We start from the raw sequence: 72089 nt of genomic DNA, 5'->3' as shown, positions 1-72089 counted from the left end.
TTGACCGCAGTCATATAAGGGATGTGTCAGATTTGATTGACAGCTCTGCATGCTGCATCTGTCTGTCAGGTCAGCAGGTCAGGAGGCTAGCAGCTTGATCCGTCTGATTTCTCCTCTTTTTTACTTTGTTTGGAGAGTTTGTTTAACACATATCTGACAACATACATGGCTTGCTGTGCGGTTAACAGACCATCCAAGAAGTTGATGCTTCAGTTTTTTTCGGTAAGTGATATAGTAGTGTTATATTTACTGCATACTCATGTGTCGGTATTTATATTTACGGACCTAGCTTGTTTAGCGTTAGCTTGTAAACCAGTCGGCTAACTGTACTCAGTGTAGTCCATTATTTACAGTCAATGGTTTAGAAATGTTTGTTGTTAAGATAAATAATGAGTTTGTGTGATGTTAGAAACTAAAGGTTCACCTTGGTGGTTAACCGCAGACTGTAAATATGGTTATCTGACGTTATGATGACGTAAATGTCGACATTAAAAAACAAACTTTGTGTAGTAATTATCCGTCAGTAACATAAACTTAACTCAACTGAACCTAATATGCTGTGTAGGTTATAGAGGATGACATTAAAGTTACATGGTTGATGTAGTGTCTTAAGATTTGTGCAAACAAATAAAAAACAAAAAAAACTTTGTATGAGTTCATGGAAATTTAATCTGGTTATTAATATAGTTCTTAATCATTACAGATGTTCTTACACAGAATATAGCAGTAGAAATATAAAATATAAATAACATATGGAATGAAAATAAGATATAAAGTAATAAGTACAAGAAATAGTTTGAAGAATACAGCCATGTACTGAGCTCATGTTAATAATAAATGAGTTACTGTATGTTCTGTACTAAAGCACAGAGAGTTGGGACCTGTTAATGATTTAAATAATTCAGGTTATATTTGTTTCATGTTAAGATGAAGTATTATCCACAATAAACTGCTCAATTTGTCCTCACACAAAATCTGAGACAATTTGATGTGGAATATCATTGTGCAAGTGAGTGAGAGCTGAAAATAGCATGATTACAATAAGGTTTAACTTCTTAACTTTGAATAGATGTTGATTACCTGAATACTGTACCTATGTTGTCTGGGTAGTACACTGTTGAATTCATAAATGTGCTCTTACACACAGATGAATACAGAAAATGCACAAACAAATTGATTTAATGAATAACTGATATTTTCTCTCTTTCTTTGCCATCCTGAAGACCCCGCACTAAAAGTCCATGTTCTCCTGGATCCATGTCACATGCTCGAGCTTCTTCAGAATGACTTTTCAACAGTTGAAGTTCTGGTGAGAGAAGATGGCCAGCAGATAAGACGGCAGTACATCATCCACAGGCTTCAGGAGGAGGAGGAGGGTTTGCCCCTTGGAAGACTGTATTCATGCTTCAGCTGTTCAAATAAAAATAGATCTCCTCCAAACAACTTGCAATCAAACTATTTTCTTCCCATTTTAAAACCCTTTGTCCAGTTTAGATGGGAGAAGTTGATATTTTGTGGTATTGATCTCGGAAGACTGCATTTCTAAATCATTTTTAACTGTGTTTTTATTCACAAGTTATTGATCTTATTTACTCTCGGTGTATCTTGATTTAAGAATGGGGCTGTGTTTAAGGGCATAATTTTGCAATGACTGTCAAAAGAATTAAGAGTTGTGTAAAAGGAGACTTCCTTCCCTAAGCTATTGAGTTGAGCATTAATGCACATTTAAGTCTTGTCATTTCAAATCTGAAATGTATACTCAGAAGTAGACATAAAGGAGTGCATTTATATAGAAATATTTATTTAATCTGAAAAACCACATTCAAAAAGTCTGTTTTTACAGCAGAGATGTACCTGATACAAAAAACCAAATAGGTGTGATTAGCTCATGTCTCGAGGGGGTCGTTTGATTTGATGAAGGATAAGAGTTATTCACAATAAGGCGTTTAGCTGACCAGCTTGACAGGCAGGTGCGGTGTAACGGTTTGTCAAGAGGCTTAAAACACGCCTCAGCTCTCAGCCTGTGGGTGACATCACTCAGGCCATCCGGGGGAGACCTCCCTCGCAGTGAGCTGTTGAAGAGAAGCAACCGAAGTCCACCCCAGAAGAACTAACAAATGCAGATATTGTTGAGGCTCAGGTTTCTTCCTCTGTCTCTGCAGCTCTCTGGGCAGCTCGACGGACAAGACGCCAATAATCCACACTGTGTCTATAGGAGAAATACAAAGGTGTTCAATTAATGCCTCAGACAAGACAAAATGTACAGTTAACTACATGTGACAGCTCAGGGTGTTTTTTTGTTATTAGCCACATCTGCAGGAATAATATTGAACAAGGTAGCTGCAACTCATAATAATAGATGCCAGTCTTAAACACAATTTTTTCTAATACTTAAAGTTTTTGGTGTGAAGCTGACACTGGCCACAGACTCCATGACTTCACATTCAATTCAATTCAAAAAACTTTATTTGTAAGCAGTAAATTAACAACAGTGCAAGTACGAAACATTTTAACCTAAATATAAAGTGTCAATTTAAATACAACTTAAAGCTTAAACTTAACTTAAAAATACAAAATATAAAAGAATAGATATAAGTGGACAGTGATTGGACTAACAGATGTAAACAAATGTAACCATAACTATGTGCAGTAGTGACCAGATGTAAACAGAACTATGTGCAGTAAACGAGAAATAAATATATATATACAGAGCTATGTGCAAGTAGGCAAATACTAAATGATAAGTTATTAAGGTGCATGGTGAATAATGGAACAACAGAACAAATATATACAATATAACTGTAAAGGTAAAAATGAGATAAATAAAGTGACCGTAGCTGTAAAGGTAAAAATGAGATAAATAAAGTGACCGTAGCTGTAAAGGTAAAAATGAGATAAATAAAGTGACCGTAGTGCAATGATGGATAAGAAACAACAGGAATAAAGTAACCAGAACTGTATGAATACTGAAATAGAAAGGATAGAATAAAGTGATGTAGTGCATGAGACCAGATAAAGCAGAGGCAGTTAAGGTGCATGGCAAATGGAAGGAAGTAAAAAAACAAAGTTCACAGCTGAGAGTCTGCATGGGTGAGAGGTGTTGGTGGGGGGGGGGGGGGGGGGGGGGGGGGGGTGTTAGGAGTTGAGGAGTTGGACAGCCCTGGGAACAAAGGTTGCTCTTCTCCTCTGTGTCCTGGCAGGGACAGCGAAGCCAACGTCCTGCAGGGAGCTGAAGTGTCTTAAATATCTAGGACAGAGATATTATAGTGATCTTTAAGTGTATACTGCACAAATCTGTTAAAGGGGTTTCCTTCAGTGGAATGGTTGTTTAGAGGTGTTGTTCGCAGGATGAGTTATCAGTGTCAGGAAATGCTTAGAGCAAAGCTAGGATCCCCCACAGTGGAATGTGAACAAATGGACCCTTATGCCCAGAGGGTTTCCCAGGGACATCTAGACAGGAGATTGTACCTGTGACCTGTGTTGGCCTTTAAGTTTATGACATACATATAATTGCAGAGGCCCCTGCTGTTGAAGTAATAGGGGTTGTCCTAAAAAACAAACAGATGTCCTCATGTGTCCTGTGACATTGTGTATAAATAGCATTCTCAGTGTATGTTCGGGAGAGATCGGTATTGGCTTCTTGTCTCTCCTGAGCAGACGTGTTCAGTGATTCTGTATCTTGTTAATAAACAATTTTGTTTGAAAGCAAGTCAGTCTCAACGGCGAATTTCTTCATCATCAAACATATCAACAACGGGAATCCACATCAGAGCCACTCAAACACTGTGAAGAGAGCGTGTGAGGGGTCCTGCATCATCCGACCTGTTAGCCTGATTGTCTGTTGCTCATAGATCGATGTCAAAGTCCTTACAGGTAGTCCAATGATCTTAGAGCAGACTGTGACCGTGCTCTGCAGGCGGTTTCTGTTCTGGAGGGTGGTGGAGTGGAACCAGCAGGTTATAGAAAATGTAATAATGCTCTCACGCTTCATGCTTCACGGGGTTCTATAGAAAACAAATGTCGTATAATAAATACTAAATAATTATTTTTCAATTGTCATGTTCACCCACATCGCTGTTGACAACAGTAAATATAAGACACAGACATTCCTCTTTTTGTCAGAACAGTAACATGAACTGTATGCTTTGTAATATTGATTTCTTCTGGATGTCTCACATATTTATTTACAGTCTATGGATAAAACTTTGCTAATGTATTGCTCTGCTAACACTGACAAAGTCTAGTAACTGCTCTGACAAATAACTAATAACCATAGTTGTATATTAAAAAAAGTGTAGTTTTAAGACTTTAATTAAATATTTGGGTTGAATATAATTTGTTTTAACTGTGTTGTAGAAAAGTTAAATGTTAACTTAATGTTTATAGAGTTTTCTCAGGACGAGCAGGAAAGCCGTAGGGGATGATAGCAGCCTAGCCGTTAGCTGTATATCTAACATGTCAGGCCCTAAATAAAACCCTCTGGCACCTGTAGTCAAAACCCAAAAGGAAGTCCGCCATAATTTTTTTAACCTAAAAAAACTTGGCTCGTTTTTCATAGGTTACCTATTTGAAAGAACTCACCCGAGTTTGTTCATCCAATCATCACAAACTCAGTGTCAGTGTGTTCTAGACATGTTGAAGATATCAGCTTGTGCTCTACACAATTGTACATAAAAGGGCTGTCCAAGGCGTACTGTCAAACTTTGATGTCTCAGCACGCCCCTTTTAACCTTTCCAAAAGGCCTCCCCATAGAGGTTTTAATTTACCTACATGCATGACAATTTTTATGTATATTAACCATGTCAGGACCTCCAAAAAATCCTCTTGCAACCATAGTCAGAACCCAAAAGGAAGTCCGCCATCTCTTGAAATAATGGCAAAACTTACGTTTCACAGGCTTCCTATCTGAGCGTACTTCCTGGAGACCCTGTTCATCCGATCATCACCAACTCAGTCTCAGTGTGTTCTAGATATGTTGAAGATCTAAAATTATGCAAAATCAAGAATCTACATAAAAGGGCGTGGCCGCAGCGTACTGTCAAGCTTTGATGTCTCGGTGCACTGCCATGGTATTTTTTCAAAAGCCCCCCCCCCCCAAGAGGATTACTCCCCGACATGCATGACATTTTTTCTGCTTATTAACCAGTCAGGACTTTGATAAAATGGCATGGTGCCCATTGTCAAAACCCAACAGGAAAACCACCATATTCTTTTATTGTATGAATAATGGCCCAATGTTGAATTTTCAGGCTTCCTATCTGAGCGTACTTCCTGGAGACCCTGTTCATCCGATCATGGCCAACTCAGTGTCAGTGTGTTCTAGACAAGTTGAAGATCTAAAGTTGTGCGAAACCAAGATATTAAATAAAAGGGCGTTGAGAGTTGATCAGTGTTTCCTTGACATATCAATGACTTAAAGTGGGCGTCGCATCGGCGTACTGTCAAACTTTGATGTCTGGGTGTGCCTCTGTAAAATCTTCCAAAAGGCTTCAAAAATATAAATCTCTTTCTACTTTGTAGTAATGAATTACTATTAGTAAAACATGCATTTATGATGACAGTCTGTCAAAATATTTACTACAAAGGGTATTTTACATATTAAATCAAAAGACAGTCAGTCCAAATCTCTAAAATTAAGGCAATGCTGCCATCTGGTGGTGACTAGAGAGGCTGATTTCAGTAAACACTCTCTTGGCACAGGAATATCTGCCACCAACTGCCTTAAGCCTTTTATTTTGTTACATTAAAACATATTTAGACTGACTTTTGTTTCCGTGTTCTGCATTCTGGGGTCCAAACCCTAAAACTCAAACGTAACACAAAAAACCCTCCAGAGGAAACTAAATAAAACTTTAAACCTCTGAAAGAGGAAATATTTTTTTTTAAAACTTCAATTGAGCTGAGTATTTATCACGAACGGCTATTTTACCCCAAACTATTTGACTGTATGAACCTGGACTTTGTGTGTAACAGCTGACCCCTTTAAGCATACAGAAAATTATTTTAGATCATAACTTCTCAGTATGTCCGAAGATTTAGATAATCAATAACATGCTGATGTGTCATATTCATAAATTCACCCAGCATACGCACTAAGACCAGGCTACATGTGACATTAGAAACAAGTCCTCTGGGGGCTGTAAGACGGAGACAGGACCATCCTATATGTAAGTGTTAAATTCTTATGTTTGGAAAGTGGGCTATTCAGATGAGAAATCCACCTCACACAACATTTAGTCAAACACTTTATTCATTTGATGCAACACGTTTCAGGTTTTCAATCATCTCTTTTTGTCTAATATTAAAGGGAAGAAGGGAGCCTGTTTGTGCAGCCCAGTTGTGCTTGATATTGAGGCTGAACCTATGAAAGAAACAACTCGCTCCTCTTTCTTGGATCATTTCAGGCTGGGATTCAGCCAGCCTCCTCCGGTCCCAGAGATGCTTCTTTTAAGATCCCCAGCAGGCTTTATTGATTCCGTTATTTTCTTACGGCTTTTTTTTTTTAACTTAATGTGAAGAATTTCTATTTCATTGTAGCCCAGAATTTATAAATTGTAACACATTACAAATGTTTAAATTACTATTATCTGCATATTTTCAGGAGTCCATTTGTAAAAACGGCAAAAGACCAAAACCTCCAACAATAGCTCAGTGGATGCAAAGACGTCAACAGGTCTACACAATGGAACAGATGACAAGTCTACAAATGAAGATTTACATTTTTACCTGAAGGTGGAACTGTGTAAATATATATTTTGGTGTCTAAGTGATGCATGTATTTGAAACAGAACTGTGTTATAGAAAATGTTATCATGTGATCAACCATCTTATTTTAAGTAGCTTTTAATTAATTCTACCACATACTTGAACTCTGATATAAAAAAAAAAGAAGTCCTATGTCACAGAATGATAGTAAGTAGGGGCCGACCGATATGGGATGATGCCGGATTTTCTTAGTTCCTTTTTCAGATCACATGAAATTAAAATTTCTGTCAGGACCTAAAGACAGTTTCAACCAGAATCTTAAAAAGTGCCCTGTCTTTAATGTCCCGGCACATGGACAACAAGCCTCTCCTCATGTTTACCTGCTTGGTGCCTCCCTCTTACACAACATCCCCAAATTCCAGAGACAGATGTCAGCTAAAAAGCATGTCACAACATAAATCAGAGCATTGTGTCAAGATGAGTGTACTATCTAACAGCTGTTCATTTACCGTCTCTCCTCCTCATGCAAGACAGAGATTCACTTTAAAGTAAACAGTCTTCTAAACAAACACAAATCTTATAACATTACACAGTTTTTTAAGAACACAGATTATAACAGATCCAGATTATAATCGATCCTGTATCCCCTTTCCCCCATTGGTAACTGTAAGCAGGTGTAATGGAAAAAAATATATGTTCAACAGGTGACACATCTGGCTTGTACGACACCCTATTTGCATAACTGTCACCTGATTTGAATGACCGGAACATGAACCATAAACGTTGTCTGATTTGAATGACCAGCAACCGTCACCTTATAAGGTGTCATGAAACTATTCTCTAGGCAGATTACATCACCTGTCCACCTGAGTCTACCAATGAGAGTGCCACAGGTCGACATAGGTCGACATTGGTCGACCCATGTCGACCTATGAGAGTGCCCTGCTTTGCACCGTCTGGTATAAATGTCTTGATGTAACCGCTCCCGAGCGGGACTCTGCTATGCATTTGTGCTGATTGTCACTCCTGCATGAGTTTCCCCCTTTTGCAAAAGAACCCTTTTATGCTCGAGCAATAAAATACACAAAGACAAATCTTTGACTTGAGATCTTCATTTAATCGCAAAAAAATCCACGACACAGGTATATCTATTCATGGCAATACAAATTAATGACACACTAACGCTGATATTGATAAGGGCTAATTTCCCAGCAACAGGAACAAAAACATTTCAGGGGTCACTTAAGGGGTCACAAACTTAAAAAAATGTAAAGTCACTTTTTAAATAATTATTTATCACACTGAATGCCTTAGTCACTGATTGTAATGCATGTCTCAGATAGAATCATCATCCAACATTGATAACACACATTACTGTGCAGCTAAACACGGGTACATTTCATGTGCAGAGCTTAAAGTTTTCATGGTTTTTCTTCTGAGAACATTTTTCTTCCTTGTAGAAAACTTTCCCATCAGGCTGCTCTTTCCACTTCAGGGTGACTCCACTCAGTCCTTTCTCCTTCAGCCTGTTCTGGAGCTGAAAGATACATATGGAAACAATTTCTAAACATGTTCTTAAATCTGTATTGTTGCTGGGAGCTTGCATTAGTTTCACCTGGCAGGCTAACAGGATAGAAACACAGTCAAACAAACAAACACACAAATGAAGACAGAAATTCCCCCATCACTCACTTGGTCAAGCAATTCAAGTTTACTAAAAAACGTTTGGAGACTCACCTTTTTCAGTATGTCTGCTTTCACAGCAGGGTCATTCAGATCCACAGTGGAGTCCTCTGGCTTCATCCTGAGCTTTATCACCTGCTGTGTTGCTGTCATGCAGAAATAAAGAAGAAACTGTGCTGTTGAGTTACTGTTTCATTACAATTAATGACAGTGTAGCATAAATTATAATCAGATAATTCTACAATCTCTTTGTTCAAGTGAAAGTCAGTTTATCACTTACATGGAGAGCTGTAGCAAACGAACGGGAGTTTAGTTTCGCAGTCAGACAAAATCCATTTTCCTGATGTCGGCATCTCCGCAGCTCCACAAACCACGCTCATGGAGCCTAATGGAGTTGAACTGCCTTTCCAGTATGTGTATGTGGAGGGACTCCCATTAGACCAGTTAATGTCAGGATCTCTGTATAAACCAATCCATACCCAGTCTCCTTTTTGCACCCAGCTCAGGATCTTCTCGGTGTCATTGAAGTTCCTCACAGTGGCCAGGTCTATGAAGTTCTCCCTGCAGTGCTTCTGAGCATCGGACCAAGACATGATTTCATTGACAAAGACAAACTCAGGATCCTGTTGTGTCCCTGCAGTTAGAGTTAGAAAAAAAAGGAAATGATTAATCCAAGTAAAATGTTCACTAAACCTCTTTGAAAGAAAGATATGTGAGATATATAATGAATTAAATCGTTAAATGACCTTACTATATGATCAGACATTAATTCAATTCAATTCAATTCAAACAACTTTATTAATCCCTCTTGAGGCAATTGGTGTGGAGCAGCTCGTACACATGACAAAGAAACACGAACAAAGACAAGTTGATGTACAAGCAACAGATTAGCTTACACAAGGAGTTAAAACATAGATAAAGGAGACACTGATATTGGACAGACTGATTAAAAGTCAGCCAGACTGAAGACGAAATGAAAACACACTAGAGTGATCATTCAAATAAAAGAATAAATAAAAGAAAAAAGAAGATCTGTGGCGCCAAAAGATAAAATTGTTAAGGAGCATTCAGTAATCTGATCGCAGAGGGGATGAACGATTTTGAGTAGCGGTCAGTTTTACAGGCAGGTAAAACATAACGCAGACGTGATGGCAGCAGACAAAATTCTCTAAAGATTGCGTGACCAGAAGAGGCTAAAATACTCTCAGCCTTTCTGAGGATCTGCTGGTACATAAGGAATTTAAATCTCTCTGTTTCACGTCGATTATCTTAGAACAGATTTTAACAATTCCTGTAAAGCTGTTTCTGTCTTTAACTGAGAGCTTGTGAAACCAACAGATAAAAGAAAAACAAAGGAGACTCTCAATAAAAGACTGGTAAAAGCAAGTATTACAGGACTGACTGAGTTCAGTTTCCTTAAAAGGTGAATTCTCTGTTGCCCCGTCTTTACAATAGCCTCAGTGTTGACATCAAATTTGAGTTGGTCGTCCAAAAATGTGCCCAAGTATTTGTATGACCTTACAATCTCCACAATATCTCCTCTTAAGGAAACATGCTATGTTGAAGTGCTGGCTTCTCTGACAACAACGCAGCAGCCAGTATGTCCTCTATCAAAGTTTTGATGGACTGTATATGTTTTAACCAGAAGATTACCGACCCTATTATTTCTGTGTGCGTGCACTAAAACTTAATTCCACTCCTTCATAAATCAGCGCCCAAGTTGGGCCAATCAAAGCAAAACACCCTGGACATGCCCCTTGTTTCTTGCTCTCTTACCTGTGTAACAGATAAAATGATATCTGTAAGAGCAGAAGTCATCCCAAAATGTTCCACTATCTCCAGTTTGAGCACAGAATTGACCTCCGTGAAAGTCAGGTTCTTTTCCAGGGTGCCAGTTCCTATAATCAGCCCCACTCTCTGTGTAGCCGTCTGACCATTTCCACTCGATTTTACTGTACAGGCCGATCCAGACAAAATGTTTATCAAGCAGAGATGGAACTGTGGAGAGAAGTTGATCCATTTCTTCAATGTTTTCAACAGTGGCAAGGTCTGTGTACGTCTCTCTGCAGTAGGTCTGAGCTTCAGTCCAAGTCATAGGCTCAGCTACATAGTGGTACTGAGAGGGAAGGCATGAGGAGATGTTCCAGCCTGTGAGGAGAACACACATACAGTAAAGAGTAAATAGACAGATATAAAGCTGCTTTACCACAACTATAAATGTGCAAAGTTTCTCTGTTTATGTGGAGATAAACTTGTCAAACTAAAATAATATGTACACTGGCTTCTTGTAGCCAACATTTATAGTTAAAAAAAATTAAACCACATCTGGCAAGTAAAGCCACTCAGTGATTTATTTATATTGCTTTTTATTGAATTTTTAAGGTTAACATTTTTTTTCAGACCAACCAATATAATCATAAAGACAACCCCTTAAAACACTTAATTACTGAAGACATTGTGGATTGTAACAAAATAAGCAGTTATAATTAAACAGAGTTTACTGACCTGAGAGACACAAGAGACCCAGCCAGAACTTCTCCATCGTGGTGCTCTGTGAACTGAATACGACAACAGTCTGATCAGATCTGTAAATGTGATACACAAACGAACCAATGGCCTGACCAATTATTCTGTTTATGGATTTAATCTTTGCTCTTGTTTTATTCTCACATTTCATTTTGTTGGGGTTTCATATTTCTTTGTGGGTACTCTTCTTCTTTAATATGGATTTTATTTTCATTTCTTTCTCTACCTTGGTTTTATAGCACTTTGGTCAAGTTGAGAATTTTGTAAATGTGCTTTATTAACAAACTTGACATGTGTCGTCCTCTCTCACTCACTTACACATAACAGACAGTCACCATGGTTACTCATGCTCACCTGCCTGTTGCACACTGAAGGAGAGGAGAAAGAGCTGCTGACTGACATCACTTCAAGCAGCATGCATGGGAATCATTACAGGGAAATAATTTATTGTACTGTTCAAAATATATATATTTTTAACAACCGAGGTCCGGACCTCGCTTATATGATCAACTCCCTCCGTTTCATAATGTTGTAGGCCTATATCCTAGGATTTCTCTTCACAACAGGTGAGCTTAAGGTGGAGAGGCTTGTTAGTAACTTCTAAAAACCCAGAGAGAGAGAGAGAGAGAGAGAGAGAGCAGAAAAACACAGGCAGCAACATTTTAAACAACGCGTTAATATCTCCCATCACTGACTGTCTGTCTGAGCTCCGCTCTGTCTGACTCTCAGCAGACTGATAACATCTCTCGGGCTTGTTGAAAGAGTTTGTTGTGTCGTTATCCGAGATGCAAACCATAACTGTGTAAACTATGTAGATTAGGTAACTGTTTCTCACGCAGTGATGGTTTGGAAAAATTTGAAAACAAAGGGGAGGGGGAGACATGTCTGTGTGGGAGTATAAACTGCAGCATGATAGAATAAACACATTAACCCTGGTTCTACGATCTCTCTGGCAGATCGTCAACACATTACAATCCTTCACGATCTAAGATCTTCTTAGATCTTCTTGCACTCCACTATAAGCAAGACTGTTAAAATGAAAAGTTTGTCAGCTATTTGTACCCTGTTGCTGTTCTGTTTGACCTCTGCCAAATAAATCCAAAATAACCAACAGTCTGTTTTACGGTTTCATCGTTAAACATTTACAGAAGAAACACCCCCCACCTAACACTGAACCAACGATATACTCAATTTGTCATTAACAGAAAGGTAGAAAAACTATCAGTAGACTAAAATGGAGTAAAATATAAAGTACATTTTTTATTAATGTTATATGAATCATTAAACGGGAGCTGTTATAAAACTTTTTCTTAATGATAACTGACCCAACATCGTGCCTTTTAAATGTTTCCTGGTTTCATAAATAGACTGGAGCATCTCAAGTCCATTGTTTTATGATTACAGCATAATTTAGTCATTTCTCCAATAAAGCCTTCTAGTGGGACTTACAGTTATAGATTCATTTTTTGTTCTACCAAGTGATTGAATTAAAGAAAGACACCAAATTATGGCACATGTCCACTTTGGTCTCTCTGATAACACTTCCATTGGCTACATACTAAATAGCTCAATAAACAAATATTGTACAAAGGCACTTTGAGAGGGAGGGTACCAATGGTGGCATGCTCAGGGTCTGAAGACCATAGCTGAAGTCATCAGTGGAAGAGTAGAGTGGATGAAAAGGCCCCTATTCTCTAAGACCCACAGGAGAGCCGCCAAATCCAGCTCAAAGAACACCTGTAGGCAAGCTGACCTCAGCAAGAGACTGGAAACTGTTGTTGGACCTTAAACCACAGCAGAGGTTCCCCAGCCATATCACAACCAGAACCTTGCAACCAGGACATAGTCCTTGTATCAGAGTCCACCAAGCAAGCTGTGCTGCTGGAGCTCACAGTCCTGTGGGTAGATTGCTTGGAAGAGGCATTTGAACATGATGGAGGTGGTTGGATCTCTGGCCAGAGCCTACCTGCTCGGGCATTAAAAGAGGAAGCAGAGAGCCATAGGCACTACGACCAATGAGGAAGAGAAGGCCTCAAGAGGAGAGCCATGAGACAGTAGCTAGCCGGGGTCTGATCAACCTCACTTGGGTCAGACCTCAATGATGGTGTATGATGCTAAAAGACCTGAAACACCTGATTACCACCTCAAATGTTATGAAATCACTGGAAAGACTCATAACAGAGGAGCTACGCACGGAGGTGGAGCCATCCCTGGACCCCTACCAATTCGCTTACACAAAAAACCGTAGCACAAGTGACGCCATCTCAACAATAATGCATCTTGTCCTGAAGCACCTCGAAAGCCCTGCTGCATATGCCAGAATGCTTTTCATTGATTTTAGCTCAGCTTTTAACTCAATCCAGCCTTCTTCTTAAAAAACTAGTTGAGCTAGATGTGAACCCTTTTTTAATCAAGTTGTACTACTCCTTTCTTTCAAACAGGCCACAACAAGTGAGATTTAATTCTGTTGTCTCCGTAACAGCCGTAAGCAGCACGGGGGCCCCACAGGGGTGTGTTAGTTCACCCTTCTTGTTTACTCTGTATACTAATAACTGTGTTAGCACCCAGCCAAACAAATATGTCATGAAATTCTCAGATGATACTGTCATCCTCAGTCTACTCACAAATAATTAGAACCCAAGTAGACACAGAGCTGCTGTGGACAGTTTTGTGGACTGGTGTGATGCTGATCAACTGTATACAAACACTCGTAAAACTGTTGAGATGTTGCTGGACCCCAGATCAGTCGGAAACCGGAGCCCTGTGGCCATTCATGGTTGAACAGGTCACCTCATACAAATACCTGGGGTGCATATTGACAATGATTTTAGCTGGCACACACAGGTGGCAAGCGTGTGTGCCAAAATCCATTAGCGCCTCCATTTTCTCAGGATACTTAGAGTGTTTGGTGTATGTAAAAACATTATGTTCATATTTTACAGAGCAACAATAGAGTCCATTTTACGGTATGGCATCACCAGCTGGTTTGGTGTTTTAACAGTAAAATCTAAAGCTCAGATCCTCAGCCTGGTTAAGACAGCAGGGAAGATCATGGGAATGTGTGCCCCTCTTACCCCCCAGGATCTTTTTGAGCAGGCCACAATCACACAGGCCAACGGCATCTTATCGGACACTTCCCGTGTATTGCACTCCGAATATGTTTTGCTGAACTCAGGGAGAAGGTACAGGGTTCCTCTGTGCAAACACAACTGCTTCAAAAACTCACTAGTCCCTTTTTCAGTTAAGCTCATTAATGAGCAAAAAAATAGAGGACGAACGGAAAACCAGGAGGCCCCCATTGTACCGGTAACTGTTGCCATGTATATATGTATGAAACCGTCTGGAGTGGCATGTGTACATGTGCAGTGTGCATGTGCATGCGCCTGTGATTGTAGGAGTGAGTGTGTGTGTGTGCGTATGTGTATGGATACGTAAGCAGACACTTGGGTGAACTGTAGCACGGATAAGCTAAATGTTTTTTACACATTTGTAATTACTGTTTTTATATTGTTTTCGATGTATTGTCCATGCAGCAATTTCCCAGCATCCGAGACAAATTTCTCCCTAGGGAGACGAATAAAGAAACCTTGACCTTGACCTTGATTATTCCAAGAACATCACTGAAGATGTGTATGGAAATGTAACTTGTGCTTTTCTCAAAATCTGTGTGAGCATGCTGTACATGTAAGGGCACAGCATCTGTGTCCTGGATGTCCAAATTATGAATTTGTTTTTCCAACATTGCTCACCTCAAAGTCAAATTTGGACGTACATTTATATACATCCTGCCAGATAACTCTATGCTTACCCTAGAGTTCGTTTGAATATTCAAAAACAATGACTGGACTGGTTGTCGTTTGTTGTGTTGTGATAAATTTGGTTTATCCATCAGCCTTATGAGGACAGAAAAGTAAACATGGTTTAAATAAAAAAAAGTACAGACAGCATCATGTGTTGAAGTTATTTTACACCCTGTCAATAACTGTCCCTTTAAAAGGCAGGAAGAAACAGAGTGGAATTCAAATGTTGATATTGCATTGATATTTGATATTGTTACAGACCTTTGGACTGTCTCATTAACAGAGAGGAGGAGCTGGATGTAAGGTTCCCTAGAATTGCTTAATGTTCTCAGTGATATTAGTGGAGATAGTTTTCTGTGCCACCTACAGTCAACAGAGCACCACCATGATGGGGAGGACCTTGCTGGGGGTCTTGTGTCTCTCAGGTGAGAAAATTCTCTATTGTTAATTTCTCATGATACCCACTATTTTAAGATTGGTCACATTTTATCCTTAAAAAATATGGGTTAGTTTGAAAATGAATTATTTGAATGTATGGATTTTAGTGCCATTTTCAAGGACTTCCACTTATTAGGCAGGCAATTGTCCAGATTCTGAAATAAGTAGAGGGCCATTTAAACAACAAAAAATGTATGTGAATGAGAAAGATGAAAAATGTATACGATCCACTATCACTGGAGAAAATCGTCTGTGTTCTCCTCACAGGCTGGAACATCTCCTCATGCCTTTCTCTTCAGTACCACTACGTAGCAGATCCTAAGAACTGGACTGAAGCTCAGACCTACTGCAGAGAGAAGTACACAGACCTGGCCACTGTTGAAACCCCAGAAGAAATGAAACAACTGAACAAGACTGTTTTATCTTCTGGCATTAACTTAGAGGTCTGGATCGGTGTGTACAGAAAACTCTGGAAGTGGCCAGACAACTACACAAACAGTGGAGCTGAATATAGGAACTGGAGAAATAATAATCGGATTATTAATTACGATTTTAAATGCTACGTCCTTTTTCACAATGGGGAATGGTATGGACATGACTGCATTAATGCTGAATCATTCATTTGCTACAGAGGCAAGGATAATGCAAGATATAGCTCTATAAAGTTATTTAAAGTTTTTTGTGGAAAATATTATTCTCTTTTTTTACTCTCTCTAACTGCAGGATCACAACAGAATCCTGAATTTGTTTATGTCAGTGTTAAAAAGAATTGGTCCAGTGCTCAGAGGTTCTGCAGGGAGAACTTCATAGATCTTGCCACTGTGAAGAACCACAGTGAGAACCAGAACATCCAGAGCTTGGTTCCTGAATACACTTATTCATGGATTGGATTGTACTGGGATCCTGACACTTACTGGTCTGATGGGAGTGGCTCATCGTTCAGGTGGTTCAGTTATGGATATGGATACACATTACACCCCATGAGTGAAGTATGTGGAGCAGCAGATTTGGAGAATTCAGGAAGATGGTGGTTATTAAACTGTGAAACTAAATGTCCATTTGTGTGCTACAGCGTCCGTTCATCTGGTGAGTGAAACTGACCTTCAGTGGAGGAGTGAGATTTAAGCATTTCATGAGAATAACCAATTCAATTAATTAAACTGTACTGACATGTCCAATATGTAAGATATTTACTGAATTAAATTAAAAAGTGACCTTGTTATATTTTCATACATTAAGGAAACATGTTATGTTGAAGTGCTGTCCTCCTTCTAACTTTAGATTCTGGTCCTGACTGATCTGGATTTGTATGGACCAGAGAAGTAGGCAGTTTTCAGGCACCCCCACACGGCCGTTTTGCCACTCACCCCACAGTTAGCAGGCAAAGAGCAAACCAACAGGTTCAGATAGAAGTGATTGTACCCGACCTAAAAAGCCTCTGCATGTTTCTAATAAGCTCCAAGAGCAGAAACGTGCTCAAACTAGGATCAATATTGGAGATGCTTTTGAAAAATGGAGAGAGGTTAGAACACAGAAAGGTTTACAGACCGATGCAGAGCTGGATAAACACTGAAGCTACAGTGTCCACCACATGGTGACCTGCGTGAGCATTGACTCTAGATTGGAGTCGGGGGGGGGGGGGGGTTAGACAGCTCTCCCTGAATGTAGTTATGAATTTGAACTGCAGTACCCATTTTAAACACTAGGTGTCAGAGTTACACATTGCTCGTAGATCCTACCGATTGTCTTTATAATTACTGGTGTCAAACTGTAAAGAAATGTATTTATTTCTCAGGGATACAAGCAGAAAAAAATACAAACATACATAGAAAACAAGTTACAGAGGAGCTCCACACATTTGCCCCCGTGACTTTAAAAGGTGTTTTCAATTCATGAGATAAAACGATACCGTTTCTTTTATGCAGGCCCCTGTTTTAGCTAGTCAAGCTAATATAACACATCATGAGGGTGACGTTTTTCTTCTCTGTTCATGTGCAGTAGTAAAGAGGCAGGTGATAAAGCTGAGGATGAAGCCAGAGAACTCCTCTATGGATCTAAATGACCCTGCTGTCAAAGCAGACATCCTGAACAAGGTGAGTCCTCAAAGACATTTAGACATTTGAATTTCAGGTGTTTCTTCTAACTTTGTGCATTTTTTAGTTTAAGTCTTATTCATTTGAATATTTTGTTAGTTTGACGTTTGTATCTTGTTAACCTGTAGGTACGAGGTCAAACTAATACTACATTCCAACTAGAAAATGCAGATTTAAGTGAATGTTTACAAAGGGTTTCCATTTGTGTATCACAGCTCCAGGACCGGCTGAAGAAGAATGGACTGAGTGGAGTCACCCTGAAGTGGAGAGAGCAGCCTGATGGGAAAGTTTTCCACAAGGAGAGGAAAATGTCTAAGAAGAAGAAAAAAAGAGAAAAGACTGAACTGTGAAAGTGAAATATAGCTGTATAGTCTATCTGTAATTAGAGATGGGACAGATCTGATCTAATATCCGTAACTATAACTCAAGACCTACCTTTTTGGTCTGGCTTTTAACTGAATCTCATGTTATCTCATTTAGTTTTATCTATTAACATATTATATATGATAGTTTTTCATTCTTTTATTGTGTTGCTTTTGGCGTTTTATTTTATAACTTATTACATTTATCTCTAGACTTGTGTGGCACATTGCTGTGCTATAATTGTTTTTAGATTTCTTCATCCGTCTCTATCACTTTTTCTATATTATACAGCCGCCTCTATTATATCGTTCTCTCCTTGTTTTACATGTCATTATGACAGTTTCTCCTGATGTTTAGAGTCATGTAATTCAAGTTGTTATGGTAATCCTCCAGTCACTACAGGCTTTTTCCTGTTGGAGTTGTGTATTCATGTATTTTTATGTATTTGGATTATCTATCCATAGGTATGTGGACCTTCAATAAGAATGTCTTGCATAGTTTATATTATATATTTTTCCTGGTTTTGTATGACACGACCTGTCAGGTGACCTCAGGGGTTGTATATGTGGTGTGTCTATTCACTTGTTCATGTCTGATGAAGGGCGAGGGCCGAATCATTACATGAGGTGATATTTCCATTAAATTTCATTTCATTAGAGCAGCTTCTGGTGTGCGGACTTAAGTCTTTTTCCTACTTAAATACTCAGATATTGGTGCATTTAGCAAAAATACATCAACTGCACAGTAAACAATAATACAACAGGTCAGCCAATAAGAAGAAAGCACAGCTACAATGCATTTAAAAAAAAACTTTGTAGTATGCAAATAGCAATGCACACAGGCTACAGCCACAGACAGCCTACAACAATGAGGTCTCCAGAGTATGAGAAGCACACAGCTTCAGTTTGAAAGTGCAAAGAAAATATGACACACCTTAAATACGGAAAGAGTAAAACATGTCCGCCAAAAAAAATGATAACGGCACAACTACAATGCAACAACAGAAATTGGAAAGCTCACTGCACACAGCCTCAGTGCATATTATAGCAATAACCTCAGCAGAGAAAGCACAGAGCTGCAGTGCAAAAAAAAGATGACATCACAAGAATATAAATCCAGAGTGCATTTCACAATGCTTTCCCCAGAACATGACATTATGAGGTTCGACCAGTTGAGAACCACTGCTTTAGAATATATGCAAACAGCATCAGGGCATATTATAAAACTTGGATTATTCAAAAAGCACTGCACAGCCACAGAGAGTTTTAAAATAGTTATTAGAATACTGCTACAGAGCACATCACAATAAAGTCACCACCAGGAATATGAAATGTGCAATCCCCATCAGTTCAAAAGCAATGCACATACAACTACAGTGCAAGAGAAATAAACAGATCCTCAATTCACAAGCCATAGTCTCTGTCGGATTGTTCAAGAGCATTTACTCTTCTACACCTTCAGCCGTTGATTTCAAGGTAGAGGATAAGGGCCAAATAAATAATTAGTTTTTTTCACTATGCACTTAGAAAATAAAAGACGAAATTGGAAAACTAAGTCAAAATGTCTAGAAAGAAGTCCATATATATAAAAACATTGTTTTAAATCCAATTTCAAGAATAAAGTAAAAATGTTGAGAATTAAGCTGAAATAATTTCTTTTTGACTCTTTCTTTTTGAAATCTTGACATTCAAATTTCTTCTCTAAATCTCTACTTTTTTAAAATCAGTATTTCAACTTTATTCTGAAAATTATCTAGACATTTTGACTTTTTTCTCAACATTTGGACCTTTTACTTTAAATTGTATTTTAACTGTATTCCTGACGTTATGACTTTTTTCTTCATACTAAAACTACATGGGGTTAATTACTTTTTAAAACTGTACCGTTTTGATGATTTTTTTCGAATTAGAGTTATGAAAAAAATTGCATAATTTGGGGTGTGGCTAACTTAACTGACCTGTGGGCCCATTTTAGCTGTTTGCCAGGAGGCTAGGCTTCACTGTAGCTCCTTCCTGTCACTGACATTGATCTGTGTTGGTGTTGTTTATTCATATTGTGAAAGATAAAACGAACTAAACTAAGTGAAGCAGTCTGGCTATCTTCAGGCTCTCTCACTAGAGCTGAGGATACAGTCAAAATGCCTCTATTTACTCAGTGTAGTGATTGTAGAAGAAGATTGCAAGTGCACTTTGCAAGTCGCCCTAAGTAACAGACAAACATTTTGATTCATCAAAGCACACATGTTGTCTTCCCTTATTGCTTAAATTGCTGGTTTCAGTTTTGAACGTGAGTCTGTAAATAGTAAATAAACTTGAGCTTGTAAAGCGCTTTTCTAGTCCACTCAAGCGCTTTAACACCGCAGGTCACACCTACACATTCACACACTGATGGTAGAGGCTGCTATGTAAGAGAACATCAGTAATGACTAATCCCATTCGTACACATTCATATGCCGCTGACGAGGCAGCGAGAGCAACTTGGGGTTAAGTGTCTTGCCCAAGGACACATCAGACATGTTGCTGCAGGAGCTGGGGATCGAACCCCCGGCCTTCCAGTTGATAGACGATCGACTGACCCACCCCTGTACTACACCAGAAGCTTAAAGTCTTGATGTTGAATATGATGATATGCAGACAAATCAAAACCAAAACACATACAAGTTATGGGAGTGATTTATTCCAGTATGCAGGTTGAGTGCACAACGCTCCCTGATGAGGACACACAATTGTTTTAATAGCAAAACTTAACAAATCGAACATACTGCAGGAAAGAAGAACAAAATCAAAACAAAACGGTGTGGTCAAAACTGCTTGATTGGTGCCATCAGCTGTGAAACTCCTTTCCTATTATATTGGAATATCCATCATTCCCACTCCCCCCCTCCCCCCGACACAATGACGACACATCACTAGAAAGCTAAGAACAAGTCGACCATGAGCAGAATATGTACAAAAGATGAAGCGTAAACCAGAACGAGTGAATGTGGTCTGTTTGTATCAAATATAAGACGAACTGAGGGGTGGTGCTTGTGGTATTTGTAGTCTTTAAAGGCCTTTTGTCCAAAGACCTGTCCGTGGAGAGTGTGCAGACTTACTCAGGCATGTGTCTGCAGCTCAGCTTACATCGTTAGTGCAATCACACAACCAATCAAAACATCAGCAAAAAGGCAACAGAAACATTAACCAGTGTTCACACGTGTTGAGAAAAATGACAAGTGTATCAAAAATATCCATATACATAGTTTCCACTGTGTCGTCGTGAGTATCTTTATGAGACAATGAATTAATTTTCAGTTAACGATGAAGATGGAAAAACTTATCTTACACATGAGATCACACCGAAAGAATCGAAAAAATGCGTACATGTGAAGCAGGCAATGGCGTTGATGAAACTGTAAACAGTGAGAGTTTTTCAAATTCACTCGACTCGGTGAAGGTTCACTCTAAAAAACAAAAAAACAAAAATAATGCTGTGTGTTTTGGTGGAAGTGTAAAACACTCACACATGTCAAAGGGAGTATGTACAAAGTGGAGATTGATCATATTTACACATTTACATACAAACAAACCGAACCTTTAAGGAGACATGATTCAACCGCGGGCTACGCCTAATATAGGCTGATACACTAAAATATCAACTACACCTTCCCTCCATGACAGCGGCCTTTGTCTCCAGGAGTCTCTCTGATCCAGGACAAGTGGGGAGGAGGAGGAGGAGGAGGAGGAAGAAGAGGAGGAAGGGGCGTTCTGTTATTAGAAATAAATAAACTCAACAGGTAATGTTACTGAGCAGATTCAGATCTGCTGTTTTAGGCACCATGGGACGGACAAAAAGGTGGTGCTGATTTGAACCCCCCCCTCCCAACAAACTGCTGTGATCTGATCTTAAAACAAACATACAAGTCTTAAGACTGCTCTGGGACTTTAAGCTTTGTTTTTCTTCCTTGTACCTGTGAGTGGGATTTTACAAAAAAGTGCAACACCGCCCTCTTGTGTTTGCATGCTTGTCATTATGCAAATTCACAAGGGTTTATGCAATCCTACATTCCACAGAGAGCATATTATTGCCTGTGAAGAGAGTCATTGTGGGAATAAAAGAGAGATAAACACAAAAAAGAGCAAGAGTAACAATTTCATCTCTTTGAAATTCATCATATTCACATGGCGGCCATTTCTCAGTGACCTGGAGCTCATTGTGGCTTCAGAAGCTGCTAGTAAAGTTGTCAACATTGTCCGGTACTTTGTGAGACTATGTGTTTGAAAACCATGCAATCTCTCTGTGATTTTAATTATCCGTAGTATCGAGAAGTAAAGAATCTTTCATTTTGTAAACGTCAGATCCTCAATCATATTTTTAACTATGTGAGGAAGAGAGAGACAGCGCTGTCTAGATTGCATACATACATTGGCAACCCTTCAGCACTGAAACGTTGATTTATGTTTTTGTACAGTTTGCATTGTTTTGGTAATTATAAACAAGAAGTAACCCAATATCAGATATCAAGGACTTGTTTTTTTCTCCCTGTGGTATCCCAACAGGTATGATATGGTGCTTACAAATCTGGTATCGTAAAGCAACCCGAGCTGGTTTTACGTTTGAATTCTGTGTTGAAGGTTCCAAGTTTTATAAACATGTCTGAACATTAAAACGTTAGGATTCGATCAATGTCAATCGAAAGCTTCATGGATTAGTACAGAGATAATACATTTTCGTCAGCAATCTGTTCATCTTTATGGATGTAATGTGTTTGGATTCAATCTTTTTCTGGATTTGGATTGTAGGGACTGTTTTGATGCAGCAGGATCGTTGTTGTTGGAATATTATGACCGCAAGAGAAGCTACAGTCGACCTTCAGACGGTAAGACAAATAAATCTTGTTTTCGTTGGTGGTCTGACAGATGCGTAGATTGTGGCTTCTGTGTTGGTTTAGTTTTGAAATGGTCACATGGTCCGAGAGTACTGTAATGTCAATGTTAACTTCAGTTCATTAATAATGGGAGTAAGTGATTAACTGATATCCAGGTCTTTGCTAATGGTTAACACAGTTACATTTCTGTTTAACTGTGCACACCTTTGAAAGACCACCTCTTAGGCGATGTCGGCTCGCTTGTTTTGTTCCACAACAGAGTGTGATTGCAGTGTTCACATTTGTCCAAACGGACAAAGGAGGAGAAACACCCCCTGTTTCAGAGCTTCTCCAAACCATCCAGCTGTGAAAGCATCCTTATAAACCCTCTGTTTACAGTGTATGACTTTCTCTCTCAAACATGACAGTGGAAAATAATTACAGCATTCAAGCTTCCCTCGATGAGAACGAAGCCAGAGGTAAATTGGTACCCTATGAATATGGTGAATCTCACTTTACAACCTTGGTCACATCACCCTTTATGCTTTGAGAAAATACAGCAGTCCTCTGTGGCTACGGCCTGCCGGCAATGGATGGTCACACCTTCACCTGCAGTGAGTCATGCTTGCTAATTTTGAGTGTTGATAAGTAACAGACAGCGCACACACACTTTTTGTTCTTCAAAAACACAGATAAGTGAGGATTCTCAGTGTGACGTCATTAAAACCTCCAACCTCTAAGGGTGTCAGTGCTCGTCTCCAGGGCTGCTGCAGGAAGTGAAAAAAAAAATGTAAAGCAGAGCGCCTCCCATCTCAGATAGAGATGGAGTTGGGGGAAAACCAGGTTCGACATGAAGAAGAAGACAGTCCTTTCTCCAGAGAAATAAAACATAACACCAAAGCTGGAGCAGAAGGGTTGAGGAGGCCGTGGAGCGGAGGTGAAGTGTCCGAAGAAGACGAGGAAAAGACGAAAAAAAAGAGAGAGAGGAGAAAAAAGGAGGAAGGCAGAGTGGAGTCCCTGTGCTCGTTAGCCGGCTAGGCTGAGCTAGCTCGTTAGCGTTGCCATGGCAGCCATCAGCTGGTCAGGTAACTGTGCAGTTCTCTGGAGTTGATGCTCAGGACAACACCTGAGTGGTTGCCTGCCAAAGAGAGGAGAAAGGAGACACCAACTAGGAAATGAGTAATGCTAAAAGAACACACAGTCCATATTAGACACTTTCACGTTTCTGATGTGTTCGACCTTTATCATCAAATCAGAGTGCATCCTAGAGGCTGAACAAATATGAGAAATGCAGCAACTTCCTCATCCATTCAAATCTGAGCTACAGTCCTGAGTGTGGCCAAAACATTGTTTAACAAGTAGGTTCCATTTTTCTTTCTCATGCAGTTTAACAAAAAGATCTCAAATACATGTATTGGTTAAAGATCCCATATTCTCCTCATGTTCACCTTTCATGTTGTCAGTCTATGATACCCACAGAGGAGCTTTGCATGACATGCAGCTCAATTAAACTCCTGATTTAAAGGGGACATATTAAGAAAAATCCACTTGTACAGTGTTTCTGAACGTATATTTGAGTGTCTACTGACCCACAAAATGTGAAATAAACCCATCCAGTCCTTTGTTTGTGGTCTGCATAAGTCTTACAACACGGGGCGCTGGTGGCGCATTGGTTAGTGTGCGCACCCCATGTATGGAAGCTGTAGTCCTCCAAGTGGGTGGCCCAGGTTCGAATCCGACCTGTGGCTCCTTTCCCGTATATCATTCCCCACTCTCTCTCTCTTCCTGACTTCTGACTCTATCCACTGTCCTACCTCTTCAATAAAGACACAAAACGCCCAAAAATAAATCTTAACAAAAAAAAAAAAAAAGTCTTACAACACAGAGAAAATTGCTCCGCTTCAAATTTGCTGTCCTTGTGATGTCACAGTGGGATTCTGGTATAAAAAAAAACAACCTCCCCTCCTGGGTTGTCTCTGGCGGACATGTTTTTCCTAGGGGGCACGCTGACAAGTTGCCATGGAAGCTCAAAGCTGAACTTGTCGGTACACCGCGCAGAAGAGAGGGGTGAGGGTGAGCTCATTACATTTAAAGAAACACACACACCAAAACGGAGCGTTCTGAGAGAGCTGGTTTATACAGGGTCACAAACCTCCTCTGGTGTTTGATTCATGTTATATTTTGACCAAAGCACAGCACAGATGTTTCATTTAGACCAGAGGGGACTGTTTGAAAAGTTGCAAAAGGGGAATAATATGTCCTCTTTAAGCTGTAAGCTTTTTGACCTCTGTCCCCTTTTCTTGGAGATCACTTGATTCCTCAACATTTTTTGACCCAGTGCAGCACTCCCTTCAATGTTATTTCTAAACCTCCTTATTTATCTTATACATGGTGCCAGTTAAAACCCTTGTTTCAGCCTCTGCCTAAAACAGTTTGCTACTGACGTCAAACAAGAGTAGCCAAAAGCAGACAGCGCCCTCTTCTGGTTAAAACAAGTATATCAATATATTTTTTGACTTATCAATTTGAATTGTCCCTAATTTGTATTTTTGATTGTATCATGAGGCATCATTTCATCCCTATCCACAACAGTTAATCAAATAAACATTATATAGTTGATATAGTATATATAGTAATGAAATGACTGATTGTCTTGTATATGATGAACATGAAGCGCCTCGACACCAACACTAAAGAGGCTTTTAGTAATACCAGTAATAATGATTAAAAAGGGGGAAGTCCTCCAGTACCTTGGTGTGTGTTAGCTGCTGGTGTTAGTGGCTCGGGTTTTAGTAGCAGTGGTTAGTGGTAGTCCTTATAAGGGAACGGAAGGCGGGGCTACCTCCTGCGTTACCTAGAGTCTGCGAGTCCAGGTCGTCGTCGATGAACTCCTCGCCCTGGATGATGTGCTGCGTGTCCTCACTGTGGTTGACGGGGCTGGTCATCTCCTGCTCCTTCTCGTTGTGCATCTGGGCGTAGACGTTGCGGTTGCCCGGAAGCTTCCTGAAAAACAGCGGGGGATAGGCGTCCTCAGTCCTAAGCAAAGGACTGTGGGATTTGTTGTTTTTACAGAGGGTGTGACATCACAGCAGGCAGAAGTCACTGCGTTTACATCAACTAAGGGTCAAAGGGCACCGAGGCTGCTGAGAAGCAGGGTTAGCTACTGAGAGGTGAACATGTCTTGCCGCTCCATGCACCGGCTCGCTTCTGACTCTCTCTCTAAGGCTCTGAAGTGCCCTCGTTCAGAGTCCCCACGTGTGCCAAGTCTGATCTGATTGGTCGGCCTGTCGGCTCTGCCGTAAATGGTCAGTCGCTCAGCACGGTTCTTGGAAATGTCATGCCCTTTTACCATATTGGGAATGCAGCCACTTTGGCTCAGAGCAGAGCAAAAACATTAGCACCTTAGCACTACTGGGCTACCGCAGGCTACGACATATCGTGGGCGTGCTACAGAAGTTAATGGGCGTGCAACATGAGCTGCTGGGCTTGCCACAACGAGTTACAAATTAAAGTAAAGGATAATCAAGGAACTACTGTACAAACTATTTGACATAGAAACAAACTATTCCATGAAACAGAGATGTTAGAAAATGGCAAAATGGCCATTTTTGGTCAGACCAAATGTTTTTTCGTTTCAGATATAGAGAAGTGTTATTGATGCTAGCCCTGTCTTTGTCCTTCTACGCTCACTACAGTAAATCTCACAGCTCTTTAAAATGACCAGCTCACCTTTTAAACTTGTACAGGATAAAGGATCCGGTGGCGATGAGGCTGATAAGGAAGATGACCGCCCCAGCCCAAACACCCGGACCTCCAGCAGCTCCATGGTAGCCTTTGAATGACAAACAAACAAACACATAAAAACAATTTAAAAAAATGCAGCATGTTTGCAAAAATCAGGACTTTAAAATAATGTATATTCAGGCAAATCAAAGGAGTATAGTGAGGAAGAAGATCTTGATTTTTTTTAAGCTGCAGGAGCGAAGAGGCAGGAGTTGTAGGAAGTCTCCTCATGATCAAGAAAACATCTTAACAAGAGTAAGATTATCAGCACGGCACAGCTTAGCACAGAGAGCTTTAAACTGGAAAGCTTTGGACTCGTTAGGGGAACCAGAGAAAAAAAGAGCTCAGCAATCAAAGGGTAGTGAAGTCAGGTGCACCCAGACAGAAAGCTGCAGGTGTGCAGTTCATGAATGCACCATTCTCTGCCGCTGCAGCTGTGGAGCCGTTAGCAATTAGACCTAGCCCTTGGAAATAAATCAATAACATGCAATTATCATTTAAAAACACATCAGAATCTGTCGAGTTTAAAAGGAGACATAAGGATGTTATGCGTTTGAGATTACAGTACCTGCGTTCGGGTCTGCTAGCATCACCAGCACTTTGAGACCCCCGCGCACCACGAAGCTGACGTTGTTGTTGTTAAAGGCCTGCATGATGGCTGGGATACGCTGAGGAGAAGAAGGAAGTACAGATTCAGACAACTTTATTAATCCCAGAAGGGCAGGACAGTTTCACAGCCTACCGAGTCATTGACAGAAGCCAAGACAATATAAAGGAAACAAACACATCACAGCAGCATTCAGACACTTACAGTCACATGTCAGAAACAACAAGTCAACAGACGAACAGGTCGCCAAATCAGAAGCCAAAGCTACCAGTTACTTTTACAGATATTGTATACTTGTGACTTGATAACAGACATGTGTCTCCGTCTCTGGGATATGACGGGGGTTGAATAATCACAATACCAAATAATCACACATAGCAGTAAAGGCTAAAGATGTTGTGTTTCTATATATACTGCTTGTTTTACTTTTCAGTGTGTTTACACTGCATGTTAAAAAATGAAAACAACAGTGGGATTTTCTTCTGGAGCTGCAGAGTTTCTTCCTTTGGTCCTTAAAGACAAAAAAAAAAAATGCATTTGGGGTTTCATTTCTTCTCGTGTTTGTACCTTATCTACAAACATGTTCCTCTTGTCTGGTTTGCTGTCCTGCGGGAGGACGTACAGGTCGGCTGAGGTGGGCAGGCCCGGATTCACCACTGTAACCAGGGACTCCTGAGGGACACCTGTGATCTGAGGACACACGGTTAAAGGTCAGTCGGGTCTTAAAGCTGCACTCAAATATATGTCTCATGTTGAAAAAATAAATGTCACCTGTAGTGATGGACTCAAAAAAATACTTTCCATGAAGCTTAAGATCAAAGCACATCATAATAAATCCGGCTGCACACTACACAGTCTGAGGCCCGTTTTCCCCCCTTCAATCTTTGGGGGGCGTGGTCCGACTTGCGGCTTGTCGCAACAGATTATTTGTCCAATAATCCTCAAGTGTGTGGTGTCACCACGATTATGTTACTGCTCCCGATCAAGTCAGAGCCTCTCCGAATATTTACGATTACAGGTTGGACTTTCTCAGACGGAATATCAGAGTCAGCAGCAGCCAATGAGAGTGATTATATTTGGATGCAGCACCAATCGGATGTTGCGTACTCTGACAACTCAGCCAGCTGACGACGTCGATATTCCTCCATATTTGTTTTCCTACTGAAGTCACGATTGATCTCCCAAGTTTCTGTGAGATCTGGTGTCTGTGAAATGGTTACTGCTGACTGCAGGTGTGTGGTCTCCCGGTCTGGCTGGATTATTGTCAAACTATCCTTATGTCTGTGGTGTCCCACATTTTTAAAATTGGGTAAGATTTGAAAATCGTCGAGTGTGCAGCGGCTTAAGAAGGCATACAAACAGAAAAGATGAGGAAAGTGGATGTTGAAATATAAAGGGGGACAGCTGTAGACTCACATTTTACGACCAAATTGAATTTATTTGGACGTGTTTCCCAAACTAGTTTCTCTTAAGAAAAACTTGAACACTGTTACCTGTGTGTAGGATGTGCTTTAAGAAGTGATTTACCCTTTAAGGTCCTACCTTTGTGAGTAGTTTGGTGACCACCTGGCCGATGTCGGCTCTCCACTCGGGGATGTTTGGGTTGAAGCGGTCCAGGTTCCTGCTGAAGCTCAGAGGGATGACCTGGAAGTTATCTGAGATCAGACACAACAGGAGAGTGGTTAGTAGGCATGCAACATTTCTCAATAAAATATTGAACCGTTCAGTACGGCATCCACGGTTCAATACTGACTTGTGAATTGCGGTTTTAACGGTTTGGCGTTTAACTACTTTCTGCGTGTTGTATCTCTCTCTAAATTGGCTCTGTCTGTGTGTGCCTGTGAGTCAGCGCGCAGGGATGTGGAAACCCCGCCCACCAAGTGAGTTAATAACCACGCGCTAAAGTTTTGGTGACAACATTACTTTTAGCACGGCGAGCAGTGAGGAGCAGCCAGACCCGGAGTGGCTAATCGGGAGAACCGGGACAATTCCCAGTGGGCCGGGCTGCCTGAAGGGCCGCCAGGGCCGGTACAGTGACAGTTTATAGATCATACAGGCTGCAGTCATTGCTCAAGTAGCGTTTCACTATAGACCAGTTTCTGATAGTGTGGGGCGAGCATGAGCGCCTGGAAAACATGTACTGCGCAGTGTTTCCCACTCGTCCAGGTATATTAACGGCCGCAAACGCCCTTTTTCCGAAAGCCTCTCTCCCTCATTATGTCAAAAACATGCATTAAAGATAACTGTGGGTCCGCGAACATGAGGGGGAGAGAGTGCTATACGGGTGAGCAAGAGTCGGGGAACGTGCCATTACGCATATAAGTGGACGGACAAGAAACAAAAAGTGAAATTGATCATCTGCTCTACGGTTTACATGTTAACCAGTGAAGTATGTGAACTACATGGCAGGCTGCTGTCTGTTAACTAACTGATGTCTTTCTACATCAACTGAGTGCTCCTCTGTCTGTGCGTCATTAAAAACCCACATCTGAACCTTCAGTGTGAGGTTTGATGTCTTTTGAAATGTTCTTAAATCATTTGAGCTGCTGTTAATACTCAAAATATTTACAATACTGAACATTACAAGAATAAGAGAGGCGCGATAATCGTAACTAAAAGAGAAATATGACATAATTTTTCACTTCTTCAAGGCCTTGAAAAAAGAAAATGGGTCAAATGCAGAGTGTGCAGGTTTCCAATGTGTCTGAGTGCAGAGAATCAGAGACACATAACTGGAATAACCTGATACTTAAATTCCTGAAGACTTGACTTGATTATGTCACAATGCATTATTTTGTTAAAATGGTGGTTAATGCTTAATAACCAGGATGTTGACAACGTCTCCCTGGTTCGATGCATACCTTCATTTTCAGCTGCTGGTAACGAAAAAAAGAGAGAAGACATCTTTGAATAACACAAAAATAAGCCCTTTAGAATAAGGAGCTTAATCGTTTTCATCCTTGTCAACATATTACTCTTCTTCCCTGTGGTATAACAAATGTTTCTGACGCACAAATCGTTAATTAGTGTTGTGTATTATTGATCAAAACTGCCCACAGGAGCGTTTGGAAAGACTTTAACATACTTGTCAATATTCATTTAAATCCCACGATTTAAAACCAAAGTTGGATCTTAAAGGTAACTGCTGTAGTTTGAAACCTGAACCTGTTTTTAACAACAAGATGTGCTGCTTGTCACAGGCAAGGCAGGCAACTGCTTGGGGCCCCATACCAGTAGAGGGCCCCTGAGGGCTCACAGACTTTAAATCAAAGCAGTGGCTCAAAGTGGGAACATTGCTGACCTGCTAAGTGATGCATGCATCGTTGCTGTGAAAACCAAAGTTTGTTAATGAAAGTCAACAAAGAGAAATGAAGAGGAACTATCGGTCTGTGGGAGAGAGAAAAAAGGAAACAGGAAAAAAAGAAGAGGAGTAAGCGTTGGGACACTGGTGGACATGATGGTTCAGAACGCTGGTCCGAGGGGCCCCCAATTGATTTTTGCCCAGGGCCACAACAGACTCTAGAATCAACACTGTTAACAACATAACATAGTGATGAAATGTACTATATGATACGACAAACAGGACAGGAAAGTAAATAATAAGAAAGAGACGTGTTTCAGCACAAGGCCTTCATCAGCGTTCAAGGCCCCGTGCTGAAACACGTCCGTTGTTGATCTGTACGCTGCTGCTTTAGCCAGATAAAACACACTTTGAAGAACATTTAGTGTTCTGACTTTTCTGTCCCTCTTTAGTCTTGTTGCGGTCGTGCACCTGAAAACTTATAATACGGTTTAGAAGTGCTCCTTTTTTGCTGTTTTGAACAGAGAAACACCTTCCAGTTAAAAATCATATAAAGAACAAAAACATTGGAGCAAATGTGCCAAATCAACATACTTCCCCTATGTGGGCATTCAGTTGACCAAACAGCACAAATTAGTTTTTGATATTAATATTTTTATAAGTAGGCTTCATCTGATTAATGAGCCTGCTCTCCTCGCTCTACAACCTGGATGTTAACAAGCACAGTGAACAGAAAGAAGCTCATAAAAGCAGCGCAGTTCAGAAAATTGTGGTTTAAAATTATGTAGGCTGTGTCAGGTTAAACTGGCATATCAGCTGGAGCATAATATAACCACATTTAGGACGGGCATGTGGATGATAAGCTGCAGAGAGGATAGAAGCCTGGTGATGTTAGCAATGCTAATGTTGGCCACATTTGGCAAACCAAATTAGATCGTTTACCCACAAACATTTTGAGATACATTGCACTCAATTTTAACTGTCTTATGGGTGTTTTCTTACATTTAGACTTGATGGTAAGTCTTCATCAACATTTCTGTTTATCCGACTAGGAAAGTAGATAACTAGGAACATTGCTAATTTTTACCCTGCAGAAATACTACAGTTGCTTGTCCAAGTTGGCCCATTCAGCAGGCTTTCTAGCGTTATTGTGTGCTACACAAACAGTGTGAGGATCGTAACAAAGTTGATGTTTATTTTTGTAATTGACTTGAATAAAGAGATAAGATCCACCCGGGAGAGAACACTACTACCTTTAAAAAACAAATACACGACCATAGTTGTTTCATAATAGAGTCAAACATTTGTAACAGTCTGGGAGGCTGACCTGTGACCTGGATGTACATGGTGGCCTCGTCGTGCCCTGCCATGTTCTCAGCCATCACTGTAACTTTGTAAACTCCTGGCTGTTCGTAGCGATGCTGGATGGGCTCGTCCGTCACTGTCAGGTTCTGGTAGATCGCCCGGACCCCGTCGCCGAGGTCCACCTGGTATTTGGTGCTGCTGGTGTCTCCCTGAAAGAATGAAATCAGGACTTTCAGCCAAATAAAATGGAAGGAAGTAAACTAAGACATTTAATGACATAACAACTTCATGCCTACCTGTTCTTGGTGGACGATAAATGTGATGTCATCACCAGGAGCCACGGCCAACATCTGCCCTTTGATGCCGACCTGCAGTCCTTTAGGGGGCAGCAGAGGACAGTTGTGCTGCTTGGCGCTCTGCTCCTTGTTCACCCCACCTTCACACGTGTTGGATATTACCTTCCTGTAGCTGGAACACGGATGAACACATTGCAGGTGTGTCAGGAAGGGGATTTTTGAAAGAAAAAAAATATGAATTTATATTTATTTGTTGAAGATGAAGTTGGTAACAGGAGGTAGTTAGCTTAGCAACAAGTCTGGAAGTAGGGGAAATAGCTAGCGTGACAAAAATAAAAATAAAAAGTATATTCAACTTGAGAATTTTAAGAAAGAGCAGCAGTTAGCCAAAGGAGGCAGTTAGCTTAGCATCAAGACTGGAGGCAGGGTGAAGCAGCTAGGCTAGCTGGGACTTAAGTTTGAAAGGTTACATTAAAGGGATAATCTGGTATTTTTGAAGTGGGTGAGGTGCTTGTCAATATTGAATATATGAGCCACCAGAGATGTTAGCTCGGCCCCTCCATTGAGAAAACGGACATGAACAGATAACTTCACAGACAGAGCTGGTTAGCTTAGCATGAGGATTGAAGCAGGAAGAAACAGCTTGTCTGACTTTTTCCAAACTCGAGAAAAGATAACTTTGTTTAAGGAGCTGGCAACAGGAGGCTGTTGGTTTAGCATGAAGTCTATAAGCCAGCATGGCTCTGTCCAAAGTAAAGAAAATCAGATCTTCAGACATCATCTGTTAACGAGCTAGAAACAAGGGGCTGTTAGCTTAGCATTAAGAATGGAAAACAGGGGAAACAGCTGGCAGGGTTTGGAGGTCAGAGTCGACGTGTAGCTTTTCCCTTTGATACAGAACGCCGTGTCCTTCCTTTTTCTGAAACTCCGCTCCTGGCCCATAATGCACTTCTCTCCCTAAGAGTGACCGTGGAAAGGAAATAATTCTGGTTGCAGATTCGTTCACACGAGCACAGTAAGTATTTGTATTTACACTTTAGGTGTCTGTGTGTTTGTGTGTTACCTGCAGGTCTGTGAGCTGCCAGGAGTCGTAGTCAGCCTCCGTACACTGACGGGGAAAAGACTGCCTGAAGTCCACCTTGACCAGCTCCCAGTCTGACCTGTAGCTGATGTGGCCGAACACACTGTGAACACAAATCACAGGTACAAAGTTAGAAAACCTTCAAACATTACCATCAAATCTGGAATATGTAAGTAATAATAATAATAATAATAATAATAACTTGGATTTATATATCGCCTTTCAAGGAACCCAAGGCCGCTTTACAATGGTAAGTCACACCAGTATGCAATCTTTACCTCGACTCTCTTGCTGCATCAAATGTGGATTATAACTCCACTATGAGGATAAAATATAAATCAAACATGAAAAGCCTTTAAAAAGTCTGTTAGCTGCAGTTTCCTCTCCCCACCACTAGAGGGTGGTGTGGTACAGCTAAAAACTTAAAATGTCTACCATTCCCTTTCCTGAACGCTGCTGTCTCTCCCTTCTGTGTCTGTCAGAGTATTTTTTTGAAGCAGACTGATGTGACACAAGTCAGCGACTCCGACACATGTTGCCGTGCCGATGGCTGCTTTTGTCATCTCGTTGGAGTGCAAGGCGAGCATGACTAATGGCGTCCTCACCGACGTCGCTAAGGGGAACTGATGGATGTTTTCTGCTGTTGAATCACAAACACTGATGTGTCAACCTCTCCTCCTTTTACCTGTGTTCATCTGGGAGGGCCTGTCTGCTGCTCTCCACTCTGTTTGTCTCTCATCTCTACCTTTAGTTTCTTGTACTTCTGATCTTGACCTTTTCAGGCATTTTGCTATGAGGGTGAGTTCACTCAAATTTCCAATAGTCACATTTTTCACACCAGCTGCGGCCAAATTGATACAATTCACTAATTACTTACTACACACAATGTTATGCATCCAGCAGGTCCTGTTGGCACTCAGCAGCTTCATTATATTTTGCCCAGAGACGTCTAATTAATTTGGAAACATGAACTTTTTAATATAATAATGGAAAAATTAATTAAATAACCAAAACTATTTTTAGGTTAAGATTTTGAGGCCCCTAAAAGACAACCTTCAAAGAATTACAACTTAGAGAAATCCCTTCAGCACTTCAGATTTCCTTTAAGTGATGAATACATTTCTCTCTTCACTGGAGAAAACACTTTTTAATTCCAGGAGCATCATGGCTTCACCGGAAATAATTTCAAAATCTACTACAATTCAAATAACTTCAATAACATGACTTCTTTTAATACTAGAACTTGAGGTTGTGGTGCACCTAAGCCTCTTGTGGTGCAAACGAGTATTACAACAACAAAACCTGATGAAAATCACTTTAAAGTCAAAGAGACTGTACATTTTTATCAGATCTAGAAATGGAGTCGCAATATTTTTACCATCTGCTGACTAGAAAAACAAAGCTGGGCTTAAAGTCCTAACAGCTGCAAGTCGGTCTTTCTTTTTTTCAGTGTGTTCAGCGTGTGCAGTGTGTACAGTGTGTTCAGCATGTACAGCGAGTGCAGTGTGTTCAGCGTGTGCAGTGTGTACAGTTTGTGCAGTGTGTTCAGCATGTACAACGTGTGCAGCGTGTGAAGTGTGTTCAGCATGTACAGTGTGTGCAGCATGTACAGCGTGTGAAGCATGTACAGCATGTACAGCGTGTGCAGCGTGTACAGCGTGTACAGTGTGTGCAATGTGTTCAGCGTGTACAGTGTGTGCAGCGTGTGCAGTGTGTTCAGCATGTACAGCGTGTGCAGCATGTACAGTGTGTACAGTGTGTTCAGCATGTACAGCATGTAGACTGAGGCATTGTGGGGAATTATTCTGATTGGCTGCATTGAATCTGACAGGCCTCATTAACGTCAGCCCTTTTGAGCCCTTTGGTTTCAAAAGTACAGAAATTTCTCCGCTCTGCCCTCTGTCGGTGGTCGGATGTTATCACAGATCGGGAGGTGAAATGACGGCATGTCAGATTTCTTATTTCACACTAAAAAAACTAAAATATCAGCTGTGGCTTTCGCTATCTCCAGGATCATTTTTGTGTGGAGGTAAAATGAGACACTCTTATTTTCTCTGTAACACGGATAACTTTGACCACACTTACAGAGACGTTAGAGAAACAAACAAACCGGTCTGAAATCTCTCTGTTTCAAATGAGTGCTTTCGCCCAGCCTCGGTTTAAAAACATTAAAAACAGGGGCCATTCTTCAGACAGTAAATCAAGAACTGATCAGCGTCAGTCGACAGACAATATGTGTTATATATTTAAAAAACATAGAACCCTGTAAAAAAGCAGCCGTTTCGCTGGCTGGTATACAACAGACATGAAGGTAAAAATAGACAATATGAACACAGCCACCAAACTGCAGGTCTACATCTGCACCTGGCCAATCCAAACAGAGAATTCAACCTGTTAGAAACTGTTGGAGCTCGTCCAGTAATTCTCTCCATCGTGTAGTAAATAAGAGATTAGAGGGAAGATTTAGAGCAAAGACAGAATGGGTGATGAAGTGAAAGTAGAACAGGATTTTGTGAATTAGATTTAATACCTCTTGGTGTCTTTAACTCTTTTTTTTTGTTTGTTTCTCTAGACTGTTTCGCTTCCTGTACATGCTGTTTATTGTTTCAATGAGTGCAATCAATTTGTTGATCAAGAGGGTTTAGAGAGACATGTTTTATCTCAGGTGCCAGACGGAGTCAAGGCCTTGAGATTTCATTGGACGGAGGCGAGATAATACTGTAAATCTGCAGCTCTTCCACAGTGTCAGGTTTATATTAGGCTGACATGTAGGCAGGCCTGGGAGATTAATAAACACTCACACAAACCTGTCTTCCCTTTGAGAGGAAAAGGTTACACAGTATGCTTTTTAATCAGGCTGGATCAAGGCTATTTGTAGCACGGTGCTCTTTGAAATCTTTTGGTAAACAGCCGGTCTAACACATGCACGATTTTCATCTGCCGTCTAAAATATGAAGGGTAGAAACCAAAGGTAGCTTTTAAGAGATCAGTTTGTTGATGTTCTTTCTTTGTCTGAGGTTGATGGATGGTTGAAACTAACACAAAGAGAATATATAGCCTTCCATTCAATACCTCCATTGCTTGTCTCAGACCAGAGGCTGAGAGGAAGCTAAGTCATCTTCTACTGTGCATTAAAAAAACCACATTCAGCACAAACGCCGTCCATAAACTATTTGTGCTGTCAGGAAATCAAAAGTAGAGCAATTAGCCTCCCACATGGTTCTTATGTGCCAAAGGAAAGATGTAATCGCTCAAGATATGAAGCTACAACTTTGTCTTAAAGGGAGATTGCTTGATTTGGGAACTACTACCATCTTCTTATTGAGGATAAAACGTAGATAGAAATGCAAAATATACATTCACAGATCTGGCCAACATGTCCTTTCTTTGTGAGGTTTTACATATAACGTAGCTGAAGTTTATAAAGTAAGCATATTTTCAAAAGATGTTGCTGTATACCTTTAACTAGCTCTACTGCTACACTGTCAAACCCATTATCTCCGCAGGTTGTGAAATATTCACTGTAATAAAATTTGTCATCAAAATCTAGACATGTAAGTTGATTTCCCAAATTGACATCCAATGCATTTCAATTAGAAGATTTTTTTGTGCAGGGAACATGTACGTGGTGCCTACAATGTCCTTTATTCCCCTCCAAAATAGGTAAAATATGTTCTTGGGGTTTACCATCCATGTTTGAAGATAGATAAGTATCTATGGATTTCTATAACTAGTGAAAAAAAAGTTCCAGGTCTGAAAGGTGAAGTCTGTGAGAAAATGAGCCTTCTTCTCAGGTGATTTATTCCCTCAGGAAACATTTTCTAAAGAGTTTATGGTCTCGATCTCTAGTCTTCCTCAATACAGCATGATGTTCATTTTGTAAATGATGGTCCCATTCAGAGTCAAAGAGACCATTCGGTTGGGAGAAGGAAAGGGTGGAGCTCCCCGTGATTGACATGTTGCCACTCTGTGGACTGTTTACTTTCTATGGAAATACATCCTATCTTTGACGGACAAAATGAGCATCCAAAACATCACAGCTTCTCTCTATTTTTAATGCAGCTTGCTAACCTGGTAAGCACCAATGTTCAGTGGTATCTTGGGGATTGCTAAAACCCTTTGCTCCCCTCCAGCTCCACCCCTTCGTCCAAATATGGCCACTCAGACATTTACTGAATTTCCATTCTGTCTCTTTTACTGTTTGGGTTTGTCAGTATTAAAAAATAATCAATACATTTCTTGAATGCACTCTAACATGATGCTCTACTGTCCTGCACATACTGTTACATCAAACGGGGACGTAACAGCGGCCTACAGACGGGCTCTTCTTGATTGTGTGACTCAAGAAAGCCAAAGAAAGCAAACCTGTGAGTAGAGTTACCGTGTGTCTTTATGTGCTTGAACGCACAGTGATCACAGCTAATCATTAGGAAACAAGCCTTTTTCTCCAAAATGCATGAAAATGATTCTGTATATTAAACATGTCAGGACCTACATAAAATTCTGCATTTCATAGGTTCCCTTTTTGAACGAACTTGCCCGAGAGTGTCATCCCATAATGTAAATTCCAAGAAATGACTTCATTCAACACAGAAAATCAACATACAGTTCTGTATGAATACAGAATAAAACCATTTGAGCCTCTTCAATACACTTAATTATTCTGTTTTGTAGGCAAATGAACATTTCTACACATTCAGGAGTGAGTTGTGAGTGCATAAAATACTCTACTCACCATAATATATGTAGCCTACAGTCAAGTGTTTTTTGTTTTTGAAAGATGAACACATCTGTGATCGGGCTGAGTCCAGTGCACAGTCTATTCACAATAAGTCCAGCTTCAGAAAACACTCTCTGCTGACCGTCTCATTTTCTCCTCACTTTTTTCCATACGGCTTCTTCTTTTAAAGCCCTGACACACCAAGGAGATCGTCGGCCGTCAGTTCTAGTTTGACCATCGGTGAGCGGCCGTCGCCCTAGTTTTAGTTTCTAGCGGTGTGTCCGTCTGCCTTTTTTTGGGCGATTTGACATGTTGAATCGGCGTCGGTGGTCATTGGGACGAATCTCTCGGCACAGGTTCAGGAAAGCCCCTTGAGCATGCTGCTGTAGTATCCATGCTCTCACTCATTAGTGTGGTTTCTCCTTATTTGTCTTACTTGTCTCTCTTCTTTTCTGTGTTGACCGACAGCGGTGTGAAAATTATCTTCTCGTATCATAACAACAGACTACCGCCGCCTGCTGACATGGAGAGTTGTTTCCTCTCACGCATGCGCAGTATGTGGTGGTTGCCGGTCGGCTGTAGTCTTTGCGGTGTGTTCAAGTGCAACTTTTTGGCCAGGACTTGACCCTGGCCCTGCGACTTGAGGAGCACTGGCGGCTTGTCGGTTCATACATTTTTAATCGATTCAATTCATAACAGCGATTAATCGATTAACGATTAATCATTAACATTCGTAGTTTCTACTTACTTGGTCCATTACATTTCTCCTGACACAATGGAGGTGATCATACTCAACAATTGTCAACAATTTAAATCAAAGGGAAATTCATGCAAACATCGAAGCCAGATGCAAACTATGAGGCTCTGTTTTTCTTAGGAATCAGAGAAGAAACACTGCACATAAACAACCCCTTACATCAGACTTTCTTCTATTTATTTAACATTTTTTATACCCTTATGTATGAGTGAGAGTTAAAATAAAGTTGATTATTTCTCCAAGTGGCAACGTTGAGGAAAGTATGCAGAACAACTTACAAAGTATCTATAAATCAGGTCATAACTTTTACAACCAGGCCATTAGTTCATTTGTGTATCACATTTACCGATCCAGGTCTAAAAGAACGGATGAACTTGGTTCATCAACTTTAAAATGAGCAAAAGTCAGGGTTTCTCCTGGCTCAGAATGGACCTTTGGGGGGTGACTATGCACGCTGTAGTAAACGGTCGACCCACGTATTACAGTATAGTCTATGAGTCTTTATTACCTTATTTGACAGAAATCTGTGCATTTCCTGTTATTTCTGACCATTTTATAAAGAATATTATCATTATGCTTAAGTTACTGAAACTCCAATTAATCTGGTAAAGAATAGTTTTTTATTGCAACAGTCAAACATGGGAGGGGAGAGATTTTGAGGGAGAGGGGTGTAATGAGATTGGGAGAGGGGAGGTCACATCCTGTCAGTGCATTTCACCCTCTTCCTATGATGGCTGCTCTTTTGCTTTAAATTGTGTTTTCGTTTTACATACACATTTGTTTAAGTACATTTATTTGAGTTACTAAGTTATTATGTCAAATAATCACAGATTTAAGTCACAGATAATTTGGATCATTTGATCAGATCAGGAAATTGAGAAATTATGAAAATATATTTGCTGGCTATAACGCAGCGCTGTTTGACAGTCTGTGTGGAGAAGTTCACAGACTACAGCTGGCTGACGTTACGATCGTTAAGTTATCGATTGTTAAGTTATCGATTGTTAAGTTATCGATTGTTAAGTTATCGATTGTTGCTAAAAGCAGACACGGTGGAAGTGAACGGAGAAAAGTTGAACGTACGTTCCCGACTCGGTCCATACGGATAGCGGATATACAGTGTTCCGTTGCACAGTTGCACTACAAGTAAACAGGTGCGCGTGGTGGTTGGCGTTCCGGTGTGTGTTTGCAGCCATGTATGTTGGTGTGTCTCTCGTCTCAGCGTGCCCCCGCGATGACCCGTCTGCAGACAGCAGAGGAGCAGGGACAAGAAGCCGCAGCTACATCATACGCGGTTTAGTTTAGTTTTAACATGACTGTTGGGATAAATATTTACCGCCATGAAGTGGATTGCTCGTTGAAGTTAACTCGCCAAACGGAAAATCAAGCCGCATTTAGAGCTTGTGGGTGTCAGCGGAGCGTCCGGAACCAGTCAAAAGAAACGAACAGTCAATCAGCTGGCTATCTAGTACAAGCCACATAAATGGATGAGAGGGGAGATGACTACTAGAAGTCAGAGACGTTGTATTTTAGTTTATGTTCTGCTTGTTCAACAGTCGTTTGATGTATTGATATTTTGAACACACATTCAGAGAGGATTTGATTTGCAATTTGAATCGTCTTTTTTTTCTTTTGGCGCTCGTGATTGTCCTTTGGCGCTGGGTAAAACCTCTTTGGGTATTTGGGTCAAAGAATTCTCTATGCAGGAAAAACCCTGTGTCCACAGCTGGGATGAGGAGCTGGTGTTGAATTTCTTTAGATTTGCATATCAGTGTCAGTGATATAAGTAGAGACTGTTGTCATATTCAGTTCACAGAGCATCATGATGGAGAAGTTCTGGCTGGGTGTCTTGTGTCTCTCAGGTCAGTAAACTCTGTTTAATTATAACTGCTTATTTTGTTACAATCCACAATGTCTTCAGTAATTAAGTGTTTTAAGGGGTTGTCTTTATGATTATATTGGTTGGTCTGAAAAAAATGTTAACCTTAAAAATTCAATAAAAAGCAATATATAAAATAGAATAATATAATAGAAGGCAGTGTACATATTATTTTTAATTTTGTTCGACAGGTGCATCTCCACATAAACAGAGAGACTTTGCACATTAATAGTTTGGTAAAGCAGCTTTATATAAATCATTTTGTAGGTGCAGCTAGGCCTGGGCGATATGACAAATAATTTTAAATCAATCGATATCGATAATTATCACGATAATTGTCAATCATTATTTCTTTCAAATTTAAAAGCTGATTTGAAAGTTGAAGAAACCAGATGGTTAATTATGGTTTAATTATTCTTTATTGTCGGGGAGCTGGAAATACTGATACGACAGTTTGCTGCTGGGGAGTCGCACTTACTGGCCCGCTGCTTACTGAGGGTCCACACCATAGACTGTTTATATTATTTACAATACGGTCCACACTAACACTCGTTTGGGACGCTTGGTCATTTCTTTCCTTCGGTGTGTTATAACGGGTCAGGTTTGTGGTGTCACCGTTTTAGCTGCACTTGTCTTCGGCACAGTTAACAGAGCACTTTACTCTGTTTTTTGTCGGTCTGTAAACTATCCAAACTGTCTCTAAACACCAGAAATTGAGCGGCCTTTCTTGTCGACGATGTTTTCTCCTGCTCTCTCCTGTTTTCTTCAGGGTCTCTATCGCTTATTTCAGCTGTGTTTTCATTCCACTCCTAACATCTGTAAGCCCGCCTACGTCCCTATCCCTGCAACATGATTGGCTGTTCATCGTCTTTTTCTTCTTCTCTTTCATATCGGGAAATTTTATCTTACATTTTTCATATTTATATTGACAAAAATTATATCGCGATAATTATCGTTATTGTTTTATCGCCCAGGCCTAGGTGCAGCAAAGCAACTGTTTATTTACTCTTTACTGTATGTGTGTTCTCCTCACAGGCTGGAACATCTCCTCATGCCTTCCCTCTCAGTACCACTATGTAGCTGAGCCTATGACTTGGACTGAAGCTCAGACCTACTGCAGAGAGAAGTACACAGACCTTGCCACTGTTGAAAACATTGAAGAAATGGATCAACTTCTCTCCACAGTTCCATCTCTGCTTGATAAACATTTTGTCTGGATCGGCCTGTACAGTAAGATCGAGTGGAAATGGTCAGACGGCTACACAGAGAGTGGGGCTGATTATAGGAACTGGCAGCCTGGAAAAGAACCTGACTTTCACGGAGGTCAATTCTGTGCTCTAATTGGAGATAGTGGAACATTGTTCGATGACTTCTGCTCTAAGAGACGTACTTTTATCTGTTACACAGGTAAGAGAGCAAGAAACAAGGGGCATGTCCAGGCTGTTTTGCTTTGATTGGCCCAACTTGGGCGCTGATTTATGAAGGAGTGGAATTAAGTTTTAGTGCACGCACACAGAAATAATAGGGTCGGTAATCTTCTAGTTAAAACATATACAGTCCATCAAAACTTTGATAGAGGACATACTGGCTGCTGCGTTGTTGTCAGAGAAGCCAGCACTTCAACATAGCATGTTTCCTTAATGTCTGATCATATAGTAAGGTCATTTAATGATTTAATTCATTATATATCTCACATATCTTTCTTTCAAAGAGGTTTATTGAACATTTTACTTGGATTAATCATTTTCTTTTTTTTCTAACTCTAACTGCAGGGACACAACAGGATCCTGAGTTTGTCTTTGTCAATGAAAGCATGTCTTGGTCCGATGCTCAGAAGCACTGCAGGGAGAACTTCATAGACCTGGCCACTGTGAGGAACTTCAATGACACTGAGAAGATCCTGAGCTGGCTGCCAAAAGGAGACTTGGTATGGATTGGTTTGTACAGAGATCCTGACATTAACTGGTCTAATGGGAGTCCCTCCACATACACATACTGGAAAGGCAGTTCAACTCCATTAGGCTCCATGAGCGTGGTTTGTGGAGCTGCGGAGATGCCGACATCAGGAAGATGGATTTTGTCTGACTGCGAAACTAAACTCCCGTTCGTTTGCTACAGCCCTGCATGTAAGTGATAAACTGACTTTCACTTGAACAAAGAGATTGTAGAATTTCTGCATGACAGCAAAACAGCAGGTGATGAAGCTCAGGATGAAGCCAGAGGACTCCACTGTGGATCTGAATGACCCTGCTGTGAAAGCAGACATACTGAAAAAGGTGAGTCTCCAAACTTTTTTTAGTAAACTTGAATTGCTTGACCAAGTGAGTGATGGGGGAATTTCTGTCTTCATTTGTGTGTTTGTTTGTTTGACTGTGTTTCTATCCTGTTAGCCTGCCAGGTGAAACTAATGCAAGCTCCCAGCAACAATACAGATTTAAGAACATGTTTAGAAATTGTTTCCATATGTATCTTTCAGCTCCAGAACAGGCTGAAGCAGAAAGGACTGAGTGGAGTCACCCTGAAGTGGAAAGAGCAGCCTGATGGGAAAGTTTTCTACAAGGAAGAAAAATGTTCTCAGAAGAAAAACCATGAAAACTTTAAGCTCTGCACATGAAATGTACCCGTGTTTAGCTGCACAGTAATATGTGTTATCAATGTTGGATGATGATTCTATCTGAGACATGCATTACAATAAGTGACTAAGGCATTCAGTGTGATAAATAATTATTTAAAAACATTTACATTTTTTAAAGTTTGTGACCCCTTAAGTGACCCCTGAAATGTTTTTGTTCCTGTTGCTGGGAAATTAGCCCTTCAGCGTTAGTGTGTCATTAATTTGTATTGCCAATAGATATACCTGCTTACAGTTACCAATGGGGGAAAGGGGATACAGGATCGATTATAATCTGGATCTGTTATAATCTGTGTTCTTAAAAACTGTGTAATGTATAAGATTTGTGTTTGTTTAGAAGACTGTTTACTTTAAAGTGAATCTCTGGCTTGCATGAGGAGGAGAGACGGTAAATGAACAGCTGTTAGATAGTACACTCATCTTGACACAATGCTCTGATTTATGTTGTGACATTAATGCTTTTTAGCTGACATCTGTCTCTGGAATTTGGGGATGTTGTGTAAGAGGGAGGCACCAAGCAGGTAAACATGAGGAGAGGCTTGTTGTCCATGTGCCGGGACATTAAAGGCAGGGCACTTTTTAAGATTTTGGTTGAAATTGTCTTTAGGTCCTGACAGAAATTAAAAATTAATGTACTCTGAAAAAGGAACAAAGAAAATCCGTCATCATCCCATATCGGTCGGCCCGTACTTTCTATCATTATGCAGTATAATGAGGAGGGTATTCAGGGTAAAGTCATAGTTAATGACCTTTTAGTTATAGACTATGGTCATATAGAGGAAGTTCTGTTTGTGCATGTGATTGTAATTCATGCCTGTGTGTGTGAGAGAAGCATTTCTCTGAATAACAAAGGGAAAAATAAAGTGTATCAAATGAAAAAAAATAATTAAATTCATCATATAACTTATTTTCATCGGTGTGATGTCTCACTGTCATCTTCTTCTTTGGCCAATTAACTTCAGTTAAAGTTGCCCTCATCCGTATCATAAGCGCCCTATTGATATTTTGCCTAGCCCTAACACTTCTTTATTCTTTGCCAATTTAAAGTTTTGAGTCAAAACACCAAAATCATACTTTAAAAAATGGTCAGTTTTAGAAAACAGCTCAAATGTGCACATCATGCATGTCCACACAGTTGGAAAAAAAATCCCTTTACCTAAGAAGGGTATTTGTTATCTTCCTCTCTTTTGATACATTCATAAAAAAGTCTCTATCTGCAGACAGGATGTAGGCCACAGGTGCCATGGAAACAAGCCAGAGGAAACAGACAGAGAAAAAAACTAGAGGAGATGCGAAAATCTGAACGGAGGAAGAGGGGGCTGTGAGATTTGGAGATGCGGCTGCTCATGGAAGAAATATAAAAAAGACAGCGACAATAAAATAAAAAACAGCTAGGGAAAATTATGTAGAATGTAAAAAAGGTGAAAGAAGAAATACAATCTAATTAATCGACATCAATGTACATTTTCGTCTTTTGAAAGCAAAATGTTTCCAGAACCTTTATGGAAAAAGGTGTTTTGGGTACAAGCTGAGATGCTCAATGTGTCAGGAAAGCAGCCTGCAAGACGATCAAGTTCATGATTCTGAGTGTTAAATCGATGGAGAACTTCCCTGAGGAAATTTTTGAAAGTGACACCAAACAGAAGTATCCATGGTGTTCAGCTGTGTGACCTCTCACTGAGGCCAAAATCCTCAGACTTTCCCAAAACGCCTCGCATCATCTGAACCAGAGATGCTCCATTGATCCACATGCCACCCTGAGTCCCCAGGCATTACTAATGGATAGCTCCTCTCATCAATAAATCATTGAATCTGTGGGTCCATAAGAGAAAGAGAGAGAGAGAGAGGGGATGCCTGCTGAGCGTAAGACTGAGCACTGAAACTTCAGCTAGGAGGGAACATTCAAACCTTTCACTCTATATCCATCAGGAAGCGGTTATTACAAAACCTACAGAACTCTGAGCTACATCATAATAATCTTTATTCTGGTCCATGAAATAAAATCAATATCCAATTTTTAAGCGTATGTAAGAAATAGTCACTGTGCCTCAAATTAAGCTGTTTCTTACTTAAACTTGCAATTTTTGTGTGCCGGTAACACTAGAGCCGACCCATTAATCGTTAAAGCCAGCTGATAATATCTGCCGGCCGATATTAGCATATCAAGTGACTATCAGTATCGGCTAATTTAATCCCAGATGTTTGCCGATATTACTAGATCTATTCACCAGTCAAATAGCATTTACTTTGAGTTTCTTGTATTAAACTAGCAGTTTTCGTTCACCAGCAGAGGGCGCTGTATGGATTACAACGAGCATCATCACTCTTAAGAGTGTCAAGTTGTGATGCACATACATACACAGTTACCGTCCAGTTAAGTGACCATCTGGTTTTCGTTATGCTGTGCATCTTTTCCACAAGTGTTTGAGAACTGCATTGGAGGGATCAACGCAATAATGTGTTTAACTAGAGCTAGGAAATGTATCGGCCGATATATCGGTATCAGATTGTTTTTCTCCCTAATATCAATATCGGCCCCAAAAGTCCCATATCGGCCGGGCCGTAGTTGACAACTAAAATTTCAGAACAATGGAGTACTCTGTAAGCATCCAATAATTAAACTAATTGAAAATGAGTAAATTGTGAGAGTGTAACTTCAAATACCTTTAATATGTTGAACTATTTTCTGTAAATTTTATTCCTGAAAGTAAAAAAAATGATATCTTTATAACTGAAAGGATGAAAAATATCTGTAAAAGAGCTTTGACTCTTCAAAAAGTGGTTATTTGTAACTTGTCAAAATTGAACATAAAAATATTAAAATTTGAGTTTTAAAATGTTAAAAATATATATATTTTGACAAGCAGAAATGATTTTCACAGATTAAATGAGTTATTGATATCTGTAATTAAACTAAAGCCATCTGGAAACAGGTTATGACTATTAAAAATTAAATTTCACATGTTTTGAATTTAACAACATGTCAGCATTGTTTTAAGATGTCCTGATTAGACTAAACTTTTGGACATTCTGTCATATCAAAATGTAATTTCATTGCCACCAGTCAGCCGAAATGATTAAATATTCCTTACTCTCCTACCATTTGTCAAGAGAGGACAGCTCTGTCTATGTCAGGGAATTACAAAGAATAGATCGATACAAATAAAAAAGTCCCAGAAGAATATTTAGTACGACAACAGTAAAAAGATTACTAAAGAGCTGAATAGAATTTTGACTCTCCAGACAAGAATCAAAATCTTGATGAGAGAATCTGCTGCTGGAGCTGAGATGTCCCCTCAGATGTTTTCAGCTAAAAGGTTTTTCTTTTTTGGCGGCAAGGCTGCTGGTCGTTATGGTGATGTCTGGGTGTCATCCTCACACACCATCTGTGATGTTGTCGGACGTCCAAAAAAAAAAGAAAGGAGGCAGCATGGACGGGTCAAACACAGCAGGTGTGGAAACACACTCAGTGTAATATGATACTGGAGAAAATTAAGAAAAGATACTCATAGATAAAATGAATGCACATGCAGACACACACACACACACACACAGACACACACACACACAGACACACACACACACACACACACACACACACACACACACACACACACACGCACACACACACACACACACACACACACACACACACACACACACAGACACACACACACACACACACAGCCTGCATAATCTCAACCCTGACCATAACCTAAACCTAATCCTAATTCTCCCAGCATCCCTTGCCTCAGCACTAAAACTGCAGAGGCTGAAGATTTTCTGTTCAGTCTATGAACACAAACATGAAACAGATTTGAGTTTCTTTCTCTTTTCTTGAGCCGAGTCACAATCACAACCATCCCCACATAATCTACACACTCTTGTTACTCCCTCTTTTTTCCTTTGAGTTATTTCCTGACGAATCAGAGCAGACAGCAGGAAGTAATTGTGTCACGTTGGTCGATAAAAGTTGCCCTATTAGGATTGACTTTCTCTGTTTCCACCTCCTCTGACCCCCGTCTACACATCTATCTTTAAAAGCAATAAGAAGTCTCAACCAGCCCCAAGGTGCTTCTGTGTTTTAAGAAATGCTCCAGAGTTAGATGGACAAAACAACAAATTCATGATTTTGCTATTTGTTCAGCTCAACAAGTGTTTGAGGTATGTGAACATCTATCCGAAGAGAGTAGTTAAACAAAGGTCTACAGTCACATAAATCAACAGGGTTCATCCTGCAGGGAACAAAAACATGCTCAGGTAAGTCATGTCAAACAGCCTATTTACTGTTCTGAAAACTAAGGCCCCCTTCATACATGCACTAAACCTATCAACAGATATATTAACAAGAGAAGGTTTATGTTAGACATAAAAAGTCTGCATCAGTTAAATCAAACATTTAAAACAGTCTGTGTGAAGATTTAAACTGTTAGAAACCATCAGCAAACGAAATCCTGGAAACCACTGACAGTCATCCGATAATAATTTAGTTTGAATTAATCACGATAAACAGACACCTGCATGATGCAAGTGAAGCTAACAATCCACTCTTAAGATGTTGTTTCTCAAAACCAACTAAATCTGCGGCTCAAGTTTCTAGTCAGAATGTAAAAAAGGCAACGCACAGAAGTCTTGGACTCCAGTCATTTAACGCTCACTGCCAGCTACACTGGGAGCCCTGAAAAGTGACATTTTAGTTCACAAAGCAAACCATCTGCCACCAAATGTAGAGAATCAGGAATCATTCACTCTTATAAACAGAGATTTCATGTGCATAACTTTTTATTCAGCACATCAGTGATGCATTTTACCAAAAACAATTCCTATTTCGGTAACCCACTTGGGTCTTCTCCTGGGAAAAATCCATGTGTTTCTATTTATATTTCCATATTCTTCAGAGCAGAGAGGAAACCCAAGCAGTGAGCAAGTGTGATAGATGAAAAAAAAAGTCAATAAAAGTTGTATTTGTGTTCCTAATGCGATGTGTGATAGCAGGATTTCCAACAGCCCCCCAGGAGGTGTTTCTCTATCTCACTGTGTTGTGAAAGAGTTTGTATTTTGACAGTTTGCCCGGCATGGTGGGCGCCGGGTCTCCTGTGTAGACAGTAGAGGAAATTGGCCTTTATTAACTGACTGATCAGATATGAGTCATGAGATAATTATAGAGCATCATCTGGGAGTGGGTTTAATACAATTTTAATCACAGAGTACATAGGATTAGGATGGATGTGGCTATAACGTGATCTGCTCTCATATCGGAGTATTCAGGGCGACAAAATGTAACTCTGCAAAGAAAGTTTAGTTCATGAATGTATCCAATGATCACAAGTGTTTGAGGCATGGCAGGTTGATATACAATCCTAGAATTTTAATTTATAATTTAATGGACTACTTCTGTCAAGCAAAATCCAAAGAAAGTACTGTCGAGCACACAAATCACTTAAGGCAAATTTATTTTAGTGCAAAGGACTGACATTTCAACGCACGTCTGTCTGAGGGAAGGAGTCCATTGAATTAGAATTTGAACGTCTAATGTCCTTCTCTGAGAACACAGACATCTATCTGCAGAGCGACTGAAGGGCAAGAGTTTCCTTTTACTTTACTCAAATTTTAAACTTTGATCTGATACTAGTAATTATCAAATATTATCTCTACCTGTTTCAATTCCACAGCTACAAAATAGCAAGTCCTAGGCCCCCAATATTGGGTAATTTCTTATTTTTTTATTAACTTAAAATGCAGACAAACTTCTGCACACTGCACAATGTTGACAACATTTATCAGCAAAGATTCTCGTCTGTTGTCTACAACCATAATTACAATATCCAGTTCCAATATCAGACCCAATGGCAACATTTTTAACATTTGAAAATAATTATTTCTAACATTCAAAACCAATGTTTTTCATTATGTTCTTACAATATTTTTTGTTTGCTTGCCAACACTTTCTTTTGTACATCCAATTGCTTTGGATTTTTTTTGTCTTTCTTGCCACTTTGTTTTTTTTCATGCAAAATATGTTCCCATATTGCTTTGCCAGATTATCAAGACTTCTACATCACTTTGCTGCCAACATTTTATTTATTTATTTAAAATAGGGACATAACTGTAACCCACCTAAACAAACCGGGATAAAGTGACCTTTAGAGTTAAATGCTTAATGTCTCTGAGTATTGGACGTGATTTTGAGGTATTGGTGTAGATTGCACATTTGCCCTGGAGCCTGTACCGTTAAAGTGCTGGTGTGATTGCACAGTTTGTACACAGGCACGTGTATGCTCATACTATTGCACTGGGGTTGAATACACAGATGTATGTTTGTAGGCATAATTAAAAATGGATTTTTAGACATGCTCAAAGATCTCATTTGTTCTGAGCCACAGCTTCAGATGACCCTTGAAAAGTGGCAAAGCTGGAACATTCCCTTTTAATATGGGATGCCAACAATTAAATATAATTCATTCATGTTTTTAATGTCTAATGTGAAAGTTTTCCAACATTTTTACCGACTAAGCCAATGATTTTTCTTGTGCCAAATACTTTTTAAAGCACCTGCTCTTATTGCTCTATAACATTAAGAAACAGCATGTTCAAATAGTTCTTAAATTTTCATCTTTTAAACTAGTTTAGAAATACAGTAAATACATGCTTTGTGATATTAATGGTACAATATTTCATCATGAATAACAAGTGACTGTAAATTACTGACAGACATCTTTTGAAACGAATACAAGGGACAAGCGAGTCAGGCCAGCAAATCCTGATGATTCAACTTCTTTTTCCAAATTAGAAATGGCTGAGTCACTAAAGCAAAGGGGTTGAAATCCTGTCGGAAGAAACAAACACCACTCTGACTTCCCAAAGTGTCTTACCCTGCAGGGCAGAACGCCATGAACCTGAAACCCTCCTGCGCTCATCAGAAAATGAAACCTGCCTCTTCATCACCACCACAGTCTCCCTCAGCTTCAATGTAACTGTACCAACAAAAAAAAAACAACCAAGCTGTATGGATACAGTCAGCTGTGTTTAACCCCCTCCTCTGGATCAGTGAGAGGGGGGAGTTTTAATTGAGGCTGTGGAAGATTAAAGTGCTTAGAGCTTCCATCAAAGAGCCAAGAACACGCTGTATTAAAACGACTTTCTCCAGCTCCAAACATCGACTGCAGTGTGCGTTTGTGTCCGACATGGATGACATTTAAAGCACAACACCTGACTCTGCACAGATCAGCTCCCATAGGTCACCAGGAGGGTGTGAATCTGTCTTTGTGTATGTGTGTCTAAGCATGGGGGGAGGGAGCGTATCAATAATTCATGCATTGATTCTGAACGGCCCCCTGCTGCCAAATGCTTCGCCTCTGCTTCCAACAACAATTTAATTTGTAGATTCAGCAATACTGACGAGGACACCTGCCTGCTTTGGATTCTCTTTTTCTTCCTTTATGCTTTTGTTCTGCTGTATAAAATGCGGCAGCACAGGTAGAGTACAAAAGCAGTTTTATATGTTGTACTTGCAGCATTGGTTTGATATTTTACAGACTAACCAATAAGAGAAAAAAAGTGAAAATCTGACCACAGACTGTCAATCAATCAATCAATCAATCAATCCTTATCTGTAAAGTGCCATTCATAACAAATGTTATCACAAGACACTTTACAAAGGAGCAGGTAAGACATCACTCTATGTTATATTATCTACAAAGACCCGACATTAATCCATCATGAGCACTATGCAACACTTAACAAAGTCACAGTGGTAAGAAACAACTTCCTTTTAAGAGGCAGAAACCTCGAGCAGAACCAGACTCATGATTAACAGCCATCTGCTGAAACTGTGTTGGGCTTAGAAAGTGGGATAGAGGGAGATGCAGAAAGAAAGAAATGGAAAGAGACAAACTAATAATAGAGATTTATAGCTACAGAGTCAGTAATAATGGTCAAAGTACGGGAAGTATTTGCAGTAGACAGCGAAGCATGATAATAGACTGATCAGTCCATGTTCCAGTAGTACTGTTTATGGGAACTAGTCTGTGCATAGCTCCCTTAATGTCATTACCATCCAAGCTAGACTTACCACGAGCTACCTGAGTGTGAAACGATGGTCAGTGTTTTCCAGTGTTTGTTATGACAGCTGTCCTTTTCTATCGGAAAGGTATCCTTAAATGACTTCTTTCCCTGATTTCCGACTCTATCCACTATCCTATCCCTACAATAAGGGCACAAAAAGCCCCAAAAAAATCTTTAAAAATAAATAAATAAATATATATATATATATTCGGTATATATGCTCCTGTAGGAGACACAAGTTGGTATGATATCAACCTTGTTATAAGAAAAACATGGTTTATTTGCATTATCGGGGAAAAGAACTACACAATCCACAACCGTAGAGTGTCACAGTGATGTCTTTGATTAGTGGAGCTTGCTGTTACCATGGCAATGTTTCCCACTCCTCTGCGCCGTATGCGAATGAATAGTTAGACTAGCTTGTTAGTTCAGAGTGGCAGCATTCACTTTTTAAATGCAGTCCATAAATCTCGCCCAAATCATGCAGTTAAAGCTCCTGTGAGGAACGTTTGGTTCATATTGGCGACCCCTAAACACAAAGTGGTGTCTCTTATTTATTATCTTGTCCTGCACATCATATTTTCTGACATAAAAATAACAAAGTAAAATCGTAATGATAACTGAATCTCTTCAGTGGAAAATGGAAACAAAGGCTGTTTCAACGGCGTGCTGTAAATAGCCTCGTCTCACACCTACCCTGTGGCGACAGTAGCAAGCATGATAAAATAACTTCACAGAAATGACCAACCTTGTCCTCGATTTCATTTGCTATTGTAGGTCATGTGACACCTGTATTAGTTTCAGTCTGTTTCATAACCAGCTAAAGGTGAGTGAAGTGATGCCGCTTCCTTGAGACTATTTTGTCCCTTTAAACATTTGGCAGTATAACTCGAGGTGGGATTAGCTGCGTTTCTTTGAAGCTTGCAAACAACTGAAACTTCATTCTTATCCAATGGCTTTACCATGAAGCCATAGTCTTGATTGGCTGCAAACTTGACCGACTGTAATACTTCCAATAGCAGAATAGGAGGGAGGAGCCATTGGGCAGAAAGGAAGCAAACTGAGGAGATCTTTGTGGTTAATGTTGTATGTAAATGCTTATTGTTTCTTTACATGCTAGCCAGTTATAAAGCTAGTTAACATAAACATATCCTCAGGTTCAGTTTTGATGAGCTGGTTCTTAATGTTTTTCCAGCCCATTAAGGAAGCAGACACGCCCTCTGGCAGCAGGAACTCCGCTCTATCATCAATGGAGGCGTGTCTGTATGCTAATTGCTACTGTGTTTGGTTTTCTGTTATTTAGTCTCATTCTTCGGGGGGAAGTGGTCAAAACTCCAGTTTTCGAACATAAAAGTATAGTTCATGATACTCCGGGTGTATGAGTAGTGAGATATAAATAGTTTGAGGATTTTTGAGGGAAGTCAAGTGCAAGAAAACATGGCTCAGAGACTGTCAGCCATCTGGGCATGACAGCACTGAATTTGACAGGAAAGCTTGATGGACATCCCTAGATCACTATTTTGGTTAAAAAAAATCCTGATCCTGATGTGGACGAACAAGCAGAGCTGTCTCCTTTAATAATCATCAATTCCCTAAAACAACCACAAACGGAGAACACAGAAATGCAATCAGGTCTCAATCTGGATTTCTGAGTCCAGCCTAAGAGGAGAATAGTGGTCAGTCAAACCGTCACAGGCACAAATCATTTTAATCATTTTTGGTGATGCAATCAGAATAATTTTTCTTCAGGTAAAAAGTAGATAGTTGGAGAAGAGTCTCTTGTAATCTCTCCGATCGCTCTCTAACATAAACCAAGCATGTTCAACCACCTTTATATCAACCAAACCTGTTTATGCCTTCATTTAGAGATAGGACAGTGGATAGAGAAATCTGGCAGAGAGAAAGAGGGGGGAAATGACATGCAGGAAAGGAGCCACAGGTCGGATTCGGACCAAAGCCTTACCACATGTGGCACTAATCACAAGGCTACCGGTGCCACCAAACAACCAAATCTTGACCAAAGTGCTCGACAAAATAAATGCTTGTTAAGGTGGAAATGGAAAAAAATGAGAAGCTAATTTATGGAGTAGGTTAGTCCAATAAAAGGAGAACAGATTTTAAGTTGTGCTAGTTGTTATAGATAAGTGAACTGATGATTGGAAAGCTAATTAGAATATAAATATTCCAAATAGCCATACATCTGTTGAGCACCTTTAGCCGACAATGGTTGTGTAAAATATGGTATTAAGCGCTCAAAATTATCCACTTTACTATGAACTTGTCTCAATGACTGGTTGATTCTGGATTTCCGAGTCTCAACTTCTGATTTTTTTTAAGTTTCAGTTTGATAAAATCGAGAAAAGGATGTTTTGTCACACAAACAAAATCCTTAGATTTTTTTAAATAATGAACATGAAACAGACTGAGCGTAGGCTGTAAAAGAAGTGGATGCAGCCATCTTTAATCCACCCGTTGGTTTGTGAGGCTTTCTGGCTTTTGAGTTTTGCATCATCATGTAGCTTTTTCTGGAGCCAGAAGTGACAATGTTTTGAACCAAAGGGTGGATATTTATGGCTAAGAGTTGATTATAGAATAAATGATAATGTAGTAATAGTCATTATTAATTAATATTTCTGTAATAAGCTTGCTTGTATGGATAATGACAGCTCATGATATTCCTAAAATGCCATGTCTTTAAATCTGTGCCTTCATTGACAGCAGCCAAAGAAGCTGATGGGCGTGTGTGAGCTCATGATTGAGGTCAGGGAACTAACACAACAAAACAGAAATATTCTTTTACAAATGTAGAAATTACTTCAAATATTACTGAGGCTGAGACTGTAATCACAGAAATCTCCTGAGATGTGTGTGCAACAGCGTCCACAACAACAAAGAGCAGAGCGAAGCGGAGCAGGGACCCACCCTGTCAGCGTGCGAGAGCAGCCTCCTCCTACTACTCAGTACATTTAAGTGTTCACAACAATAACAACACACACAAAGACACAACAAGAAAGACACATGGAGAGAAGAGGCAGTGGAAGAAGAAAAAGAGGGAGAAGAGGGAGAAGAGGAAGAAGAGGGAGAGAGCAAGGGGAGCACAGGAGTGATCCATCATCAGGGGAAAAAAGGTGGAATCAGCAGAGATGGAGCGCTCCCTCGGGGGGGAGGGGGGGTTTACTCCAGGGGTGAGTATGGAGATGGAGAGAGAACTGGAAACACAATTAGCTGGAATGAAGCTTCAGAAAAACACCTTTAAATAAAAAGAAATAAAAGATGACAAACACACACTCCACTTCTCTCCACCTGCTCCCTGACCCTCTGCTCCATGTGGCTCCATCTGTTCATTTACCTTCTTGGGTCTCTTTCTCCTCTGTCCCAGCCCGTTGAGGCGGTCGCTGGGGTCCAGTCTGTAGTGGGAGTGGTTGTCCTCACTCATTTTCCCCCCTCAAAAACAAACACGTCTCCCTCCGGTTAATTCCTCCTCTTTCTTTCTTTTCTATTGACTTCCTCTTTTTTTATGCCTCCTGAAGTGAAGCAGAGCGAGCCGACCTCTCTCCTCCTCTCTGCTCCTCACACTCTGACTGAATGTGTGGAGGGGCGAGCAAGCGAGCCGGGTGGAGAGGGAGGAGGAGGGGGAAAAGGGAGGGGGAGTGGTCGGGGAGGGCGCACAATGGTGTTGCTATGGCAGCAGCTGCCACCAGTGTTTATCTGGTAACCCTCGTTGGAGAACCAAAATAGTCGCCACACACACACACACACACACACACACACACACACACACACACACACACACACACACACACACACACACACACACACACACACACACACACACACACACACACACACACACACACACACACACACACACACACACACACACACACACACACACACACACACACACACACACACACACACACACACACACACACACACACACACACACACACAGCAGCCACATGTGTGTGTGCCAGTGTGTTTTGCACATGCTTTTCGTTTGACAGCCTTTACAACCAAACCACAGAGCAGAAAAGGATTCGAATATGACATTTAACATTTAAGTGGTGAAACATGAAACAAAAATGGGATCAGATATTTATCCCACACTTTGAGAGTGTAAAGAAATAGAAGAAAATCAAACTGTAAAAAAAAAGATGAAAATATTAGCGCCCGACCGATTCATCAGCTTCTCCAATATCGCCCGATATTACCTTATCCTGTGACTATCTATAAGCTGTAGGTTTGCGTCGCATTTACCTACGCAGAAGCCTACGCACTAAGCCTGATGTGCTCCTCACAAGTCAAAATGACGCAGAAAGCAAGCCCTGTGATTGCTCTGCTGGTAAGTATCTTATTTCCTTAATTTAAAACATTTCTGGTATTGCTGCCATTTTCAAAATTCTGCAGAAGGAAGAACGCTAGAAGCTAATAATTTATGTATAATCAACTGCTGCTCAATTTCAATCAGCTCCAACTCCAACATAATACCCTCAGTTTGAGTCGCCATGGTTTTTCTTGTACACGATCCAGCAGAGAATATGGCAGAACCAGGAAACTGGCAATATAACTAGCATATAAATCACATTGCCCACCTGTATCAGTCAGTTATTATTATTCCTAATTATGCAAAACTCTCCGCCTTGCATAATAAAAACTGTGAGTTATTGTTTTCAACAAAATAAAAAACTAAGCTATAGAGGCCAAAACAGTTTTTGTATAAGGCTGTAAACATGAACATTTTCATGTGGGATCTGAGGGGGTTTTCTTTGCTTTTGCAATCAGCCTCAAGTCAACACTTGAGCAACTGCATGTTTCTGCACTTCAGCCATTGGCTTCAGTTTGAATAACTGGAGGTTGAAGCCTGTTTGAAACACTAGGTGAAGGAGGTCTCTGAACCTGTAGGAAATTGACAGGAAGCGACCACAGAATGAGCAGGTGACCTCAGCTACCAAACAAGAATCCCTCTCGTCAGCCTCACAGGGAACACAGCCAGACTGGGATTAACAGAGGCCGCTTGAACAACAGGTAATACAGCACTGAGGTGATTTACAACTGTTGTGAACAAGAGGAAAATGTTGGATGTGTTTTACAGTGCAGATGTGAGCAAAGGATGAGATACTGATTGCAAAATATGAACAATAAATATCTCAATTATTCATCACTATTAAAGAGACGCTGCTTCAATCTGCTATGATGTTAGCCAACAGCCAGAGGCCATCATTAAGATACAGCAATCAATGCTTTTCAAAGGAACTCATGAAGCTGCCCCTGTGTGTGTATGTAGTGGTGTACGTGGTGTGTGTGTGTGTGTGTGTGTGTGTGTGTGTGTGGGGGGGGGGCGCTTTACACATGGATTTAAGAGCTGGCTGCCTTCAGACAACAAAGACTGACAGGGCGGTGTGGATTTGCTGAGTGTGTCTGGTGTGTAATCCTCACTGTGTGGACGTTCATTGACTGAATCTGAAGAGGAGGATCCAGAACATGCTGCCCTCTGTTTCATATCAGTGTAGTGACACAAGCTTCACACCTCTGCAAACAGGAGAATTTCATATCTTACCATTAAAGCCCTTCAGGACTACTCCACCCCCTTATATCTTCAACTTGTTGGGTTAATATCCTTAAGTGAGTGGGGGGGGGGGGGGGGGGGGGTAAGTCTGACATAATCCTTTACAAAGTAGCCACACTGAAATTTTAAGATACATGTAGTAGCCACTCTAATATTAGTTGCTGTTGATGATCATTTTGCAGAACCATGGTGGATTTCTTGTGGATTTTTGGCTCTGGGCAAGCAAGGAAAGACCCCCTTCTGTAAACGCTTACTGAGGTCCAGATTTCCACTTTCTGCTCTTCTGCTTCAAGCCTCAGTAACCCAGCCTTGTTGTCATTGTCATCATAACAAAGAAACAGAAAATAAACCAGAAAAATGAAACTGATCGCAGCAGTGGTAGATCAGCAACTCATGTGATCTGCAAGGTGAACATTTTGTTCTTGTCATTGGAGTCTGGTAGATTTATGCAAGTGATGATATGTCTGTTTCTGTGGTAAACAAGATTCTTGCTCTTAAACAGAAAAGGTCCTTTCCCTAATGTCATCAGACACTTAGAATAACAATCTTTAGGCCTTTGAACACTGAGTTTTTTCCATCCAAAATTGCCAAAAGATTAAAAAGAAATATGATCCCATGTTGCTTTTCTCTGCCAGGTGAAGTCAGGAACAGATGAAGAGAAATCAGAGGATGAAGATGACAGCGTGAGGTGTGCATATGGGGAGATATATTCCTGTTCATGTGTTGACTTGCTTCAAATCAGTTTTCCTGACCAGACCCAAGCAGACCAAACAAGAGCCTGTCATTATCATCAGACACAGGTGGATATGTTAATTAGACACCTTATTAGCCCGACACCATCTGTTGCAGTACTGTGCAACAGATTTCACATTTACATCTTCCTTCACTTCACTTTACCCCTAGACTCACTCGGTCTCTCGGTATCTGTATCATCTCATCCCTCTGAAGAAGACATCATTGAAGACAGAACAGATCTGGTCTTCTTTAAGCTGCTACTTATTTATTCTAAAAGTGGACTTAAAGACCTTGTGACAGGGCCACTTGTACTTCAGGGAAACATCAAAGAAACAAAAGAAGAAATGGTCATCATGCTGTCAGAGTCAAGCACTGGTACCAGACGTCAGTATGATTATTTTTTAATGCAAGAGATTAACGGAGTGGAAATAGCAGGTCCCTCTAAAACTCATGATATCTGTGCGATGTTGTTGTTTTTTCTTCTTTTTTTAAAGTCTTAATATTGACAGTAAAGTTTTGCATTGGATCATTTTAGTTTATTTTTTAATTTTAAGTGTATTTTTTACATCAGAGTTCTTGTTAGAAGTATTTCTATCAATTGTCTATGGGTTTTATATTCAGCCATGTTTGTTTATGTTTTCATATGCTATTGATTGTATTCATGTTTACATATCTAAAAAACAAAAACATAAAACTTACACTTTTAAGAAAATAACACATTTTTCTGCTGTAAGATGCTTCCTAGAAATCGTCTCTGTCGCTGCTTTTGTTTGGCAGTACACTTGAATGTAGGGCTCCACGATTTGTGCCCAAAATGATAATCACGATTATTAATCACCATTTTTGTTATTGTTTATTTTAAAAACATATATACCTCACTACTTACATATTCCCAGGGCTGGACTGGGACAAAAGATCTGCCCTGGCACTGGCCCATGTCTGGCCCACACTGGCCCCTTCAAATCAGCCAAATATGACCCGGCAGCGGCCCCCTAAATACATCCACTATTCTACAATATTCATACTAAATGTCTGTATAAATGTCTGTAAGAAGTGAATGTCGAAGAAAAATATCTAGTGTTTAGTATTCATCCTTCATCCATTTCAAAATGTATTTTATTTAATGGTACTTAATGATTAACCTTTTATTAGAAGACCTAACCCAGTTAAAGATACATTACCGTAAAATCCGGTGTATAAGATGCACTTTTAAGACCTATTTTTTCATCTAAAAAGTGTGCTGCGTATTATACACCGGTGCCACCAATCTACCAGTATTAAATAGCTGAGTGAGGTATTGAATTGTGATGCTGTATTTTATCCAGGAGGTGGCGCTCTAATCTAGCTGAAGCTTCGTCATGTGCCGCCATGACAGTCAGTGCTGCCGCTACCCTCACAGTTACACTACTGTGCCTAGCTAGCGCTGTACAAAGTGTTGAAAACAAATACCGGTAAAACTAGAAAGATCTAGTTTCTGTACAGCAGCACAGAAACTGCACGTTGAGGATCTCGCTGAACGTAGTGGAAATTGTCACGCAGGGAGACATTTCATTGTAAATGAGAAAATGGTTCTGTACTGGCGGCGAGACAAGGCTAAACTTGAGGCCATGGACAGAAAGAAGAAGGCCAACAGAGGGAGAACATGTTCGTGGCCAAGGGTGGAGGATGCTGTTGCGGAATGGATTGCCGACCAAAGAAACAATCTGATCCCTGTATCAAAAAACATGATTCGCATTAAAGCGATTGAAGTGGCCAAGTGATTCATTTTAGTGGCTCAATTAGCTGGTGCAACCGATTCATGAAAAGAAAGTCACTTTCACTTCGTAGAAGAACTCGTATTTTGCAAAAGATGCCTAAGGACTACGAAGAGAAAATGGAAGTGTTGTTAATGTGTTTTGTTAATGCTCAAACTACTATAGCCTATGGTAATCATTTAAGTTGCGCCTTTTAAATTCCTAATTTTTTTTAAGGGCATGATCGACTGGATAAAAGCCGTCTGGGGGAGAAGACCGGGTGCACTTTTAAAGAAAAGGGAAATTATGGTGATGGATTCGTTCAGGGGTCATTTACATGAATCTGTGCACAAACAGCTGAAGGTTTTAAACACAGATGTGGCCATCATTCCCGGCAGGATGACCGGAATTTTGCAGCGTCTGGACGTAGGAGTGAATAAGCCTTTTAAAGATCGGATCAGGCAAAAATGGGTGGACACCTGCACACATTTGACTGTGTGCAGGTGGATCAAAGACAGTTGGGATGACATTCCGGCAGAGGTTATTACATGGGCATTCTTGAAGTGCTCAATTTCTAACAAGCTTGATGGCACAGAGGATGATGCTTTTGCAAATCATCGTTTTTCTGTAATAAGTCAATATATTTGTGACAAAAAACATTGGCTTTGCCATTATCCGTAGGACTGTTCAATGTAGGCCTATAGACAATGTTAAATGTTGTGTTGGAGCTTTTTTGTAGTTCAATTAGCCTAATTAAGTTAAATTAAATTGCAGTAACTGTAATGTGGTGTTTTTAATTAGCTGAAGCTCTGTGTTGCACTTTTCTTTGGTAAAGAATTTGAAAATACTGTAATGTTACGGAAGTATTGTGGAAATGTTTTTACCCTGCCGCTAAATGTCTGACGGACAAATTCATTTAATGACTACCGGTATCTCTTAATAAACTGTAGCCTATTGTATGGCTTTGATGGTTGCTTCATATAATTTATTGATGAAAATCATTTGTAAAATAGTTTGGATCAAGGTAGAGAGTTGGTCTGAGTTTACATTTGAAGTGATGACAGGCAATGTTTTTTTTTTTCTTTCAAATGTTGCACCCGACATGTCGGAAAAGACTTGACGTTATGTAGCGGTACGCTATGTGTGCGTTGTTTGTGAATTAATTTAAAATGAAAATAAATTCAAGTAGTATTGAAATGACTTGCACACGCTTTTTTTTAAATTATGAATAATGATATAGAAACCCTTTTTCCTCTGCAAGAGCTCCAAAGACGGACTGCGTCTTATATACCGGTGCTACTTATGTTCCGGATATTACGGTATGGAGATTCCACCAGGGGGCTCTCAATCAATTCTGCAATAACAAAAGATGACGTCGTAGCGGGGAATCATGGGAGTTCTCTCTGCGATTGTAGGTAATCTTTGACCTGTTATGTTTCAAAGGTCGTCCTGCAAACACTTACATAAGAATGTAAGTTACGTAATTACCACAACATGGAAGAAACCCCAACCTCCTTTGTGTCTCATTCACCAGGCATCATTCAAAATGTCGCATAAACAATACAGTCTTTATCTGGGAGGTCAATTCATCAGATGGTGATGTTACTGGGAAAAAAATACAACTTGTGAGAAGCCAAAGGGCTCCAGCAGGCATGAGGTCACTGTGGATGACAAGCTAATTAAAATGCTTCAACAGTCCTGTTTGTGTCAGAGGAGAGATCTAGAGTTTCCTTGTGCTGATATTAAAGATATAAATCTCTTAATACTGCCCCAAAGCAGAAGCTAACCACTGAGCTATTAAAACAATGCAAGCTTACAGATCTGCACTTTTTGTCAAACTAAATCTCCCGATCCATGACAGAAAACACACCAAATTGACCCATGACTTGAATGTTTTTGGTGAGATTCCTCAAACTCTACAATAAGTGAAATAGATTTTATTTTGCAAACACAGCTCAGGACCAGTCGTTAAACATTTTACAACGGCAATTTGTCCGAGCAAGCAACACAATTATTTTCCAATGAGACACAGTCAGCGTTTAAATTCCCCTGTGGGTGATGTTTGGACACAGAACAGCACAATCCATGTAGCCAACCATAAAATACATGACATTACATCACTTCAGACATCAGATAAAAGTACAGCCTTAACGCTTAGCAATAATCAGACTTCTGTATTTCAAGGCCATTCAGCTTCTGTATTACATTCGATTGTCCTGATCTTTCATTTTGACAGAGAGAGGAGTTGAAACAGGAGAAAAACAAGATAAAAAAAAGCTGACAGTGTCTACTGCAGTTGGCTGACTTAGGTTTATTTGTGCTTTCTATCCACTGTAGGTTGTCTATCAGAAAAGACGTCCCTCTTTAGTAGAGATTTTCAGCCCAGAACCTAAAGGAAACTTTTTATTCTAAACCTGGGCCCTGTTTCTCCATATGTTGGGGTCTAGATGTCTGATAGGATCAGTTTGGGGAACTGTTTCAGCCTGCAGCCTGCAGCAGGGAATAAAAATCTTTGAGCGACAAACACAGCAGCGTTCTTTGGCTTGGTGCATTTTCTTGCAGCCAGTCCGTTTGAAGCAACTTGCTAAGAAATTCAAAAATGTTTTGTATACATTAGACATTAAGACCTCATTATATGTGAAATTTGGATTCAGGTCCAAAAGTACTGAAATTCCACTTTAAGTTAGGGACTACTTACTTTACCGTAGGAATCAATTCTACAGTCTCTGAAAGATGAAGGCAAAGTGTAAATTCTTCCGTTGCATTCAGCCTAATAGACTCAATCAAAACCAGCTCCTGCTCACAAACCAGCAGCTCCATACTGGTGAGTCATTGATGTATTGTGTATCGCAGCTTTGAAGCTTTGTGTGCTGTGTAGTACGTGCATGTGTGTTGTTTGCTTTGAAAGGTGGGTACATCTATGTCTCCCACTTCTAAAGGTCGACCACATGTACTACAAAATGAAACTGGAGTTCAACCACCAACAATAACCACTATGGCTTATAACCTCCGTGCTTAGCTTAAACAAGTATACACATCTGCCTGAGTGTGTGTTTTGTATGTGTGTGATTGTGTGGGTCCATGCATGACAACTGTGTAATAAAGCCAGAAACAAGGGAATTCTTTGTTCCACTTTTTAATTGAAACAGAAAAGGAGAACCCCAAATTCCTAACTTTATGACCTGACGAAGAAAACGTCTTTTCAAAGTCTTGCTAAGAACAGGAACATCCACACACATCCACACACACAGGACGGCAGTGACACTGACCTGGCCTGACACACAAATACACAGCAAGACAAAAGGAACTCCCACATTCCTCAGAGACACTGAACGCCTCCTGTCTCACACACACATACACGTATAAAGGCTTCTCAGTCCCATCAGAGTGATTTAGCAGCAAACGGCTCAGAGTTGTTAACTGTCACTTTAACGAGACCAGAGGCAGATCAGGCAGGAGAGAGATTCAGAGTTTTATAGAAAGACCATCGCTCAGTTCCTCGGCTAGCTAGATTTAAGGTGAGATTGAGCTTCTGTTCTTCTCCTCAAGTAATACTAAGGGCTTTTGTTTTTTTAAACAACGGGGGGATAAGCTTTCAGGAAAGACCCTAATTATGCACAAGTGTGGATTACCCAAAGGGCAAGTGGGGCAAATAACCCCGGGGCCTCAAACCATTACCGGCCCTGAAAATCCAGAGTTTTCCATTTCACACGGCTCAGTCTTACAAGGAATTACATTCACAAGGACATGATGTTGAGTTAAGAATCTATACAGCTGCAAGAGACGCATTCATGTAAGGTTGCAAATGCAAAAGTGTGAATTTAACGTGGATTTTAGAGGACATTCCAATAAGATTGCACTGTATTTGTATAAAATGTGCAGCCTTTATATCTATCAATCATCAAACTTCATTTTTAAAGAACCTTAAGAACAAGTCGATGCAATAAGATGTGCAAACATTTGAGAAATTAAACTACTGCTCACTAGAGGAGAGAGAAAAAAGTGTTAGGGTTAAGGGTCTGTGCAGACTACTGTGTTCTACCTTCTGAGATATAAATAAAATGTCTCTACATTATTTCAACAAAAACTGAGCGGAGGATTTATCACAGGGCTTTTGTATTAAAATGCATTTGTGTGTTGAGGGTTACTTATAAACTGCAATGTAATTACCCAGTGCAGCCCAAAGTGTTGCAGAATTATTCTCTTTGTATTGACTCATGAGGCACTTTGTAACGTATGTTTCAAGCGCTGTTAGCAAGTTTAGAACTAGTATCAGAACTATTCACATTCAAATTCAATGCAATCCATGTTCATAGTTAACTCGAATCAATCTTATTTACATCAGAACAAGAACGCTCTCTACGGTAAGTTAGCAATAATGGTGAAGCAAGATAACTTAAAACATTCACGTTTTCCACAGCTTTCAAATCAAGTTGATACAAAACTTCCACCTATTTTAATTATCCTAACTTTTGATTTGGGGTTCTGTCTGTCTTTCCTCTCTAGTTTCATTGCAATTTATTTGTGTTGGTTTGCTTTTATGGTCTTTTAGATGCAATATTAATGTTTTTGGAGGACCTGATTATTTAAGGACGTATACATTTATGCACACTGCATAGTACTATGAATTACCTTCTTTTTTTTTTTTTTAAAGTTGCTGTATAAATAAATGTGCTACTTTTAAAACAAGCCAGATTTTATGATAAATGCTAATATTTTAATGTTTGCCTTACTTAAACCGAACTACTGTGTAGCAGTGTGTAGGAACAATGATTATGACAAATGGTAGCACTTAATTTACAATTAAGGCCGCTGAAAATATAGATTGAATCACGTAATTTTTGTGACAACTGGCAGAAAGAAGAAGAAGCTCAGCAGATATTTTTGAGTCCTGAATGGACAGATCCTAAAGAGATCTTGATCTTGTGAAAGATGTAATTCATTGATATTTAGTTAGCTGATATAAAGGAGTAGCACCTAAGGACATGTTTATGGCTGTATTTTAAATGAAATGAAACTAACTAAAAGTAACTGGCTTCATTACAAACAGGAAAACATCATCTGTTCTGCATTTCAAAGCCCAACCTGCTCTTTGTGTCCCCTCGGTGCCCCTCAGAGAGCCACGTGCCCTGTCAGCTGGCCGCCTGCCATGAGGAGGGGAGAGAGGGGCATCTGGCCGAGCGCCAGGCTCTCTGAATATTTTATTAGTGGGTAGGGGGGTAATCAAGGGAGGGGTGATGGGGGATTAAATGGAGGGAGGGCAAGGGGGAATCATGGGACAGAAAAGAAGAAGCCATAACCTTGAATCGGAGAAAATTGACTTAGGATATTCTCCTGTATCAACATGTTAACTCTCCCAAGATGGCAAATATGACAGATTGATCACAGATCGTTTGGTGGTCATGAGTACCAAAATAAGACTATCAATGTTTATGTGCCCCCTCTACTGTTAGTTTTCAAAATGCATGGACCCTCAGCTAAGTAGGGAAGAAGAAGAAGAAGAAGAAGAAGAAGAAGAAGAAGAAGAAGAAGAAGAAGAAGAAGAAGAAGAAGAGGTGGCAGAATTTTAATTATTAATAGTTTGATCATCATGGTCCTCAGAGTAACTACAGTAAATACTGCAGCCCAGTAATATACAGCATACAGTACCACACTGACACACCCAATCACACTGAGACCTAAGTGAGGCAGTATCACTACAGGCTGCAGGGTCTAATGAGGCTATGGACACTCTGCTAATGACCTGCACAGGACGGTGGCTAAATAAAGCTCTGATGAGGGATCGATCAAGCTAACAGACAGATCCATAACATGACGGTGTTACATCTGATCCAGCCTGTGATTCTGCAGAACAGGCAGCAGTGACTGATGACACAAGGTCAGATAGGCCATCTATCGATCCATCTCAGAATATAAAGGAGACGGGGACGATAATGATACCCAGCTGTAAATCATATTTAAAGGTTTTGATTGAATGGGGTCAAATGAGGACAATGCAGGGACACAGATTTATTCTGATATTGTACGCCCAAAAGATGGCTCATAAATGTTTTCTCTAAAGAAGAATTAGAAGATATATAATAATACACATGTTAATTTTGTTTGTTTGTTTTGTTCTTGTAGCATGTTATTTTGGTTGACGTCTAAGCAAAAGCCATGCAAATTGGTGTTTAAGAATGACTTTTGCAAGTTATCATAACACAACACATATCATGTTTGTAGCAAATAATTCAATTTGACAAAGAGAGAGGTCATTTCTTTCTTTTCACCTAAAATAACCCTTTTACCCCGAACAACATCCACCAAAGTGTGTTGTGTGTGTGTGTACCTTTGTTGTGTATATGTGTGTCTCCACCTTCACTCCTGCTGAGCCACTTCCTCCTCGGCACTCGGAAACAGTGTTGCTATAGTAATTGTATCTAAGTGAATAACCATAGCAACCACAGAGATGCTTTTGATGGCACAGTGGTAGCTGCTGGTTTTCAGTGATGGAGATCAAACAGGCTGGATGTTTGTAAGAGGATTTTTTTAAAAGGAAAGAGGAGGGGAGAAGGAACTGAAATAAACAAGGAAAAGTTCATTAAAAGAGTCATTCCCCAAAGGCACTGCCACCCTTTCCCGATCGCTCTCCTGTAATAATGACCTGTCAAAGGTATATACTGTGCAAGCGGAGCTAAAGGAGGAAGTGATAAAAATCTGTTTCCATGACTGCTTCAGTTTAGTGCAGAGCCTAATTAGAGCCAATGACTTGTAAAGGACATCATTAACTTTAAAGTCAGTGTGTGAGAGAGCTCGAGCTGACCAGTACAGATCAGACACTAACTGTAACAATCCACAAGAAGAATTTACTGCTGATTCACAAGTTAACAGAATAGAATAAATCTTTTGCTCTTATAAAAACGTCCAGGCAGTCAGTAACACAGACAAACAGAGCAGCTATTGCACATGTACACAACAGTTCAGATCATGGTTTACATCTCATCATGCATGTTGTGAGATTAAGGATGTTTATTGTTAGGGTCATTGTAAATTGCCAGAGGGACTTTATAGTGCCTCCCTGAGCTTAGAGGCTCAAACTTTCAGAAGAGAGGATGGGAATTATCTGCTAGGATACTCCTCGCTTTCTTCCTTGTCCTATCAGTAAATAATTGAGACAAAGGTTTTTGTGGTTTTCCCACTTTTATGCCTGTCGTTGACACAATCTTAGAGAGTTTATTCTTAGATCTACAGTTCAAGTGACCGTTACAAGCAGGAGGATCGACAGTTAAGACACACTCAACAACAAATTTGAAAAAAACTGAGTTTTTCGAAGGAGATAAAGCCGCTCCGAGCATTTCTTGGAAATATTCTTTATATTTTCAGAGAAGCTAAGCTGGCTGTCCAGAACTGTGCCAAGGTATTTAAAGTTTTCCACAGTTTCAACAAGTTGGCCGTCGAGTGAAACTGGCTCGGTTTTGAGATCTTGTTTAGTGCAGATAGTAAGTTCTTTTGTCTTGGCTGCATTCATTTCCCTCCGGCTAGTGTGACACCATGTCTCCAGGGCCTTTGTGTGGAACAAATATGCAGCTTCACCAGAAGCATCGTTTTTCTTCGCTCAGCAGCTGATGGAGTAATGCGGGGCTGTGTTGAAGGGACAGACAGGGCTAAGGAAAGGGACTCAGCTTTTACCCAGGTAAAAGTCAGACTACTCCTCAAAGATGTTGTTTGTCCATCTCTCCCTCATCCATCTTTAAAATAATAAGACTTAAAGAAAACTAGAGTGCACACATCCAGGCAGAAGACATTCAGGTGCACAGCATGAAATGAACAAACTGCAGAAAGGCCTGAGGTTAAAAAGCCATGTCAAGATTTTGTAGGTTAAATAAAATACAAAATTGCCCAATTACGAGAGCTGAACAGTGTGCAGTCCTTTTTCCTTTCTTCTGCAGAAAATAATATGACTTCCCAGTTCCTTTCTAGGCCTTTTTTAATCATCTAGATGGCTATTTTTCTCAATTTCTGAAATTCAAACATGACAAGTTGCTTTTCTTCGATGCAGAAATGTGACTGACAGCTTGTTGCCTGTTATGTGACTGATGCTTTAAGACTTTAAGAGAAAGAATAAACGAGGAGACGATTCTCTTAATCCTCAACCCTTCAAGTCCTTAAATCCAAATCCACAATCTGCCTTCCAACCAGTGTGCTCGTAAATATGATCTCTACCAAGGAAGCCAAAAACATGTGAACCTTGGGCTGCACTTAAACTACCCGAGTACTCATCTTGAACAAATAGACTCAGAGCAGTTTGTCTGAATGCTGAGGATATAAAAAGAAACAGCCTCAGGTTTTTGTATTTATCATCTCAATCTGATTTCACAGGTGGAGAAACACAGTCAAGCTGTCAGACCAGAGGGGCGGGGAAACCCTCATCTGTCCCGTCTCCAAGGAAACACCTCGCCTAGGTGTCTGTCTGTTGTCAAGGCAACAGGGCAAAGGGGAAACGCTGGACTGAAAAATACCAATGGAGACGTGGGGGCTAGAGGAAGGCTGATGTGGAGACGACAAAGACAGGCGGGGCCGCAGACTACGATGATTCAGAGTCATTAAAGATGCACACACATGGTCAGAATACAAACACCATGAGTAGCTGTGTGGAACTGCATTCATGCTGTTAATTTCGGGTCCAAAATGTTGCTTTAAAATTAATCCAATCTTATCTTACCGCCATGAGACGGAGAAAAATTCACTGGAGACCAATTCCTTATAGATATCTATTATTTCCTGTTCTGTGCTTGTTAATCTTGTTTCTCGTTAGCCCCTGGCCCCGCCCACCTCCATCCCCAGACGTGTGTAAAACATCTTCAGGAGCAGAAATGAAAAGAGAACGAGCAAATGCTGGCCTAGTTTTAAACAGGGGGGGGGGGGGGGGGGGGGGGGGTACTTCAAGGCAAGGAGTATCGACCAAATATGTATATCATATTACATAAGTAAGGTACAATATATAAGTCTATGGAGGGGTGAACATCTCTGAATGTCTTTATATTTTTTATATCTTTTTTCCTAAAAATAGTCTTCTACTACGAGATATTGCATCCCACATGAATACACTTTTTCAGGCCAAAGTTGGAAGATTTATGTTCAGCTTCTACGGATATACTTCTTAGTTTAATATCTCCTCTCTGCCCTCGTTAACAGGTTTAAATAGGAGGGGTACAGTGTGAAAAAAACATAAAATGAAATCACTTTTGTTGTATTTAATCTGTAAATCAGATTTAATCAAACTACATTGGCTCAAGGCAACACAAATAAAATAACTATAGTCATAAATTACCAGGTTGATTTAAATGAGCTGTTAGAAAAAGTTATTTGTACGTGCTCTGCATGTTTGTTTTTTTGTTATTTTTGCACAATAGATACTTGAGAGGTTAATGAAAATGTTCAATCTCCTCCAGTAAGTGAAATGAAGAAAATACATTTCTCATTTACATGTCACATAAAGCAGGTCGTCTCAACGTTGCAACTACTCTTAACTGGTGAATGGCGCCCTCTTGAGGATGTTTTCTAACATTACATGGCCATGGTTACTTTGCATGTGACTAAAGCCTGGTGAAACGGCTTACACATTAAGTTAGGCAGTTACTTGAAGAGGAATATCAATCTCTAAATCTCTAAAGAGCTTTGAAAATGACTCCATTGTGTCCAGTGTCCTCTCCCTCTCCCGACCTCTACAGTATTCACACCTCCGTGAGAGTTCAGTATTATTCCTGGCAGCAGCTCACATGACTCGCTAATGTGTCAAAGTGATTCATCAAAGACAAACACACACATGCACAAAGACACACGCAGAGGAGCTACAGGAGAGACATTCACTGTCCTCGTCTAAAATAACCCTGCTGACAGTTTGCTATAAATAAAAGTGTGCAGCAGATATCTACTGCATGCTTAGAGAGTGTGAGTGTGTGTTTGAGAGTGTGTGTTCAGACAGATAGAGTCACTGTAAGATCACCTTTGACTCAGTTGAAGTAGAAACACAAGAGCTCGAGGGAAAGTGCAGGTTACTTCACATGAGCTATGAGAATGCCTGCAATATTAATACTGCAACTCTGCATCACTGAATTTGTAAAGATCATCAGCGTCAATAACTTAGCCATGACTTCCAACAGCTGTAATAATAAAAATGGGGGAAAGGATAAAAATCAGGTGTCCTGGTGCCAACATGAACCTTCACAGAATACGTTAAAAACACATTTTCACACTCATTGTGGAGAGAGTTTGAAAGCCAATACAACTCAGCTGCAGCATTTTTATACCACTGATACTGATTATTTTTTAACAGAGATTGCAGAGGTACTTTGAAGGTGATGGAAATATTGAAAAGCCTTGCACTGAAAATCTACAAAGTTTGCAAAATGATTAGCGAAACGTAGGCTGTGAACGATCTACGGAAAATGGATTAGATTGCCATTTGCGTTTTCAAAAAAGTTCCATGTTCAGACGACAATGTTTTTCAATACACACAGATCCGAAGAAAAACCACTAAACACTGTAGTATAAATGCCAGGCCAGTAGTTGGCGGTGTGAGTTTGTAATGCACGTCGTGCATGTGCACATACTTCTTTTTCTAAAGAGAAGTGAGGTGTAAACATACAGAAATTAAAAAGAAAAAATACTTTTTCGTCATTATCTGTAACTCTCAAGTATTTAGTTTGTTTACTTTTACGTCTATGCATCTTGATATTATTGATGATGATGATGCTTGTGACGATGGTTTTTGTTTGATAACGACGACTTATAAGATGGTTTCTATACTGATTAGAGCTCTCAAGAACTGCTGTCAATGTTGTGCTTTGCCTCTGGTCACTTCCTGTCAGCACCTGTGTGTCCAATCAGACTCAAAGCTGATCGTTTGCTCTTACTGACATTCCCTTTTTCCTAGATCCTTGCTTGTGTTGTACTTACTTTCTGATGTACATCGCTTTGGATAAAAGCGCCTGCTAAGTGAATTGTAGAATTGTAGACACTCATTTTTTTGTTTACCTTTATCCTAAAAATTCCTTTTAACTTCAGGAGTTAAAACCTGAGCTGCAGCTAGAGGGCAGTAGTTAGTAGCTAGAGGATCAGACTTTTTGCCTTGCTCTAAAAAGAGAGAGGGGGGGATAAGAGACAATACTGGCACATCACTAAAAACTATACATTAAGTAACTTTATTACTGCAGCGGAGTGACAATCTGAGTATAATAATTACTCTGAGAAATAAGTAGAGAAGATCATTAAAACTATCATGACATATAATTCATCCATATTGACACAGTCATTTAAATACTGACTTAAAAGGATCAAATCACATCATATAGGAAGTGTGAGGTCATCTGTGTGAGTTATTATCTCAGCAAGGTATTTATAATCAAATGAATTATGGATAGTCACAATATTAAACACACACACATTCAAACATATCACGGCTCTCTGAGGGCATCTTCATAAGAAATTAATGCATCTGCTTAACAGCTTTCCTCAAGGGAACACACACACACACACACACACACACACACACACACACACACACACACACACACACAGTGTGTATGTGTTGTTCAGGATCCATTGATTGTTTTTAACAAACACAGACAGCTCTCAGTCACCATTGATTTTCATTAGAGAGCAGGATGTTGTGCACACATTGGACGTACACAAAACAGATCTATGTGTGTTTCCTCAGCTTCAGTCTCAAAGACATGCAGGCCTTTGGATTCAACATGCTGTGATTCAAATTATGAATTTATAATAGAATGATAAATCAATTAATTAGATCATAAGGGTGTCTTGGGACTGAAATTTCAATTTACTGCCACAAGGTCAGAAAGCAGAGAAATGTTTGTGATTTTAGACACAAACATTACCTGAATAGATCAACATTTTCAGATTCATTATCAGATTTTCTGTAATTAGACGTACCTATGAATCCATTTCCTCTGATTACTCAGCTTTAAGGTCTCTATGTTTCCAACTTAACCTTATAACATGACATTGTTTATTCCTCCATTCGCAGCACAAGTTTTTACTCCTGCATGTTGCATTAGGATCTTACGCAGAGTTAGAAAGCTCAAGACTTCAGCTTGACAATTGCCAGAGTAACGTTTAACATGATGTGTTTTATAGAGTCTGTAACATTCAGTCCAAGTCCACGGGCCTCTCAAGACACAACTTCTCAGTATAACAGACACACAATGTTCAGTAATTCACCGTAGAACAACACAAACAAGAGGAGAGACTGAGATTTACACCAAGTATTATTCTGAAAACCCATCTCAAATATATCTGAGATCACAAAATCAAACTTCAGGTGTGTGAAGTGTGAGCAGAAACAAAGACAAATGTATGACTCAGATGGGAAGCAATATGAAAGTCCCCTCTCAGATCATAAAATCTATCTGCACTGATGGTTTCTGTCACGGCATCAAAACAAATAATCAGAGGAGACAGGCTCTGCTTCCTAAGTAAAGACCAGAAACAACAATGTATCGATCAGGAAAATGTGAGAACCCAGCAAAGAGAACAGACATAAAGCCACCGGGACTAAAGTCGCTGAAGAAGCTGAGACATCAAGGTTACATGTTACCTACTGTCAGGCTTCTGGTCTGTACAAATCCATGTCAACTTACCTGAAAAAGAGCAAAAGATAGAAAGAAATCATTAACATTTTAAAATTCAGGAGAATAAGAGGATTTATCTTAACCCTTTGCATGTGATATGGGGTTACAATACTCTTGCCTTTTTCTAGTTTTTACTACCCCTCGTAAGAACAGCTATTTTTATGTTTTCAAGTTTAGCTTGATGTAAAAAGGATTGATTGTAAAATCCAGAATATAAGTCACACCGGTATGTAAGACACCGTCTGTTTTGGGTTCTCCCAGAGGAAAAAAAGGTTTAAACTGTCTTCCTGCGTGATGATTGCCTCTGTGCTCACAACCTGCAGTTTCTGTACAGCTGTCTTTGAGAACCCTCTGATTTCACTTTGTGGCGTTTGCACTCCTATTAGCTACAGTACGGTAGTTGAGCTCTCGTCCTACGGTTGTGAGGTACCGACCCACGGTCCACGAGTCGTGCTGTCCACCTCCACTGGTCACTTGCTTTCTTAAATTGAGAAGTCTTTCAGTCAAACCCGCACGACAGAAGCTTTATGTACTTAACAG

General features: G+C 40.0%; 3 protein-coding genes and 1 long non-coding RNA gene across 4 annotated transcripts; 2 read left to right on the top strand and 2 right to left on the bottom strand.

The window, feature by feature from the left end:
• Positions 1-8105: 8105 nt before the first annotated feature.
• LOC132958903 (lymphocyte antigen 75-like) lies at positions 8106-10946 on the bottom strand. Its single transcript, XM_061031986.1, has 5 exons — positions 10895-10946; positions 10166-10537; positions 8670-9023; positions 8444-8535; positions 8106-8243 (listed from the first exon to the last, which is right to left on the bottom strand). The coding sequence occupies exons 1-5, from the start codon at positions 10929-10931 to the stop codon at positions 8106-8108; spliced, it is 993 nt and encodes a 330-aa protein (XP_060887969.1). The 5' UTR covers positions 10932-10946.
• Positions 10947-15003: 4057 nt separating this feature from the next.
• LOC132958997 (secretory phospholipase A2 receptor-like) lies at positions 15004-16758 on the top strand. The gene is made up of 2 exons (XM_061032085.1): positions 15004-15140; positions 15421-16758. Exons 1-2 carry the CDS (start codon positions 15038-15040, stop codon positions 16245-16247), a joined length of 930 nt encoding a protein of 309 aa, XP_060888068.1. The 5' UTR covers positions 15004-15037; the 3' UTR covers positions 16248-16758.
• A 58-nt stretch (positions 16759-16816) lies between these two features.
• Positions 16817-18270, top strand: LOC132958065 (uncharacterized). Its single transcript, XR_009666710.1, has 2 exons — positions 16817-17246; positions 17462-18270. It is a non-coding gene; the product is annotated as an uncharacterized LOC132958065 (long non-coding RNA).
• Positions 18271-20265: 1995 nt separating this feature from the next.
• On the bottom strand, positions 20266-32467 carry LOC132958882 (VPS10 domain-containing receptor SorCS2-like). Its single transcript, XM_061031971.1, has 10 exons — positions 32400-32467; positions 31748-31919; positions 31474-31660; positions 28388-28500; positions 27413-27535; positions 26807-26906; positions 26655-26702; positions 26185-26287; positions 25310-25503; positions 20266-23593 (listed from the first exon to the last, which is right to left on the bottom strand). Exons 1-10 carry the CDS (start codon positions 32465-32467, stop codon positions 23529-23531), a joined length of 1173 nt encoding a protein of 390 aa, XP_060887954.1. The 3' UTR covers positions 20266-23528.
• Positions 32468-72089: the final 39622 nt, after the last annotated feature.

This window comes from Labrus mixtus, chromosome 23 (assembly GCF_963584025.1).
Source record: "Labrus mixtus chromosome 23, fLabMix1.1, whole genome shotgun sequence".
Lineage (NCBI taxonomy): Eukaryota > Metazoa > Chordata > Actinopteri > Labriformes > Labridae > Labrus > Labrus mixtus.
This window is presented reverse-complemented; position numbering and strand designations above follow the sequence as displayed.

Bases quoted from the DNA above. Each gene is read 5' to 3' on its own strand.
- LOC132958997 (XM_061032085.1), top strand. From the start codon at position 15,038: ATGTTCTCAGTGATATTAGTGGAGATAGTTTTCTGTGCCACCTACAGT. The intron at 15,141-15,420 runs GTGAGAAAATTC...TTCTCCTCACAG, and splicing joins GGGGGTCTTGTGTCTCTCAG to GCTGGAACATCTCCTCATGC.
- LOC132958903 (XM_061031986.1), bottom strand. From the start codon at position 10,931: ATGGAGAAGTTCTGGCTGGGTCTCTTGTGTCTCTCAG. The intron at 10,538-10,894 runs GTCAGTAAACTC...TTCTCCTCACAG, and splicing joins GGGTCTCTTGTGTCTCTCAG to GCTGGAACATCTCCTCATGC. The intron at 8,536-8,669 runs GTAAGTGATAAA...TCTGCATGACAG, and splicing joins CGTTTGCTACAGCTCTCCAT to CAACACAGCAGGTGATAAAG.
- LOC132958882 (XM_061031971.1), bottom strand. From the start codon at position 32,467: ATGCTAAACCAACAGCCTCCTGTTGCCAGCTCCTTAAACAAAGTTATC. The intron at 31,661-31,747 runs GTAGGCATGAAG...TCATTCTTTCAG, and splicing joins TTATCGTCCACCAAGAACAG to GGAGACACCAGCAGCACCAA. The intron at 25,504-26,184 runs GTGAGCTGGTCA...CAAATCCCACAG, and splicing joins ATCCTGTACAAGTTTAAAAG to TCCTTTGCTTAGGACTGAGG.